At 45.3% G+C, this 71206-nt stretch overlaps 3 protein-coding genes across 7 annotated transcripts; 2 read left to right on the top strand and 1 right to left on the bottom strand.

The window, feature by feature from the left end:
- The first annotated feature begins 14213 nt into the window (after positions 1–14213).
- On the top strand, positions 14214–19668 carry LOC121587859 (adenosylhomocysteinase). Its single transcript, XM_041905087.1, has 3 exons — positions 14214–14497; positions 15067–15257; positions 18454–19668. The coding sequence occupies exons 1-3, from the start codon at positions 14473–14475 to the stop codon at positions 19534–19536; spliced, it is 1299 nt and encodes a 432-aa protein (XP_041761021.1). The 5' UTR covers positions 14214–14472; the 3' UTR covers positions 19537–19668.
- Positions 19669–20195: 527 nt separating this feature from the next.
- LOC121587829 lies at positions 20196–30111 on the bottom strand. Its single transcript, XM_041905029.1, has 5 exons — positions 29925–30111; positions 28630–28978; positions 27083–28553; positions 26812–27003; positions 20196–20446 (listed from the first exon to the last, which is right to left on the bottom strand). Exons 2-5 carry the CDS (start codon positions 28864–28866, stop codon positions 20295–20297), a joined length of 2052 nt encoding a protein of 683 aa, XP_041760963.1. The 5' UTR covers positions 28867–28978; positions 29925–30111; the 3' UTR covers positions 20196–20294.
- LOC121587834 lies at positions 22146–44358 on the top strand. 5 transcript variants are annotated; one of them, XM_041905048.1, is made up of 7 exons: positions 22146–23009; positions 36394–36701; positions 39221–39387; positions 40096–40366; positions 40450–41153; positions 42734–43184; positions 43303–44358. In XM_041905048.1, the coding sequence occupies exons 3-7, from the start codon at positions 39304–39306 to the stop codon at positions 43641–43643; spliced, it is 1851 nt and encodes a 616-aa protein (XP_041760982.1). In that variant the 5' UTR covers positions 22146–23009; positions 36394–36701; positions 39221–39303; the 3' UTR covers positions 43644–44358. The 5 variants fall into 5 exon arrangements, with proteins under 5 accessions (XP_041760982.1, XP_041761007.1, XP_041760976.1 ...); XM_041905042.1 differs by lacking the exon at positions 22146–23009 and adding an exon at positions 33309–33394; XM_041905073.1 differs by lacking the exon at positions 36394–36701.
- The last annotated feature ends 26848 nt before the right edge of the window (positions 44359–71206 follow it).

Below are 71206 nucleotides of genomic sequence, written 5' to 3'. Positions count from 1 at the left end.
CCTACAGGCATACAGGTTATTGGAGGGCAAAAGGGGTGGAAGCGCGTTCGCCCCGCTTTTATGGGTTTATTGTGGGTTTACCTTTTCTTGCGGCGTTCCTTTCCACATTCCCTTTTCGTTAACGGCATTAAAAAAAAAGAAAAGAAAAATGTGACAACTTTCTTGCTGCGGACAACTTCTTTGCCAGCCACCGCACTGCACCGTATATGCAGTTTTATGGTAGGTATGTGTGTGTGTGTATGTGTGTGCGTGCGTGCATGTACTCGATTTGAGTCCGTTATGCATTATGTGTTTATTTTTCCTTCGAGGGTTTCTCACCGTTTCTCACCGGAAGCAGGTGCAGTTAGAAGAAATAGAGAAAAAATACAACAAAAAAAACATTCCACTTAATTGACAACAGAAAAGGTATCGGAAGTGGGAGTGTTTGTATGCGTTTGTGTATGTATTTATATTTATAACTATTTCTATGTTTTAACAAACACCCGGGTTTCTCCTTTCATTTCAATAACTGAGGCTGAGAGGAGTTTTACCCCCACAAAAGCTTTTTTAACTTTTCCGACAAATGAAATTATGTTATGTTTTCACACCGCTTGGGATTAGGAACGGTACGAAACATTGCACGACCAAAAAAAATACACACATAAAACATCAAAGCAAGAGCATGTTACTTTCCGAAGCCCGTTCGCGCGTTCCAGTCCATTTTAAATACAAAAGGGCAGCTCGTGGGGTCAAATGCGCAAACAAAGACAGAGGTAGAGACGGAGCGGGTGGTAGTAAATGATGGAACGAATTGTTAAAACCACACATCATCAACACAAACATCACAGAGCAGACCGCGTGTCAATCATTCATCGATAAACTTGTGCCCTAAGCAGAGAAGGCGAAAGCAACCGCCCCACAGAGTACTCTTTGCGGGCATTGCAATGGTCACACATTATGCTAGCGTGTGTGATGTTTATGTCTCGGAAAATTCGTTCTCCTTCCATTGGAAGACATAATACAATTATTTAAATTGCTTTGCAATAGGTAAAAGTCGTTTGGTTGTCGCGAGTATGTCGTTATTTTTTTGTCAGTTTAAAAAAAACATAATTTAGTGTGGAGCGCCGTTTATCCGGGCTGCTCGGGACTTGACCTCGCCCGGTTAGCGAATAACACGGATAATGTGTTAAATGATGTATTTTTATCACCAATTTCTGATTAAATTTAGGAAAATTATCTTATTTTTGATAAAAAAAGAACCCATTTCTTATTAGGTATATGTTTTTCCAATGAGAATATTTGATATTTGAATTATCGTGTCTTTTGTTACGACAATGTGCTCTTTTAACCGCCTTTTCAAATATCCTCCTCATAACGCAATGTCACCTCAATTGTATTGAACTGTCATTTGTTAACAGCACGGATAAACGGACAGCCGGATAAAAGGCACCCGGATAAACGGCGCACCACTGTATTCCAACTTCAGATAAAAGTTACATTATTCTACATAATACAGAAGTAATATATAAAAATATCTTACCAGCATTAGATGTCCACCGCGGAATTAATCCTTTCGCGTCACTCAGCACTCTCCTTGCTGTGATGTTTATTTGTTTTGATAGAAGTCAGTTGCGTTGCGTTTTTAGCACAGTTGATTGGTGAGTTTGATGATGGGTGTTGCTGTTTTTGTTTTTGCTATGATTTTAATTTCAATTAAAACACAATACACACTCGCACACAATGCTTCCTTTGCTAACGGTCTGCGAGTTTCCGGCTCCACAAAAAATCCACCCGGACCACACACTCCTTCTTTTCCAACCAGACCACTTTCTTCCACTTCCACTTGCTGTTGGCTGCTGCGGCTGGTTGGTTTTTGGGTTTCACCTCGAGTGCTACACGGGGCAAAAGTCGCTCACTCCACACCACACGGCTACACATTTATGATTCACCAATTTCCGAGCAATTCGTCACACGCCGGGAGAAAAAGGGAGGAGAAACAGAACAACAATAGAACATTAGCGTGGAAACCGCGGGGATGCATGGGGGGGATTGTTTTAGAAATGCAGAACCATGCACACTGCTGCTTCTTCTTGTGGCGCACAACGTTGGCTTTATATAGTTTGGGTTAGAAGTAAATCCATTTCAAATGTGCCAGTTTACGTTCGAAGTAATTTCAAATAAAAGCAACTTGTTTTTCACACAATTGCTTTGCCCTCGGGGACTGGAGGAACCCTTTGCAGAACGAACATGACGTCAACACTAGAGGGTTCCTCGCTTACGCCAAAAATTCAAGCAAGGAAGATGGCAAAACGGTTTTCACAAAAAAAGGTGAGGAGTTGTACAAAGAACAAAACTGCACCAACACAGCTACATACAAACGCTCCGGAGAAGGGTGTAGGACGCGTACAAAAACACACCTGAGCACACACACACACAGCCAGCCATAAACGCACCGCCCCATTCACGTGAGCAAGAAGACGGGAAAGAAACGCACGCGTCGTCGTCGGTGATCTCGCGATCGCGGGGACGACGCCTTAAAATGATACAGACAGCTCACCGCTCATAGCTCACTGCTCACCCGGGGGAAGGCGCCGGTGGCGGCGGGCTCACTCACTCGGGCTCGAGGGCTTGATCGTTTCTGTGGCGCCAGCGTTCGTCAACCATCGTCTAGTGGCATAAAAGTCAAATGATCATTTTGGAAATAAGAGAAAAAAAACTAAGCAATAAAACCAATGGGCTATATGTCTGCTTTTTCCATCCATAGCACGACGAAGCTTTAAAGAGGAATTGATTTTAGAAAATGTGGCACTTTCTTAAAACCAATTTTCAGTGATCTAAGTAAACCAAATACTTTGAAAAGTGCGATTTGATATTGCAAATATGCTCTCTATACGTTATAATTCGATTTTTCGCTTGAAGTGTTGTGATCGATTGTTATAAAAACATAATTTGACGCGGCAACGACCACATCTATTACAGTTCAGTGAATAAATAAATAACGACAAAAAAATAATTTCTAATCGCGATATTCAAATAATTATTATTTTTTTTAATTGTTTGTGTAAGCCAAGAAGAGGTCATCGTGCAATCTTTCTCCATCACCAGTTTTGATTGTTTAAGGAAAACAAAATTATCAGTAGACGATTGCTCGCAATGAGATTTCCGAGGCAATAAACGAAGTTTTTATCACAATAAAACAGAATATTTGATTTTTTGGTTTTGCAAACCTAATATAACCTATGATTGTGTGATGCTCACGCTTGTAATTACCGAACGGTCGAAATCATGATTAATTGTGTTTCAGGCATTGCCGCAGAATTTGGATGCAAACTAACCTAAATTTTGTCTCTAAGGTATCAGCATTATTCACAACGTGTCACAATATTTGCCTTGAAGGCATTACTTTTTGATTGTAAGTCATTCGCCTTTATTAACAAAATTAAACGAAATGTCTTTTCAGAGACTATGTGTTCTAAAATTGTTGAATATAAGCTAAGTAATTAAACTTTTTATTGATACTTTTTAAAGCATTACAATTGATGTGCCAATTTTGCTAATTTTAATGAAGTGAAATAAGTTGGTATGCATTTACTTGCGTCGGTTGTCGAAAGACACAAAATGTTTCGAATTGAGCTTCAAAATATTATATTATGTTTATAAAATGAAATCAATGAAAGTGTTATCGATGCTAAGCAGTTTTTTCAACACTCCTACATACATCAAAATGTAAAAAATAAATCAAATAAACTATGTTCAATTTTCCATGTTCCATTTTCCGTTTGACCGTCCGTTCGAATACCGCGATGAGACAGAATTCAAAATTTCTTTAATCTCATTAGTTTTTACATACATACAAAAAAGTTAATCGATATGGTTTTTGTTGTGTTTTTATAATGAAAAATTATATAAATCATAAAAAAAATCATATATCTGCTAAAATAACAACATTTTATCACTATCTAAACGAGAGTAAAAAATGGTTGACTTGCAGACAAAAATAGGTGCGTTACAGTCCAAAATTAATGCACACCATCAAAAATGTGTGCCTTGCGAGTCAAAAGGTAGCATTTTACGACCGTATTAGTCACGAGAGTGTCGCAGCAGGTTGGCGACCGCTGGATTTGGAGCAAAGGTTGATCGAAAGCGTGAGATCACGTACGCATGCACACACACACACAAACCACAAGATCGTGTCTACCTGTTCTACACACGTTCGTGTGTGTGTGTGAAAAGAACCATTGTTTGCTCGAACGCCACATCAAAATTCGAATTTCGAATATTAGAATGAAAAATAGAACTGTGTCGCGTGGAGCAGAACAGGTTGAAAATGTTATCACAAGCTTTTCCTGTTTCCACCAACGCAAAGGAAAGGAAAGGTATGCGTGTGCGTGGATGCGGAGGGTGGAGGTGCAAACGGTTGATGATGATGGAATTATTGTTTAAGGGTGCGGCGCGCCCAAACATGCGAACGCATCATCACCACACTACCACTAGCGAACCGGGCGCGTCGGCAGTCTTGTGTACAGACACACTCACACACAGACACACGGGTAACACACAAATGAGGTAGCAGCAGCAGCAGCAGCAGGGTTGGACGTAACTGCCGGTTTGTGCTAGCTCACGCACACCCCGACAAAGACGTTGGAGTTGGAGCCTACACAGTACTACACCCCCGTGTCCACCGCACCGTTTGGAAACACATCCACGCAGGGGCGAAGAGTAGTTAAGCGGGGAGAAGCAGGAATGAGAAGCGAAGCAGGTGAGTGAAGGAGCAGTGAGCTGAGCGGGACAGAGGATAGCCCATTTTCCCCCCCGTTAATTATTTTAGCAACGTCACACGCGATGCCACCACAGCGATATTCTCCCTTTTCCCTTTTTCACCCCTGCCCATGGAGCCCTTTTTCAGGCTAGCTTTCTTTTCGGTTGGAAAATTTGAAACCAAACAACACACTGAAAAAAAAAATGCATCCCACTACAATTCGTCTCTTGCGCTCTCACCCCTGTTTCACACGCTTCTCACGCAAACTCACCCTCTCGCTATCCAAGCAAAATAAAAATCGTGTGGCTAAAGAATTACGACGCTCACGCACGGAAAAAGTCATCGAAAAAAGGCAAAGCATTCTCTAATCGGAATCCACTTGGAAGGGTGAAGGATAACAAAACAAAGCCAATTTAGCAACAACAACAAAAAAAAACATACAATTTTAAACCCAACTGGAAAAAAAACAATAAGGAAGTAAAGCTAGAACACACTCACTCTGGAGCTGGTGCAAGAAAAACGTGTCCCTTTTCCTTCTCGCAGCGCGCACACACACACACACATACCACGGTGCGAGGGAGATGCGTGTTTAACGCGCGCGCACGCACTATTGTGTAAAGTTTTCTTTTTTTCTTTTTTTTTGTGATGATGTTGGAAGACACACGCACCAGAATTGGGTCGTTTTTCCGCGGATTGGCTATTCCCTTCCAGCCTGCCCATTTCATTTCGGGAGAAGGATGAAGAGAAATTTAATTTATTGTGGCAGGAAAAACACCTTTCCCTACCAGCTAGTGAGCAGGCAGCCCCTTACGGGCAAGAATTTCGTTCTCACCACCACCCAAAGAGGGGAAGGAGGGAATTAAATGAGAAGTGCAACCGAACCGAAAAAGGTACCGTTAAATCTTATACCGCTGAACGCGGGGAGTTCAACCCCCCCAACTACAAAGGGTGCTAACACACACACACACATTCGTGCAAGAGCCACAACACAACGAGACAGCTCACCAGAACGAACAGAAAGCAGTTAAAAAAAAGAGCTCAAACTCTCTTTCGCTTCGCGGCGAACGGAATCACCTCGCCGCCCATGCTTCCCCACGGACGGACCGCAAACCCACCCAACTCCATCAGCCCGGCCCTATTTTTCCTGATCATTTTTATAAAAGCTCTGCCCCACCTCGTCACCCACCCAATTCGGCTACTCTTCCGCAGCTCTTTGTGTGGTGGGGTAAAGTTAGTAGCCTCCTCCCTCACCTGATGTGGATGCAGCAGCAGCACAGGCAAAATACAAAGTCGCTGGCTGTTGAATTAAGCCTCGTGTTTAGTTGGAAATTTTACGCCGAAAAATTGCTTTTTTTCTCATTGGAAACGATATATTTCCAGCAAACACATTGCCAAGAGCCTGCACTAAATGGCTAGAAAATAGTTTTGGTAGCGAGCATTGGTGGTGTTGAGGAAATGTCGGTTGGTGACGGTTTGAAACTAACTTTCATCGATCACATTTCGAAGCCGCCCACACAACACACACCGGTATTCTAACCTTTCGCGACCCTCTAAGAAAAGTAAAGTAAAAAGTAAGGTTTTTCTTCCTAGTTGGGACCGCTGCAAATTGGAAGGAAAACCCCCTTTGCTACACCACCATCCAGCCAGGGAATCATAAAGCGGTACGTTTAACGACTGTCTGTGCGGGTCCGTGGTTGGTTGATGATCTTCTTCGTTGCTGCTGCTGGTGGTGGAAAACAGGCGACTTTTGTTTGCCGGACTTTTCTCGGACTCGCCTGTGGCCGCCGCTTCAGTGTTCAGCGAAAAGCGTCTTCTCCTTTTTTTCTCTCTCTCGCTTTCGGAGTTCAAATCGGGCTCATCAAGTAGACGCCACCGGTCTGCCACAATCAGCCATGGGCACACACGTACACACTGCACATTCGGTGAGACAAGAACACACACGGAACGGACAGAACACGCCGTGAAAAGCCCCTTTTGTTTTTTTTTTTTGTCGGCAAACCATACACACAGTGTCGCGGTTAATCTACTCGGCGCTTCTCACGTTAGCATACGTACCACACCAAAGCACACACTCAAACACACACAGCTAGCGCAGCTAGGCCAAGGGAACGGCGGTCCGCTTCACCGTGGTCCCGCTTTTTGCCAACCACACACACGCACACACACACACTCACACTGCGCTTTCTCCCTCTCTCTCTCTCTACCTGCCTACTGTTTCACCACTCACTGAGCCGCGAGCATGCGGGGAAACCGGGCGTACGCACACGTCCGTTCGCCACGAGAGGTTAGAGTCGAATGTATGGTGCCCGTTGCGTTGCGAACGGCCGAGCACACCACCAGCACAGCACTCTGCGCAGCGTATCGATTGACGCGGTCGGCGGTGCGAATGCGGGATGGAAGGCACGGGCGGCGAGAGACTGTCAGCACGCGGCTACACCACGACAGAACGGCTTGTGTTTGGGTGAGGCTGGTGGCAACGCTTTTTCGTATGCGATTTTGTATCGGAAGGTCTGTTCAAATTTCATTTCATTTCATTTCATTTATTTAATACAATATCTGCCATCAGGCTAAATATAATGGACTTAAAACTAATTAAATACTAACAAAAAACAAAATGATTCATGAAAAACTAAGCCTAACTAACCTAGTCTTGACCTAGCAAAAAAGAAAAGAAAAAAAACAAGGATAGAGCGTAGAGACTATCATAAACTTAACAAAAAAAAAGAGAGTAATAGAAAACTAAGGAGAATAATTAAAGGGAATTAGAAGAAAAAATACGGTTACGGAAAGAGTTAAGAGAGGAGTCGAAATCAAAGAGATAGTAAAAGTGGTTAAACAATCTGAAACAGGACAGAAGAGGGTCATTGAAAGTATAAAGAGTATGACGTGTTTCAATTGACAGAGGATCACGTGGACGAAGAGAACGAGAGGGAACATACAGCGAGATGGACGAGAGTAAATCAGGAGCATCAGTAGCAGAAAGTAATAAGCCACCAATAAAACAAGCCTGAAACACTTGGCGGCGGAAGCTTAAAGAGTGAAGATTGAATAACTGCAATCGCGTTTCATAGGGAGGTAGTGAGGCAGCACCGAACAAACGACGAAAAGCAATCCTGGTAAAGAGGCGCTGAATGCTTTCAATTCTCGAACAGCCATCAATAGTGGGAGGATTCCAGATGATACTAGCATATTCAAGAATAGGCCTTACCAAAGCACAATAAAGGATTCTTAGGATGCTTTGATCTCTAAAAATAGAGGTAAAACGTAAGATAAACCCAAGGGTTCGGTTTGCTTTTAGTAGCACCTCATCAAGCTGCAGTTTAAAGTTAAGACGACAGTCAAGTATAATACCAAGGTCACGGATGGACATAACACGAGAGAGGGAAGCGCTAGAGAGAGTATAGTTAAATAAAACAGGAGAAAGAGAGTGAGAGAAAGAAATAACAGAACATTTTTCGGGACACAGGCGAAGTAAATTGGATGAACACCAATGAACAAATGCATTGAGGTAATGCTGAAGTCTCAGACAATCAGAAGAAGAAGACACAGGTAAAAAGATTTTGATATCATCCGCATAAAGAAGATGACCATCAGGAGGTAAAACATTACAAACATCATTGATGAACAAAGAAAACAGAAGTGGACTAAGCACACAACCCTGAGGGACACCTGACGTACAAAAAAACTCCTCAGATAAGTACGACCCGGTTTTAACCCTGCATGATCGATTATTTAAATATGAGGACAGCCAGCTAATAATGCCATCACCAAAACCAAGTTTAGACAATTTAGCTAATAATAAAGAGTGAGGTAAACTATCAAAAGCAGCATGAAAGTCGGTGTATATTGCATCAAGTTGGGTACCGGCCTCAAAAGATCTAAAAATATTGGAAACAAAAGACATGAGATTAGTTGAAGTAGACCTACCAGGCATAAACCCATGCTGTTTAGGGCTAATAGCTGAACTACAACTATGAAGTATGGTTGGAAGGATACATAGCTCAAAAGTTTTGGCTGTGGCGCATGTTTGGGTTATCCCACGATAATTAGAAACAATGCTACGGCAGCCCTTTTTGTGTACCGGAAAAAGCCAACAGGATTTCCAAAGAGCAGGAAAAACCCCAAGAGAAAGTGAAAGGTTGAAAATTTTAGCAAGGTGTGGAGCAAGCACGTCCTTACAGTTTATTAAAACAGAGGCAGGAATGCCATCTGGACCAGGAGTAAAAGAACGTTTCAACCCAAATAACACCTGTACAACTGTTTCAGAACTAACCGAAATTACGGAGAGATTAATTAAGTTCTCTGGCGTGTAGAGAAGCCCAGCCTCAATAAGGTTAGGGTCACTAACCGGTGGCTCAAACATTTGGGAAAAATGTGCAGAGAATAGCTCACAGATCTCAACAGGCGTAGAGGCAGTTCGAGAATCAAGTACCATTTCATTAGGTAACGTATTGCACCCTCTTCGTATTCTAACAAATTGCCAGAAGGATGCTGGATCAGAACGGAAACGCGATTGCAGTCTACTCGAATAGGCCTCAAAACGAGCCCTGTTGTATAGTCGATGCGCAGAGGCAGCGTACTTAAATAAACGAAAGTTGAATGCAGATCGGTTCAGACGATACCTGCTAAGATATTTCATTCTATCCTTTTTCAGGTTGCGAAGAGTACGATTGGACCAGGGAGGATTAGGAGGGGAACGAAAAATAGGTGTACATGAAAGGAGTGCAGAGGTTAACAAAGCATTAAACGATTGGACAGCCTCGTCGACCGATGTACATTGATAAAAAAAGACCAGTCGGAACGAGATAGAATTGAATTAAGTTTACGATAGTCTGTGAGCCGAAAATTATAACGAACACTCAATGAATTAGGAGCAGAAGGTAATACATTCCTAACCCTACTAGCCCTAAATAAAGAAGACGGTAACGCAATTTCACATGGGATTTGACAGATAAAGTCGGACGACGGTATCGTTGCGATTTTGTTGTCCGACGTGTCTGTGCTTCGCCGAATGCGATTTTATCGCACGTGCTGTCAAACGCTTTTTCGATTCATATTGCGATTATTCCCAAATAGCCAGCTCGTACTTTATAGCTGATTTAGGGCTGTTTAACGAAAAATCGTTCCGATGTCGTACTTTGTGGCTGATTAAGAGATAGACGGTACTTTGCGGAACTATGGGGCTTTTTAACAGGCACATGGTACTCTTTGGAACTTTGCAGCTGATTAGCACTATGCGTAGGGTTCATGATGGAACTTGAAGGCTTGTTCAGAAAGGGTACTGAAGTTGGTGGAACTTTATAGCTTTTTAATGCATGACATCGGTACAAGATGGCTCTTGTCAAAGTGTCTAAGGCGGACGCCGGCAATAATCTCATTGCTGCTGCACAAATTACCCGGCGCTCTAGCACCAATCGAACACGACATCGAACATGAAAAATGTATGGGATTTGACATGTTTGTCTTGTTGTTTGTTTGTGTCTGACAGTGCACCTCCATATGATTATATGGGTTTGTTCGAGTCGGATGTCGTGTTCGATTGGTGCCAGAGCGCAGCCTTAGATTCGTTAATTGAAGAATGAATATTGAGCGAAGTGATTGTGAATTATCAGTAAATTGTGTAAAATTTTGTGTAATTCATCAATACAAAAGATTTAAAAATATACATAAGTGTTTAAACGAAACAAATCTTGTTGTTGTTTATTTCATCGATGACGCTTGCTTGAAAATAAAACACAAAGAAAAATAATCCCTGGCATCGTGGCATAAGGAAGCTGCTTAAGCGCTGTTTGAAAGACCCACATAGAACCTTGATGCTGTTTATCTACTGCAAAAGGCGAATTAGAGCAGCGATCTTTAGCGTGCCAAAATGAGCTACTTAAGCAATTCTGGCTATTTGGGTTTGGATGATTTAAATAGTTTAACGATTATGGAAAATTAAGTTGAGATTGTTCTTACAAAACAGCACACAATTTGTTTGACAGATAAAATCGGATACGGCGTTCGACGAAATCAAAATAATTTGATTCCGTCGTACGACGAAATTGCACGCCCGACGTTATCTGTCGTACGACGAAATCGCACGCCCGACGTTATCTGTCAAACCCCATATAAAATTTTAACAGACCTTCCGATAAAATCGCATCCAATGCAGCACAAACACGCCCCTTGATATCTCAAATCCCATAAAAAAATATGACAGGCCGTCAAATAAAATCGCTCCTGAAAAAGTGTTGCCACCAGCCTTATTTAACAAACGGTAAACGTCAGATGGATACAAAAAACTGGTGGCACCACTCCATTGACATTTTCAAGCTCGAAAATCAGGCTTTTAAGCTCTTTCATTTAAGGCCTTATTAGACGGAGCAAAATACTGCCATTTCTCGATTGGCATTTATCTGTCAAACTTTGGCATTGGGTGTAATAAAACAAGATAATTTTTCTGTTATCGTTCACATTTATAATTCATTTTATTGATGTTTTTAGCTTAACGAAACATTCATTCATTACTTGTCAAAATATATATAATAGCACCGCACCAAATTTACTTTATTTTAAACCAAAACCAAAGCAAATTAATAGATAGGTACAAAAAAGTCTAATTAACGCAGACACAAAATCTTGTGCTTTCAACAGAGTTGATCACAATTGCAAGCATTTCGAACACTAGTCAAGCAGACATGGAATACAAATGTAGAACAAATGTCATTCAATGTTTAGAAATGGGTACTGTAATTGCACGTCTTTAAAGATTTAAGAGGACATGTAAGGGCTTATTCACCTTTGAAGGTGAAAAAACATTCATGTTGAATGTGTAACGGCTGTAACGGATTGTATTTCAGGATTTTAAAATTTTGAATTAAACGACTACGCATAGCCTTGGTTGGTATCAGTGCTACACCGGATACAATTTTATAATATTTTCTGCCAAATGCTATTTTGCTTGATATTCCAATTTTGGATGATTTTAATAGTTAAATGATAATAAACATGTAGATTACGGTAGAACTTCGATCATCTGAGGTGCTCAGTATCTGATGGTTGCCGGATAAACAATTTTTACGGCTATTACTGCGAGAAATGTCAATTTCATAAAAAAATACTGGTTATAAAAACAATTATCTTTGTCCAGTAAACGCGTAAAACTATATGTAGATGCGCCGTCAGACACTCTCTAACAAATAAGACAAACATCGTCGCTAACATAAGGGCTTACTTTCTCTTGTTTAGACTTCAATTATCTAGAGTAATACATGGTGTCAAACATGTCACTTTGATTCTCCCAGCTAGACAGCCATCTATTAATTTACCCATGTGAGTAGTTTTCACTGTTTGTCAAAACAATCATTTCAGAACAATTTAGCGGTACGGAGTTGCTTTTGTTTGTTTTTCTTCAAAAGTTGAAATATAATAAGTAAACCCAAATAGCCAGCTCGTACTTTATAGCTGATTTAGGGCTGTTTAACGAAAAATCGTTCCGATGTCGTACTTTGTGGCTGATTAAGAGACAGACGGTACTTTGCGGAACTATGGAGCTTTTTAACAGGCACATGGTACTTTTTGGAACTTTGCGGCTGATTAGCACTTTGTGTAGGGTTCATGGTGGAACTTGAAGGCTTGTTAAGAAAGGGTACTGAACTTGGTGGAACTTCATAGCTTTTTAATGCATGACATCGGTACAAGGTGGCTCTTGTCAAAGTGTCAAAGACGGACGCCGGCAATAATCTCATTGCTGCTGCACAAGTTAGATTCGTTAAATGAAGAATGAATATTGAGTGAAGTGATTGTGAATTATCAGTAAATTGTGTAAAATTTTGTATAAAGGATTTAAAAATATACACATGTGTTTAAACGAAACAAATCTTGTTGTTTATTTCATCGATGACGCTTGCTTGAAAATAAAACACAAAGAAAAATAATCCCTGGCATCGTGGCATAAGGAAGCTGCTTAGGCGCTGTTTGAAAGACCCACATAGAACTTTGATGCTGTTTATCTACTGCAAAAGGCGAATTAGAGCAGCGATCTTTAGCGTGCCAAAATGAGCTGTTTAAGCAATTCTGGCTATTTGGGAAGTGTCTATTTAATTAAATCTTACCCAGCGCCCTAGCTCCAATCGAACACGACATCGAACATGAAAAATGTGTAGGATTTGACATGTTCGATTTGGCAACCAACAAATCGAACATGTACAATGCCATACATTTTTGATGTTCGTTGTTGTGTTCGATTGGTGCTGGAGCGCTGGGTTAACTGAATATATGAACACCGTCGGCAGTTTGTTGAACAATCTTGTGAAGTGAAATTTATCCCGAAAAATAACGTTATATGCGCTAAATATGAATAATCTTCTTAGGTTGAACCAGATGTTCCAGTCGAGTTTGCTGGGAAAAAAATGGTATCTTGTGTATGAAATTTCAATTCTTTCACAGTTTAAACCATCAAAAAGAACTGCCAAACTCAGACTATGTGATGTGTTAATAATTACGTTAAAAAACTAAATAAATGTTTGTGATGAAACATTTGACATCTGTTCAAAAATATCTCGCAAGCAAAACAAACTGCTTGATTCGACTTTCGCAGAAATTCAAGATACGCGGTTTTTTTCGGTAGTTATTAATCGCGTATCTCGGCGACAGCCTGTACAGGTGGTCCCCGAGATACACGGTACCTCTTATACGCGGATTCGGAGATACGTGGTTTTCCAAATTTGACAGTTCTTTGAGCAAATTGTACTGATTTGACACATCCATTGTGAAATACCAAATAATTTCCTTATTGATCGAATGTGAAATACCATTTCAAATCGTTTAAAAGTGTTTAATTCAGTAGAAACATATCAAATAATTAACGTGGTGGATTAAATAACCCCCTACTTGCAAAATTGCACGAAAATTAGTGATATTTTGGCTGGAAATCACGAGATTCGACTTACGCGGAAATTCGAGATACGCGGTGTTTTGCGGCCGTTTTCGGTCCCCATTAACCGTGTATCTCGGGGACCGCCTGTATTGAGAATGAAAATTGAACAGAGTCGTGTTTGTTTCTCTGGTGCGAAAGGCAGCCAGAGCGTCGCCTAAGCAAAACAGCTCTAGAGCAGTCCGACCCTTCAACATCCGTCTGTAAATCGCCCCAAGAGCACGTTACAGTGACAGCCGACAACTGACAGCTGTCAGTGTCGGAAATCGGAAATGTGAGGGAAAGGTATCAAGAGTGATGGGTAAACTTAACAAAAACCCGGAATCGCTTCCGAACGACTCCGCCCAAAATCGGAGTCGGCTGGGAGCCGTCCGAGGGTGGCTGGAGCCGTTAGTCCGCAGCTGGAGCCGTTGATGTCGTTCAGAGCTGACCGGAGCCGTCGGTTCGATGGAGCCATAATCGGCGCCGGAGTAGCAATGTTTGGAAGCGGTTTGGATCCGTGGGTGCGATTCCGGAAACACATCACTACACACGAACCGCCGGCCGGTCGTGGAAGGGAACGGCAGAACCGGAGGGAACCCCATGCGGCGTTAACTTTACCGCTGGCACGTGAAGGAAGGTTCTTACTCGCTCGGTTGATTTCGAACGGCCAACACCGCGACGCAGCTGCCAGCAGTCTTAGCGCTCCCCGTGCCACAGTGAAAGCAGTTCAGTCCGACGGGCAGCAACGGAACGGAAGGCGCAGGCCAAACACGACCAATCTACAATCAAACGCGTGTCCGATCAATCCAGCACCAAACACAAACGATTGGAGAAGATGGCCAAACCTGCGTACAAAGTTGGTAAGTGTTGGTGCCGAACCCACGTGCTCTGAGTGTTGCCGTTTGGAGGGAGCGGTGTCGGGGAACAGCACGGCTTGATTGGGGGCTAACAAAAGGTTCTTATCGTATGCCGCCTGGGTTTATCCACCGTGCTCACGCTGTTGTTGTACAAGCAATCGATATCTCTGTCTACATGTGCTGTATAAAGCCGGTATGGTTGTTGAAGCTAGAGCGAAGAGAATCGTACCGCTTAACGATTAAAGCAGTGCTGATGATGGTATAAATCAAAGTTGACGCCTTTTTTAAGGTTGGGAAATATTTAGTTTTTTTCGTTATGCCGAATGATATATTCATATTAATTTTGAAACTTTTTTCTGCTGTTCTATGAAACAAATGAAGGTTTTTTAGGTTTTGATGTGTTAGTAAATGTATCGATAAAAAAAAGTGAAAATTATAAAAAAAATATTCCAAGAAATACTCAAACAATGAAACAGATCAATTGTCAACCTCTCGTCTTGTCGACCTCTAATTAATAATTAATTACAATTCTTTCATTTCTATTTTCCACAAAAAAAAAACAACTACAACAGCCGACATTTCACTGGCCGAGTTCGGGCGGAAGGAGATCGTGCTGGCGGAGAATGAGATGCCGGGCCTGATGGCGTGCCGCCAAAAGTACGGCCCGCTCAAGATCCTGAAGGGTGCCCGGATAGCCGGCTGCCTGCACATGACCATCCAGACGGCCGTCCTCATCGAAACGCTGATCGAGCTGGGCGCTGAGGTAAGTTCGACCGGCCCCAACTCCCCCCCCCCCCCCCCCCCCCAACCAACAGCCCGGCCAGGCATGACGTCTCCTGTGTTTGGGCCCCGATGATGCGGAAGTCACTGATAACCCCGCTGAACCGGCCCCATGCGGTTGCGCCTCAAATCGTGAGACAAACAAGTGATACTGGTGGCTGATTCTTTGGTTTGGTCAAAAATTGCCTTTAAAAAAAACACACACACACACACACACAATTTCTGCTCGCGATCGAACTCGCTTCCCGGCCCACTGTTGCCTGGCGGTGACGTTCGGCCGCAAGAAGCGATAATGCCGCGTGCGCGCTGGCTAGTAGCGATTAGATGCTTTTGCTTCTTCTGCTTCTTCTGCTGCATCTGCGGGATGTTTTTGTATTCTAAATTTAGTCACCCCATGGTGATTTGTTTTGTTTTGTGCCGTTGCCGGAGGGAAGTTGCCGGGCGGCACTGTATTAAAGTGCGTTCTCGTTCGCGCACGCGCTCTCGGTTGCGCAACGTGTCGGTGGTCCAGAGGCTCATGGGTTTGCCAGTTATTTGGATTATGGGTTAAAGCTCTCCTTCTGGAATGGGTTGGCCATTACAGACCTTGTGAAATAGCCACGGACAAATGGTAAATCCTGTTCTTTTGATCAGCCTGTTGGTTCTGCGAAACGTTTACAGGTTCTTAGCAGACTCTTCAGTTAAAGAGAAAACCAACTGTTCCTATTCCACGTTAATTTTTTCCTTCACTGTCCTGAGATATATTTTGCAGAAATGCAATACATAATGTTCAAAGGCTTGTGAAACTAAAATCTAGGGGCGTAACCTTATCTAGCCTCTAGCGCTCTTGCTAACATTTTCTTTCCAGTTATGATTGATCCTAAATGGTTTACAGTAAAAAACAAAAATGTTTTAGTATTGTTATATTCAAGTATCAATTTCTTCCCTGCCCTCCCTTTTCTTTTAATATCTGAGGAAACGCATGTTATGATCAAGTTGAGGCATCATGATAAAAAAGCTAAATGATATTTTGAAAATGTTTTTTTTTTTTGCTATTTATCATTGTTTCCCTTTTTATTGGATAATTTATTCGTACACATTAAAACATGTCAAAAATCGAGAATATAAAACAAGAAATAACAGTTCCTTTGGTAAATATATTGTAGCATATATTCTAAATATTGTGCAAACATATATTCTAACGGTTGAACTAAAAAATTAAACACAAATTGTCGATTTTTCATGGGTTTATCTTCACCCAAACATAGTATCGCATGAGTCAGGAGACAAAATTTGATACCTCTATCAGTCGAACTCTAACCGTGATGGTAAAAAAGTGAGACAACTTCGTTTAGAAGCGTGCGCGATCAAAGATCGGCACCCCGCAGCGTCTAAAATGGACTCTGTGCGGCAGTTTGTGGCCGGCATCCGGCATCTACAACATCTTGGCACTATTAGACAACAAGCAGAGCATCGAAAGAAAGTCTAGTTGCGAATGGTCGACGTCCCTGAGCTACAAGCAGCTCCAAAGGATGCTGAAAATGAAGACCTAGGGACAAGTGGCTACATTGATGCGTTCGCTTGGCCGGTTAATCGATGCAACGGATCGAAGAGAGAAATAGTTCCTCGGAAACATACAGGGTTTCGAGTCATAAAATGGAATAGTTCAATCGGTTGAGAGAATATTTCAAACCGGTAGTGCAATCGAAGCCGGTCTCATGGTACAGTCGTCAACTCGTACGACTTAACAACATGCCCGTCATGGGTTCAAGCCCCAAATAGACCGTGCCGCCATACGTAGGACTGACTATCCTGCTATGGGGGAAATCAATAAGTCACTGAAAGCCAACCCCACAAGTGGGTTGGCAGGCCTTGACCGGCATCGGTTGTTGAGCCAAACAAGAAGAAGAAGTGCAATCGTGCAAGCATTCTGTGGAGGTTTGCAATCATCTGCAATTGAATTAAATTTTGCAAGCATACTTTGGAGCGGCTGTCAGACTGTGGGTGCCGGTGAAGAAAGCTTCGAGTTGATACCGATGATGTTTTCTAAAAAATATCATGTTGTGTTGTTTTCGTATGGCATTGAGCTGTACATATAATAAACTAAATAAATCCTGCCGCAGAGTCACAATTCAACATGATAAATAAATAAAAATTAACGAAAACGTTTTGGGGTATTTACAGCGGCACCCGCAGTCTGATGACAGCTCCACAGTATGCTTACAAAATTCCACTACTCGGATGCAACACTCCATCATATGATTTCAAATCTCCACAGAATACTTGCTCGATTCCACTACCCTTTTCAAACATTCCTTTAACCGGTTGAACTATTCCATTATATGACTTGAAACCCTGTAAACAAACATATTAGGAAGCAGACATCGTGTCCACTGGCTTCGCAGCGGCAAGCAATTACGTCAAAACGCAATGCGATCATTTCAGGTGGATTTCGGAGGATTTTCAATGTGACACCTTAGTCCGCGAACTAGTCCAACATCCCCCAGCTGTGTCCTAATGACATTTTCTGGACCAATATGCTGCATAAGCTCCTCTACTCCTAGCATTTTGTTGCGAAAATTGATTGAAAATTGATAAAAAAAAAAACAAAGGTAGGCCTTAAAACGTGCCTACAAGCATGTCTTCGTTCGATATGGTGAAAATTCCGGATAAAGGGTGATAGACAACTCGCAAGGTCGTAGATTTATTTTTGTAAGTAAGCTTGAATAATTACCTTTCAAAGGATGTTAATGGAAATAAATGATCTTGCTTAATAATTTTTTGTACAGCCAGCCGAAAAAGGAATCATTTTTTAAATCCAAACGATAGTTATATTGCCTATTTCAAAAACATCCAATATATAGTAAATATGACTAAAAAAAAAATAAATGTCAGCCTACGATGTTTCAACCTACGCTTTGATGATTGAAATCGAAACATAAAACGAGGATACTACACGAAAGCAACCAAAAGTGTATTAGAATTCATTATTTTCATCTTTATTTTATTTTGTTTATATTTAATTACACTTCTTCTGGAATATGGCTGTTATATTTGATAGGCATAACAAATATTAACTAAAAATGCTTGGCACCCATGTCTGGCTATTAAATAGAACGAATCCATCTCGGGATAAGTGTTCCACATTTCAGTCCAATTTTATTACAATTACTGATAAACTACGTCACTTCCATCCGCAGGTCCAATGGAGCAGCTGTAACATCTTCAGCACGCAGGACCATGCGGCCGCCGCGATGGCCAAGGCGGGCGTGCCGGTGTACGCGTGGAAGGGCGAAACGGACGAGGAGTACATGTGGTGCATCCGGCAGACGCTCATCTTCCCGGACGGCAAGCCGCTGAACATGATCCTGGACGATGGCGGCGACCTGACCAACCTGGTGCACGCCGAGCACCCGGAGCTGCTGAAGGAGATCCGCGGGCTGAGCGAGGAAACGACCACCGGCGTCCACAACCTGTACAAGATGTTCCGCGAGGGCCGCCTCGGCATGCCGGCGATCAACGTGAACGATTCGGTCACGAAGAGCAAGTTCGACAACCTGTACGGCTGCCGGGAGTCGCTGCTGGACGGCATCAAGCGGGCGACGGACGTGATGATCGCGGGCAAGGTGTGCGTGGTCGCCGGGTACGGCGATGTGGGCAAGGGTTGCGCCCAGGCACTGCGCGGTTCCGGCGGGCGCGTGCTAATCACCGAAATCGATCCCATCAATGCACTGCAGGCGGCGATGGAGGGCTACGAGGTGACGACGATGGAGGAGGCAAGCAAGGAGGCGCAAATCTTCGTCACGACGACCGGCTGCACCGACATCATCATGGGCGAGCACTTCCTCAACATGAAGGACGACTCGATCGTGTGCAACATCGGGCACTTTGACTGCGAGATCAACGTGACCTGGCTGCAGGAGAATGCGGTCGAGAAGGTGAACATCAAGCCGCAGGTCGACCGGTACCGGCTGGCGAACGGCAACCACATCATCCTGCTGGCGGAGGGCCGGCTGGTGAATCTGGGCTGCGCGATGGGCCACTCCAGCTTCGTCATGTCGAACTCGTTCACCAACCAGGTGCTGGCGCAGATCGAGCTGTGGACGAACCGGGAGAAGTACGCGATCGGCGTGCACGTGCTGCCGAAGAAGCTGGACGAGGAGGTGGCCGCCCTGCACCTGGACAAGCTGGGCGTGAAGCTGACGAAGCTGAGCGCGCGGCAGGCCGAGTATCTGAACCTGCCGGCCGAGGGACCGTACAAACCGGAACACTACCGCTACTAAGCGCGTCGGACCGTGCCCGGCCCGGGTGTGGCAAAAGAGGGGAAAAGTGCGGGGGAAGGGAGAGAGGGAGAAATTATTGCTGGATGGTGTGAAGCACATCACGTTTTAATAAAAACAAACATGTAAAGCGTATCAGATTCAGTGAGCAAGCGCCGCCGGTTTGAGAAACGATTGAAGCTAGTGGTCCCCGATATCTAGGATCTGGAGTTCGCGGGGATAGCAGCGCGACAGTTCTAAGGTTTCTTCCCCGTGAACTGCGATGTTAAAGTACGCCACCAATAGCAGAATACATTTAAGATATCTTACCTTTAGTTGTGTTTAAATCTCTTTGGGAGTTTAACTCGTTTGTAAATTCTATGGAGAATCAGAATTCCAACAACTCAGCTTTTCGCAGTTGTGACGCGATTCTTCAATGTTCTATTGTATCCCTGCATTTGCATTACAAAATAACAAGGTAAAAGATAACATTGGAGCCATTGGCTAAGAAAAAGATCCCCAAGAGGAACCTAGTCAAAGCATAAGACCAAGAAGACTACCAAGTTATCGAGGGTCATCGCAAATACTTCTCTTCGTAATGTGATATCTTGTGCTACGGTTTCTTTCACTACGATATTTGCATTCACAACTGATGCAACGCATAAATAACCTCGTCAAAGTGATACTATCTTTCCTCTGCTTTATTTTGTACCGTCTAGGAAGTATTAGTATGGAACGACCATGCTCTACCGCTTGCGTTTGTAAGATTGAGTTGGCGAAGCTCACCTTCCGGTCGCATCTTTGACCTTCTCCCTGCGCTGCTGGCGGGGGGTAAAGTAGTACATCTCCAGTGCCCAGGAGATGGCCATCGTGTAGGTGGCGAGATTGAGGAAGTGTAGCGTCGTGGCGTAGTTAGTTGTATCCCTCACATAGCCTGAGGTGGAGAATGGGAGAGTCAATCAGATTTGTTGTTGATGCAATATTGAAACTTGGAGCTTCAATTCTACAAAAGAAGTCAGGAACTCGAGTTCAAAAACTAATAAGATGTCAACATAAAAAAGATAAAGCCTAATTTCCACTAAATTCAAAAGACTTCAATAGCCAAACCAAGAAGGATAGTTGCAGCACACTGGCAAATGAGATCACATTTGCGTTGCGAGTTTGGTTCATGTCTGATAGTCGTGTGCGTACCATCGTGCAGCTCTTGCTGCCTCCCTAATCTTATTCCAGGATTGGTTCTAATCTGTACAAGGAGAGTGGAAGGGATTCTAGGGATTTGTTTTGGAGTTTGAAATTTCTTCATTATGTACCCTAAATAACAGAAAAAATATAACAGCTCTTTGTGTTATCTCATTATACGTCTCGGCATGTCATAACAAGATGATTGAGCATTTGTTTTCAACGTTCCGGTAGTATGGCTTGAACTTGATGGTTTAAGACAGGGATCTCCAAACTTTTCAGTTCACGGGCTGCATTGCTTCGCAGATAATGTTGTTAAGGGCCATTTTGACGCTACCTTCTAGCTGATCTGTCCAGCGCCGAAGAATGACGGCACAGTGTATTTTCCTTCACAAGATTACAGGGATTATTGACGCCCCGTCTATTCTAAGGCACGTTAACTTATTAGCTCCTAGCAGCAGAATTTTAAGAGCTAGGCATTTTTAACGACCATATTTCTGGACCACTGCATATATTGTTCCAGCGACCCAGTACAAACGTTGGACACATATAACGCTCTAAAGCATGAAGTTGATTTTCAGATGGCGATTAATCAACTAAAAAATTATTTAAGACAGTTTTTTCAGTGATACGGTGTGGCTATTTTTTACTGATTTCATTCCTTGATTGAGCGTTAAAATCAATGCTGACTGTTCAACCTATGTTCTGGCTCACCTTAACTATAGTTGTAATAATGGTTTTTTTAATGTGATATGCAGGCGAAATTTTCTAGATGACTAAACATGTTTTAATAAATTGATTAAATTAAAATGAGAACGTTTAAATCTCGTTTTCTGGAAAATGCTAAATTAATATATACAGTTTCTTAAACTTGCTATAATTGAAGCCAGATTAAATCATCCCGGGTCGCATTATACCCCGATGCGGCCCCCATACTACAGTTTGGAGACCCCTGGTCTATCAGGTAGACGCGATGCGTCTTCCCAAAAGGTCGGACATGGATCGATTCCCATACGAATAGTTCCGCTCGCATACGCATTTATTCTACAATTAAAGAACATTTTTCCGTGATGAGTGCTTTCCTATTAATTGCTGCTGTATTTCATTTCAGAAAAGAGAGTGACAATTTTCTGTAATAATAAAGTTAATTGAAGCTTGATAAAGTTACATTAGCACTACCTAAAAAAATATCAAACTTTAGGTTTTTCTCACAAATAATAATAATATTAAATAATAATAATATTACATCATTCTAATACTCTCTCTCTCTTTCTTTCTTTCTTTTTTCTCTCTCTCTCTATCTCTCTTTCTTTTTCTCCCTTTGTTCTCCTAATGCGATTGATTTGCCCTCAGGTAGAAGGGCGCACTTGATCTGACACAGCGAGCGAACACGTGTGTGCGTGTCTTTCCAGGTGTGTGTGTGCGTGTTGTGCGCATCGTTTTGTAAAAGATTCCAGCACACACAACACCGCCACATAGCACGAGAGGGACGGAACGCACTGCCGTATTAGAACGAGCGCGAGCGAGTGCGGTAGAGCAAGCGAGCAAAGGGTGCATGGTAAAGAAGTGCCAGCGAGAACGAAAGATTCGCACGCAGCGGCCTAAGCGAAGGGCGCAAACCCCCTTGCAAGAAAACAAAAAAAGAGAAACAACCGAAAACCAGTTTCACTTCAGCAGCTGTTGCCAGTTGGCCGTTTGCATTAGGAGCGCGCTGTGCGCGAGTTAGTGACTCCCAGAGTGTGTGTGTGTGTGCGTTTGTTTGTGTGTGTTCGGTCGAAGGAAGCACATCGCCGCTTGTAAGAAGACACACCAAAGGAGAACCACACGCGGTGCGGCTCGTCGTTCTGTTTTTGTTTACATACCGGCGGCCATACACTTTTCTCGCTGCAAGTGTGTCTGTGCGTGTGTGCCATGTGTCAAACGTATGCAAATGTAGGCTTTCTGCAGAAACACACGCGCGCCATATTCCCGGTGCGGTGCCATTGTTAAGCGCAAGAGTTCCTCTGACCGGGCAGAGAGCGTGTGCGTTACCGCGGCTAGTTGCGAAAGGGAAACTCTCGGAACCATGTTTCCGGCATTTTCAACCCCTGTTGTACTGCGGTAGTGAGTGTGTGTGCGTGTGTATCTGTTTATGTTTTGTGTTGAAAACATTGTGCGTGTGTGTCCCGTTTTCTGGATATCCGACTTTACACCATCATCATACACGATCTGCAATCAAACCAAGTTTCGTAAGGAAAGAATATAAAAAAAAACACACACAGACACTCGTCGTGGTCAACGTCTCAACAATTTCGGACACAAATTGGCTGTGCGCTTGTGTAAGTATCTTACGATAATAAAGAAGGATGTGATTCGATTTAAAGTTGTAACAGAGAGATGCGTTCGTGTGTACAAAAAAAAAAAGTTCCTAAATTAAAAGGGGCCTCTCTTCTCTTTCACCACCCTACCGTAGCTGAGTAGCGGAATCGAAATCAGCTGGCCTTTGAGGGCTTTGTGCTTCTTCTTTCACGAGTTCTTCGCGGTATTTTTGTTTTCGCAATGTCGATTTCTCCTCTACGAGGTTTCCCTCCGGCACCGTCCATCGATCAATCGAGGCTGCGTGTTCTCGTTCAGACTGCTGCTGCCACACAACGCACACCAGCAAAAATAATAGGTGGAGGGTAGAGTTTCTCAAACCCCTAGCCAACCTCGGGAGGAAAATCAATTCCTGGACGGCGCGCCTTCAGGAGACGTTCAAGGAATTTTCCCTGCGAGGGCACGCTTAACACGAGCAAAATTCGCTGGAAGTGAAAGTGTGTGTGCGGCGGGGCGCTAGTGCGTGGTGATTGAACGCCGGCTACAGTGGGCGAAATTGTTGTAAGTGCGGGCATTTTTTTAGCATATTTGTTTGCTGTATAATGCTCAGGTAATTAACTCAGATAACTCTAGTAAAATTGAAATGGGATTTCTATTTCAACCTTTGATTTAAGAGTGTTTCAATAAAAGAATTACGATTTTTTTTTAAATTCGGATGATTTAATCGATTACAAGTTGACATACTAAATAAACCATTCATGGTACAAGGATTTAAAGTTCAATAAACAATCGTCAAGATGCTTAAAACAATGTCTGTTTTGAAAAACATAATTGTCTACCACTTGTAAATACGTCAACCCACATTTTGTACACTGTCCACATGATTTAAACAATTGTCGACTTCGATTGTATAGCTGTTAGATCCGACACAAAAGCACAAAATCAGCCACAAAGTTCCATCAATTTATTTTTATTCTATGCCAACATTATATCAACCAAAACAAACCGTTCTGGATCTGACAGCTATTCAATCGATGTCGACAATTATTTAAATCATGTAGACAGCGTAAAAAATGCGGGTTGACGTATTAACAAGTGGTAGACAATTATGTTTTTCAAATCAGGCATGGTTTAAGCATCTTGACGATTGTTTATTGGTCTGTAAACCCCTCTTAATAACAATTCTTGTCAATTTGGAACGTACAAAGAAGAGAATTTAGTTCTGAACGATTCGTCGATACGACGATTTTGGTTTTGTCTTTAGAGGTGCCATTTTGCTTATGTGCATTAATTTACTCTTTTTTACATGCATTGAAATTCCAGGCGACACTAACTAGACTGTATGTGTCTTGTGCAACAACATCGATTAAAGCTATTCCGAAATATTCTGTGAAATACTAGAAGAGCTTTGATAGTCGAGTAACGCCAGAAAATTGATTGAACAACAATCAGGTGAAAATAATGGCACCATTTAGCAATTATAACACGAAGTATATTTAAAAGTGTAACTCACCCGCAGGCAGAGACACAGAAGGTGAAGCAGTTATTGAATTAAGTTTTAACAGATGAAGTAAGTTGTATTTACCCGGCAAAAACAGGAATGAGTTGTTAACGTTAGAAAGGCAATAATGAAGAAACGTGGCGTTTGCGGCTCTTGTCAAGAAGAGGGACAATTTGGTCTAGACTGTCCACTGATAGTTGAAAATCAAAAAGATTTTTGACGAAAAAATCACTAGAAGTGTTTAGAGCTTACTTGGTAAAGCAAGTCTGAAAGAGGTGTGCTGGAACATTGCAATAGCATATGAAGCGACCTGGTGGTATCTGGATTCAGGATGTGATCTTACATATCACGAGCAACGAGAATGTGTTGAAAAACAGAGATCCATCGATTCGTTAGTGTAGCTGACGGGACGCGAACATAGCGTGTAGAGCTACCGGTAGTGGAACGATCATGTTCGTTGTTATCGACGATGGTGATCGAGTGAAGGTATTACTTGAACACGTTATGATCGTTCCGTTCCTGACTGGAAATTTGCGGTTAGTAAGATTTGTGATTTTGAATTTCAAGTTTTATACGGTAGAGAAGGTTACAAAAAACCATGCGAGGATTCTGTTATGCAAATGATACGGAAAATTTGCATAGGACGTAGCCGCGGAAACAAAAAATGTCGACTACGCTTCATCAACCATGGACGCTCGCCCAAGTCTTCAATATTCCCGGAACAGCAACCACAGCAGGAAGACGATGACACCATAAATAACGGTTGACCAAAGTGTGCGTCGCATTCGAAAAGAATGTCCCAGCAGCGGCTAGTGAAGTGGCCAAGTTAAAATGGCTGCCAAGGCAATGCCTCTGGTAGTGAGCTTTATCTCAGACGAATACTTGGGATGTATTCGAGAAAAATTCTCTACCAAAGAGATGTGGGAAGCTCTAGAAAATACATTTGCCAAGAAGTCGTTGGGAAGGCCCATGATGTAAAGGAACCAGATCGCTCGTCTCAATTTGCAGGAAAGGACATATTGGAAAATCTGCATAGGACGAGACCGCGCGAACGCTAAATGTACGATAGCAATACGGAAAAGTACGAATTGATAGATGTATAGATTATGAGGTGGGTAAGGAAATTGATACATTGTTTAAAAATGTTTAAAATAATGTAGAAAACATGTGCGAACCTAGCGCTGTCAAAATTAAGCTTGGGCGGGTGAACATTAACATTGAATCCGTCCAAATACCTACTAGGTGTCAACAAAAGATTCGTGAGCGACAAAATATGCAGCACACATAGGAAAATGACTTGTAAAATCCTGAACCATCAGCCGCCAGTTTGATCCTCTATTTAGCGATCAAGGGAGCTGCTTTGGGCACTTCATAGCAATACTTTATTGTCTCTAAGAGGCATATCTCTCTGAGCTATTGGTCAATTGAAAATTCATTTTGGCAAGGCTTCAATGTATCTAATTTGCGCAAAGATTTCTTGTCATATTTTTTCATCAACAAAAACAAAGCTATAGCTGATTAAAATTTAACGTTTTTAAAGTAAAACGCGCTTAAGGAATTACCATCCACTGTACGCATGGCCGAGCTTTGCTTCTACACGGCTCCGCCAACAACTACGCACGCAACGGGGCAGCAGCACGATTACGATTATAATGAGATGAGCAGCGAGCAGCACAGATGAGCACATTAAAATGCGAACCAGCTGTTCCGGTACAGTGCCAGCCGTATGATTCATGACGAGCAGGGCAGTGCAAAAAATAAAATCGCCACAAAAGAAGAAATAGAAACAAGGGGAGCCCCTTCATTGCGTGTTGGTGATGCAATGCGCCCGGATGCAGCAAATAAGTTTTCCCCGCACAAAGCACAATGCCCCAATGCTGGGTGGGGAGCTGCACTGTAGGGCATTTCCTCCTATGCCGCTCTTGCGCTCACGCTTGTTTCACTCGATTCGTTCACTCAACTTTGACATTCACTGTCGATCGATCGCTTCCAATCGGATACGAAGCGGCTCCACAGTTTCGGCGTCGCTTCCTTTGTTTCGGGCTCGTTCACTGAACTCACTCCGCATCATAGCATCCCAAGCCCAGCTGCAGCGCTTCACACAGGCAAACACACAGTACTTTTGTCCGGTTGACGCACCGCCCTCGTGCGTTTTTGCGTGGCAACAGTAGACAACAAAGCACCGGTAGAGTGCTAGTATCTGCGCTCTCAGCAGTGACAGGATTGATACAGGTGTGTGTAAATGTGTGCTAGTGTGTGTGTGTTTTTTTCCTTGGAATAGCTCACTAGTGAATAGACGCAGAATACTCGCTGTAGATACTCACCGACAATGGGACCGACAAACAGGTAAAAGAACCCAGCAAACAGCAGATGTATCCCCGTTGCTCCCGGCAGTCGATCCAGCGGGACGTGCGACGGTATGGCCAGTGCCATAAACACCGTCCGCAGTCCCTTGTTGAACCCGATCCAGCAAGCGATGGCCAACACCACGCCGTAGCTGTGGAAGTGTGCTAGAACTGTGCGCGAAACACAAAACCATTACAGGTTATAACAATGTTGAACCAGCCCAAGTGCCACGGCGTCTAACACACGTACCCACGCGCCCCAGCGCCATGTTGATCACACCGACGAGAAAGAAGGTGCGGTTCTGCCACTTGATGCGGTCCGCGATCAGCGGCACCAGGCACCGGCAGCAGATGTCGGTCATGCCGAGCACGGACATGGCGACCGCGATCTGGTCCCGCGTGCAGCCAAAGTCCGCCAGCACGAACGGCGTCAGGATGGAGAAGTTCAGCTCGGCAAAGTTGGCGATCGTGATGCCGATCATGATGTTGACGTAGATGTGGTCGCGCAGCAGGTCGAGATCGAAGAAGATGATGATGCGCTGGGCGAGGGTGAGCGGTGGCTCCGGCACCGGCGAGTCCGCCAGCAGTGCCTCGAGTGCGGCCGAGCAGGTACACCCGGTCGGCTTCGAGCCCTCCACCAGCTGGGCGAGTCTTTTCGATGCCTGCTTCAGCACGTCCTTCTCGCCCTGTGCGACAGTGCTGCCGTCTGTGGGCTGCGGGACCTCCGGAGCTGGGCCGGGGGGTTTGCCTTCCGGCGGAGATTTGCTGAGCGGCTTTAGCATTGGATCGGTGGGTCGTCGCAGCGGCTCATGCTCCGCCTGCACGTTGGGGCAGTCCTCCGTCTGGCACTCGTCGATCGTATCCTTGGCCGGAAGGGTGATGTACGCTTTCGCGTCGCCCAGATTGATCGAGGCACGCTGGGAGTGGTACCGGGACGCGTTGAGACTGTGCCGCGAGCTGTACAGGGAGCGGAGGGAGCTGCGCGAGTACCAACCGTCGTTGGCGCGGGACAGCATCGGCGTGCCGGTGTCGACGACGGCATCGTACGCGAGCTGATCGAGTGGCGTCCGCTCGAACGGCAGCGTGTTGAACGGGACGGCCTCCGGGTCCTGGGCCGACTGGCAGTAGCTGCAGCGCGTGCTGGGGGCAGGTGTGGCCGGCACGCCACCATCCTCCGGGTCGGTCTTTGATTGGCGGGAGGATTTCGAGTGCCACTGGACGGGCTGGTAGAACAGGGCGAAGGCGACGGCATTCATGGCAAACCCGCCGAACAGCAGTACCGTACCGTTGATGGTGAAGTGGCGGTGCAGCAGTGTGACGATGTGCGGCGCCACGATCGGCCCGAGCCCGGTCAGTGTCCAGGCGAATCCGGTGGCGATGCGTCGCTTCTGCTTGAAGTACGTGTTGAGGGCGAGCGAGTTGGCGGAGGTGTTGATGCCCACGCCCGCCCCGTACAGCACCGCGAACGTGACCATGTACAGGAGGAAGCTGTCTGCCAGGGAGGTCAGGCTGACGGCAATGCCTACTAGCAGGGCGCCGGCAAACGCCACCTGCCGGTAGGTGAACCGACGAAACATGGGCCCATTGGCAAGCCCCACGATCGATGTCAGTGCGGAGTGTGTGTTGATGATGGTTGTCACTTCGGACGCACTGATGGATAGTTCCGTCATCCGGTCGCGGAACAGTAGCCCGAACTGTTGCAACACCGGGAAGGTACAGAGCTGATTCGGAGGAGGGAAAACAACATAAAACTAGAGTTTGCAGACATAGCGGAGCTGCTACTTCCCCCATACTTACATTTGAACAGCCGGCAGCCAGTACTACCATCCAGCCCCAGCCACCATCGGGCGGCACAAAGTCGCTGCCCAGCTGCGACCGGTTCTTGGGCAGCTTGGGCCGTTTGCTGGTGCCATTTTTCTGCAAACCTGCCTGCTTTGGCGCACTGTTTAGCTCGCCGATACGCATCGTCATCTGATTCGTGTACTCGTAGTCCTCATCCTCATCCGAACACTGCCGTATCCTGTCAGACTTCATGTCGGGTTCGTTTTGCAATGTCCAATGCACGTCTGCTGTAGTGGTCGGACGATACGGCCGCGCACTTGTACTGTCGGCACAAACGTGATACCGTGTCCTACCGACACTGCCCCTAGATCATGGCGGAATCGATTGATACTATTAATTACACAATTTCTGCCGTTTCGTGTGCGCAGGGACTCTCTATCAATCGATTGAATTATCGTCCCAACCCGCTACGGCCCGCGCAGGAGATGTTTGATAGGAAGCGAATTGCCATGTCTTATCTCTATGGAGTAGCCGGGCGACTACAATGCATAGCCGATGCGCGTGTGGTCTTTACGGTCGCTCTTCCTGACAACTCGATCACTGCCATGAGCAGTGAAAGTGTAGTGGGAAGACCGCAGCTACCGATGTGCCAGCCAATCCGGCTTATCAAGCACATCACCCGCACACTTTGTAACTGCCACACATGACTACCTGTCCAGCTTAAACCTGTCTCACGCGCTGGGAGTTCCGTTCTTTAACAACCGGTGCCGACAATGCGTCATGTTAGGCACCGGCAAGCTACTTTGATAGCTTTGATTGTGGAGAAGCAATAATAACACAACCACTGCCCGGTAGTTGCTCCTTGGCTATTCAGCACTATTAACAAGTGGTATTGGCGGAATTTGAGTAGTTCTAGCTTCACATGTTTAGCGACCACAGCGCTATCGGAGGCCGGCTAGTAGTTTGTAATCATTTCCCGTGCAGTCTCAACGACTATTGTGTGCTACATCTTACTTCCCCTCTCGGCAATATTGTTTCACACCTGCGATATCTTCTCCATATTCATCTCGCTTTACAATAAGGCAACAAGTGCGGTTGTTAATGTCAACCGGCGTGCCACTGATACGTGCCGGTGGAATCAATAGACGTCGCCCGATCAGTCGCTTCGAACGTGACATTGCCATGTATAGTTTGGTTGTAGAGAACCAGTTCCCGAAACTGTTATAGAGTGTTGATTGCTGTATTCTTGGTCCTAATCCAAGCGAGTTAGGTTTTGGTTGAATATGAGGTCCTACATTTACAATACCTACCTTTTGTCAACTCTCCCAGATATACACCTTTGCTGAAAATTTGCTTTAAACAACACGCACGCAAAAATCTGCAACTTGGTGGGTCTGAGCGCAAGGGCACACTTCTACCAGGACCTAGCAAGACGTCTCTCAACCGGAGGACGTATCCCGGTCGACTGTGGTCGGCAAAATTGCACACCGTTCCTGTCCCGCGTCGTTGATCGCATCTTTGCATTCTTCTGATTGGAAACCATCAGCGTGTCTCGCTTTCGTTTGTCTCGGGATAAAGGGTTTGATAAGGCTCGCTTACTTTATTGACCAGCCAGCATTTATCGATTCGCCAGAAGTTAGGCCCTTATCATGGTTGTCAAAAAACTGTGCGTCGTAGCTAGACAAAAGCAAAGAGAATGATGGTGCCGAAAACGGGGTTTTGCAATGCCTACACGTACCATCGTTAGCGATAAAGTTAGCGTTAGTTAGTGTAGATCAGTTGTTGTTTTTAAACTGAATCTTGTTGACCTACATTACAGCCTTTCGCTGGGTCGCGTTCCCAGAGCGATGCCCAGCACAGCTGTCTAGCAGGACTTTGCAGGAAGATAAGAGTTTCTAAACATTTCGATATCGTAGATAACCTATCATCGATATCTATCTGCAATTATTTGCGTGAACCTCAGGAGGGATTACGCTAATGTGTATGACGGTTTCAGTCCGGGGTTTCATCTTTCCCCGTGCGTCTATACCGAAATGTCAGCTGAAATTATGACGAGCCATCAACGCTGGTTTTATTGTTTTCGCAAACACAAACGCGCTCAGCTCTTAACACCTACGCAACGCATCGAACCATCATTAGCTAATCAAGACCGATACGGGCCGACGCAGTGTGTGTGCGAGCGATAAAGCAGGATGGCAGGCTAGCTCGGTCGGTTCTACTTCTGACAGAGAGCACTATTATGGGCTCCAGGTTGAGCAGGGGTAGATGCCTTTCGATTATCTGCTAAATGCTCGCTACAGTGTTGTTTCTCTGTTGGTAACGCGCGCTCTGCCGGGTGCCGATACATTTCGCTCGCTCGCTTCATTAATCTCTTTGTGTTTGTCTCTTTCGTGTGCCTTTCGCCAGGCGTGTCAAACTACCGAGAAGAGAAAAATGATGAGAATTCTAATACACAATTCGCCCACGGTGCAATGACAGAAAACGATACTGATCATTTTGGGGTTTTGAATTAAATGAATTTAAATGAACCTTAAATGAATAAATTCAATAGGTGCAATGACATTGATGTTTATCTAGTGAGGTACAACTGTAATCAGATGATGTCTGTTCAAGTATAAGTTAGTATAATCACTTAATATAATACTGTTTTACAATACAATTATCTAAAAGCTGTGAAGCAAAATGTCGATTTTTCCCCAATGTCTATGTAAGATTGCCGCTGCAAAACCAAACAGCCAGTAGTGACAACGTGTTCTTTCAGTGACGACACACTGATGCTGATAAGCTTTTTAGTTTCATCATTCACATGCGGGTGATGTGGCCCCCTGGGAAATATTGCTCTCACTTGAATGTCGGTGATGTGGTTGGTGATTTGACGCCTAATGCGATGTAGACTGTCCGTCTCGGTGGATGCTCTATACCAGATTAAAAAAAAAAACAAACATATTCCAAAGAGCAATTGAGTAAAATTTCACGACACGAATCAAATCAAATACGAAGTTTTGGAGTTACACTACTTATCTTGTTTGATCGTCAAGTTCGATATTGTCTAGTGCGGTGATCGATAACCATTGTAGCTTAAAGAGTCAAAAACAGTAAAAATCTGTAATACTCGACAAACAGTTTTACACAGTTTGGTTCTTTAGGCCAAATAGTATAGTTGACTACTGCAACATATTGATTTTCTCTACGAAAATACAGCGTTTTTGAGAACAAGTAAACAATAATAAGCTGCTTTTCAACATTGTTCAACTATAAGTAAATATTTGACGTCTAACTGAAATACTGATGCCTTTCTGAACATTGTTCACTTGCAACTAAACATTTGCTTTTCCCAATATTAACGTACGTTTATATTACCCGAGTTCGATACAGTAGGTGACCGCTAACTGGATGTGTTTTACCGGAGTTTTTTTTAACTGGAAGTTCGCTAATTGGAGTGATTCTCAGTTAAAAAACATATACATTTCAAAACATGAAATATCCGGAATCAAGCGAAGCGAAAATCATAGCTAATGTGCATTTTTCTCACAAATTTTAACTCTCAGTTATCGGACCTACTGTACTTGTCAATGTTCACTAAACTCGTAATACAGGGGCTACCACGATTTATTGGATGGTTCCCATAATTATTTGGGCACGTCTCACGATTTATTCATCGTATCCCATAGATTTTTGGTTCGTTCCCTTGATTTATGGGTATCGTCCGATTGAACATCAATAAAATTTAACCAAAATATTGCGGAAAACGTCCAAAAAATCGTGGGAACATACGAAAAAATAAGGGGAAGCAACAAACAAAATATGAGAACCAACAAATAAATCGTGAAACCCTGTAAACAAACATTGGGCGGTAACGCTTGAAGTAAACAACTAGCTTTTCAGGAGTAAGAGCGAAATGGATATTTCAATAAGCCGTTCGATGGTGGCCAAAGAGATTACAGACTCCAACTATTCTCTCAAAAGGTTATACTTAAACCCAGAACGACGGAATGCAGACCATACTTTAACGGTACGAAAAGATTACCCTATCGATTTCACTGTTGACGCTGTTATGTTTGTAGATGAGATTGGTTTTAAGGTGAGCATGAGAATATCGCGAGATAGATCTATGTTAGGAACCAGAGCAGTGAAAACTGAGCCACAAATACGAAGAACTCGCAATATTTCCGTAGTATGTGCAATGAACAAGACAAGCATTGTTCATTACAAAACACGAAACAAAGCGATTGATAGATCGTTTTTTATAATATTTATGGAAGAGCTAAGAGAAAAATTGCGATCTCAAAATATTGCAGGCGCAGTTGTTATAATGGACAACGTTCCTTTTCGCAAATGCGCTGAAATTAATGAATTGTTGGCTTAGGGACCAGACCAGATTAAATATTTACCACCTTATTCTTCATTTCTGAATCCGATCGAGAATCTGTTCAGTAAATGGAAGGAAATTTGCAAATTTATTTATTTAATTTCCCAGAATAAATTTATCATGATTTCCGTCTATTAAGTGTGCCATCAAGCGATACGCGTGTTCCAATGGGTTGCTCTCAGGCGATCGTTGCCCAGCCATTAGTACTCCACTGCCTTATCTCTAACTCACCCGGGGCGGGGTTGGACAGGCCTGGTGCGCTCGTACAGTGCCGTCGCTAAACCGTGCCAACTGTCGCGCGAACGGTTTTATCGTCGGCAGGCGCGCGCCAGTGAGTGAGCGAACGTCCGCATGGTCGGGGGTGTAGTGCTTATCCGTTCGCCGTGCCCTGCCCGTGCTCATCAACGCTCGGTGAGTCTACCGCTGTCTTCGTAGCTCCTTAGGCAATAGTGTGTGGTGGCGTTTTCTTGTAACGACAGGAAGACTTGCCCTGCACACGCTTGTTTCATTTTGTATCGGTTTTTCTTCTCTTGTTGCTGCCATTGGGAAGGATTGTGCGTGTGAGTGTGTGTGGTGTGTGCTGGGTGCGGAGTTCATGTTTCGCGGATTCGCCGGTTGCGCTCCGACGAAGCGTGTCACGGCCGCGTGTGCGAAGGGTAGAAAACTATCGCAGTCAAAACGTCACTCGCCGCGGCTACGAAGAAGGTGGTAAAAGCATATGTTTTCGGAAGTAGTGTGTAGGTGTGTGTGTTGTGTGTGTGTGTGTGTGTGTGTGTGTGTGTGTGTGTGTGTGTGTGTGTGTGTGTGTGTGTGTGTGTGTGTGTGTGTGTGTGTGTGTGTGTGTGTGTGTGGTGTGTGTGTTGTGTGTGTGTGTGTGTGTGTGTGTGTTGTGTGTGTGTGTGTGTGTGTGTGTGTGTGTGTGTGTGTGTGTGTGTGTGTGTGTGTTGTGGTGTGTGTGTGTGTGTGGTGTGTGTGTGTGTGTGTGTGTGTGTGTGTGTGTGTGTGTGTGTGTGTGTGTGTGTGTTGTGTGTGTGTTGTGTGTGTGTTGTGTGTGTGTGTGTGTGGTGTGTGGGTGTGTGTGTGGTGTGTGTGTGTGTGTGTGTTGTGTGTGTGTGGTGTGTGTGTGTGTGTGTGTGTGTCTGTGTGTGTGTGTGTGTGTGTGTGTGTGTGAGTGTGTCAGGCAGCTGCTGAGGGTAGAAAGCCAGTGAGAAGAAACATAAATCAGCTGGACTCTCCGTTCTGCCGGTAGTTACGTGGAGCTCGCGTAACTTTGGGGGGAAATTGTGGAAGAAATCAATTTCTTGATCCGGAAGTGATGGTTTTACGTTCCGCGGTATCGAGAATTAGAACCAATTGACTCACTATGCACATATAGGAGTGGTCTAGCCTTACGATTTGGTTGTTTAGTACCTTAAACTACTATTGGAGGACTTAGTTTCGATTTTTTGAGCGCTCTCTTCTCCGCCTTCGAGACAGTTCTTGACTGTTTGCTCTGGCTCGATCGTTCTCGTTTCACGATCACGAGTCAACGCACTTTGGCTGTTGCTCCAAGTTCATCGCTTCCCATGGAGGAAAACCTCTACTCCTCTTGGGTCCCTTGCGTACATCTTATTTTTACCAGGCGTCTACATTAGCGTCGGCCAGAGCAGTTTTTTGTGATAGATGGCAGCAGAATTCGACACTCAACACTTTGGAGCGTTATCTCTTCTTTTCTCTCTCTCCCTCTCTCTCTCCCTCTCTCTCTTTCTCCCTTCCAATATTTCTCTTTCATTCATTCTAATTCCCCAACAAATCGTCAACATATTTCAACCTCCGGCTCGCGCCGGTCGCGACGGCCACTGCCCTTGTGTGTATTTTGCACTGCTGCCACGTGCGCGGAGCGAACATCATACACACGAACCCAAAGGGCCGGGCGGAAACGGGCGTCTCTGCATCGATTGCTGTGCACCCTTCACCTCCACATTCCTTGGCAAGCGCCTAGTGTGCACAGAGTGTGTGTGTGTGCGGACAGGACAGCGCGCTGTTGTGGGCGAAGCAGGGCGGGTTCGCATCGCCCGATGGGCCCATGTGTGCCAAGCGGCCACACTATTTGCCCCGTAGCTTTTAAATTTAGAACGCCGAGCGTGTATGCGTATCGTAAATTGAGGTTAGATATCAAAACGGCATCGCAGAAAAAAAAAAACAAAATCGAAATCTGTCTTCAGAAGGGAATTGGTTGAAGAGGGGCGGACCCGATGATCATCACCTGTTGCGGGCATGGTTGAATCTTCGCGACATAGGATTTCTGTTTTGCCGTCCGTTTCGAGCAAGGGGTGGACTTTGGAACGATAATATATTCTGAGCCCGAGAATACAACCACAACCACTGCCCATCTGGTTTGATAGTTTCGAGCAGTTTCGAGCGATCTGGGATTATAAAGCTGTAACACCCAGAGGTCTTTGAGCACGCCTTTCAGACGCCCATTCTCGTGTTCTATTCGATTGAGTGGGTTTTGCGCGACTCCACGTTTATTGCCAGCGTTTTGGGAAGTTCCGGGGCAAGGTTGCGTTGTTTATTTACTCTCTAACTCCTACTCCGGCACATGGCACACTGAAAACAGCGCGTCCAGAAATACATCTTCACCACCAGCCAGCTGATGCAACATTGACGCTGGAGAGCAAAATCGCGTGATGTATTCCTGTCCCCCAGTCGCGACCGAAGACGCACTTTGCAGCTATTTTCGGCTCTTCCCAGGGTGTGTAGTTGAACCGTTCCAGCCATACGGTATGAGATGTCACCCGCTGAGATTGACTTTTTTGTGTATGCATTCTTATAGTGCGTCTTTATGTTCCAATGGAACGCACCACAGAACACGCATGAGATCGTGTCGAGTGCGCCGGGCGCAAACGTGGTGCAAAAATTGTAAACTCTCTTTGCAACATGAGTTCGGGGGGGTTTTTAATGCGCCTATTTGAAGTTTGGCAATGCGTTTTTTTTGCTTTTCGCTGCGCTGTCATAAAATAAACAAGCGGTTTGCGCGTGTGTGTGTGTGTGATGTTGGAGCATATTTTGTTGCTGTGCCCCGGTCTCTCCTTCAACCGACCCTTCAGGCGAACGAAAAAGGCAAAAAAAAAGAAAAAATAGTATTAGTGTGCCGTTTTTGCTTCGCTGCGTTTGCTTCCACGTGCGCCGAATGCGCCTCGGACACGCGCAGCGGGGAAGGTATTTGTTTTTATTTTATCGATGCACATTTTTTGTTGCTGCTGCTGCTGGTGGATGCGTTTCTCTTTCCGTTCCGGTCACGGCAGCAGTTTTGTGCAGCGTTAGCGCCGCTTTGTTGCCATTGTTTGACAGGCGTTTTTTCTAATTTCAATGCTGAAATTAATGTGAGCAAATGGTTTCTTCTTCTCTCTCTCCCTCCTCGCGCTTAGATTTGAAAAACAAACACGTGCTGCCGATTGATTAGAAGCATTAAGACTGCACCGTGCGTAACACTGCCCCCAACCATTGGTACCGGTGCATTGGAGGTTCAGCCGTTTAGTCGACAACCGTCCACCGTGTATCACCCTCGACCCGACATCGCTCAAATGCACCAAAATCAACCGCCTAGTCAACAGTCAACCGCCGTCTGCGTAGTTGCGTTCGTCCATCAAACCCTCGTGCCCGGCCTGCCCGGCGTGTTATGACAGCTGAGCGCGTGTGCGCCAACCCTGTCGCCTAGAGTGTGCGTTGCCGTGCGGTGAGTAATGCGACCCACATTGTCGTGCGGTCTTTGCGAACATCCAAGCGATAAGCACTTCCACATATCCTGCCTGTTTTCTGCCGTTAAGATAGAGAGGGAGAGAGAGAGCGAGAGAGAAAGAGCGAGAGTTCACTGGCTCACCCCTAAAAACAGCATATGCAGTTTGCCAATCAATTCGCAAACTGCGGGGGTCCCACGCACAGTATCTCGCAACGGCCCTCGGAGATATCGCCCGTAGAAGAACCTTGACCGATTCCTGAGGTTCCATTCCCGGTTGACGCCGGGGGAGGGAGTTTTGAAAGTACGATAAGCCGCGATGCGATAATCTTTTCGAGTGCGGCGACACTATCGACAGAGTGGCGGACCTATCAAGCAGCTCTTGGATGGCTTTACACCCTTCTACCCTCTCCAATGGCTGTGCCACAAAAATCTACACAGCGACAACTCTGCCTAAGGCCTTGATAAGCGGCCAGAGCGAAGAAGTGGGTAGTAGTAAAAGTATTGCTGCTGTAGGGTTCTTACGCCGTGGATGTCATCGGTGGGGAATAGTTGGTGCCAGACGTCCTACACTTATCACGCTGCGCACGTATGGCGCATGGTGGCAAGGTCGCCAGCCGCAGAGCAAGTAGGGCGGGCACAGTTTCGGGCCCGCTTGCCCGATCCGGGACTTGAACTTGAAAACGGAGTCTACAGAGACAGTGCGGTAGAGATTAGATCCGGGATGAAGACATCACTTCAGGTCCGGTTGAGGACGCGTACGGCTAGGGTCTGTGTCACGTGTTACCGATACGGTTAAATAAGCACTCCAGAACGGTACACACAAGGGTGGCACGCGCTCAACGCGACACTGCCGCTGACAGCCAGCTCGATTGTACTGTCGCGTATCGATCGGAACCGAGGTTGAGGTTTACTGATCTGATCGACTTCAAGGTTGGACCTCCTCCGGCCGGCCCGGGCAGGAGTTGATTGATGCGTTCGATTGTGCCGAGGGGGGTAGTGTGATGCATTTCGGTGCCTTTCTGCTGGCGTCCCGCATCTTGGATCGCGGCAGTCTCCAAACGAGATCATGTGATTCGCGAGCAAAATGCTCAGAATTCTTAAGGTAGTTAAAGTTTGCTTGCAGCATCGCGTGTAACCTTTCGCGATAATGATCCGCAGCTCCAGGCCCCGATGTAGATCGGCGGCAGTGTGTCCCCAATTAGCAGCGTATTAAGAGCAGGCACGCTAATTGGGTACCGCGATGGTGGTGGCCGGTAATTGTTGACTCATCGAGCCAGGGAGATATACTCGAAGGTTGATTTATCTTAAAAAAAAAGTTTAAAAAAATCGCTTGACAGTGGGCTGGCTCGGAGGCTGTGTTTTATCTGGCCCGGGAAGTTTTCGCCGCTATCGGCAAGACGTATACATTCTCGAGACATTCTCGTAATCAAACCACCATCGGCCACCAGCTGTCGGTCTGTTTCGGTTCCAGTTTTTGTTTGTGGTTGTTGAAGCGGAGCCTCACTGGAGGTCACCAATCAATTTACCAGTTAACATTCGGTGCGTGCCAGCATGTTTAGCATCAGGGTTTGGTTTTTATCGCGTATCGATTGTCCATTTTGTCGCTATCTGCCTAGGAGAAGAAAAAATAAATAAAAATAAAAGGGAAGTGAGTGATTTGTGTTGATGGTTACTGCGCTATCAAGCATTAGCGCAACGTAGTATCACGTCGCCGGGGAAGTTGTTGATCGTTTGCGGGATGATACGCTTGCTTGTTTGATCAATTATCGTGCGCTGGCGGTAGGTTCGCCGGCGCAACCCAGACACCAGGGTGTACTGTTACCGACCGGCGCGTTTATTGGGTGATGATCGGGTGCAGATCTTCCCCTGTTTTCCCCATCTGGTACCTCGAGCAAGATCAATTCTGGCCTCATTGCGCGGGCTATTAACAAGCCAGCAGTATCAGTTTGCGGTTTTGTGGCTCGGTGCGTGCGTCATTGGATTTAATGTCAGCAGCAGAGCCGGAGAGAAGGATGGAAGGAGCAGCAGGCGGAGGAGGAGTAAGAAGAGCGAAAAACGATCATAAATAAATAATAGAACATTGGTGCTGTGGTGATCAGGGGACACCGCAGTGCGCTCACAGTGGCGCGTTCGTGAATAGTTGCGACGCTCCCAGGCGAGGCGCTCGCGACAGTCTCGATCGAGAGTTGGCACTAGTCAGAGTGCTTACACCGCACCGGGTGCAGTGACTTGAAGATTTCGAGGGAAAAGGTACGAGAGGGTAGACCAAAAAAAAAAGTGATGACCGTGCAAAACTTGAGAAACGACCGTGCCTAAGGGTGTCCCATGGTTTGTTTTGTTAGAAGAAAGGTACCGCCGTAAGCAACGTGTTGTCATTAGATAGCCTAGTGTCGACCTGCCATCTCCACAAGTACCCCGCAGTTGGGGATGTTTTGCTGTCGTCCAACCTTGTCGCGATGAAATGAGCAAACACGATTCTTATTAATTATTATTTGTTTCAATTCTTCTCTTTTTAGGAATTAACGGAAATAGCAAGAAAAAATATATAAAGAATTGGAGAGTCTAAAGTTCAGAGAAAAGTGTCCGGCAAACAGACGGGATGGAAAAGCTGAGGGCCGCCAAAAAGGTCGCCCCGGACGGGGGCTGGGGCTGGATGGCAACGTTCGGCGTGAGCATGGTGAACGTGAGTATACCCAAAAATCTCTGGAGAACGAAGACTCCTAACATCCATAAGCCATATCCGGAGTTGAAAAAAAATGACAAGATCCTGATAAAACCATGGAGCATATAAATGTTTGGACAACATCAAAACATTGGCTGAACGTCAGAATGTACCGCAAATGTCACTGTCACTACTTCAACATCTACTTGCAAAATTTGGATATATCTCTCAACAATCCTCAACATTACGCGCCAGCGAGTGCGTATTTGAACTGTACCCGGACAAACAAATTGATAGCCCGCGATGGCGGACGCGGTTGTTGTTGCAGATGTGTTATCGATCGTCTCCAACCCACGTGTGCTTACACGCTTGATTAGCACGGCTTGTTAGCTGCCCTGGGAGTCACAAGCAAACACAAGACACAACGTTCCAACACCGCCACAACATCTCAATCAAAACGCTTGCGGAGTGGTCCGTTAGGCCGCCCTCCCCAGCAAAGCTCCTTCACATCATTATTTACCCTCGTTGATTTGTTTTTAAGTTAACATTTGTTTTATCTTGCCCCCCCCCCCACCCCCTTCTCCGTGTCTCTTCCTTCCGACCTTTTCTTTTCCTTCTTTTTCGGATTTCGTTTGCTGTTACCTTCCGTTTGGCCGATTACGCTTTTCGTTGCGTTGCTTCTGTTCCGCTTGTTCCGCGAAACCGCGTGTTGCTGGCAACGCGCGGCAGTTGGCAACGCGCTCGATCGAGCCGTCGTTCGGGCTGCTGTTCGGTGATCTGCTGAAGGACATGCAGGTCGGCACGACCGGTGCCGCCATCATCATCAGCATGCTCGACGTGATGATGAACTTTTCCGGCCTGTTCGTGGGGCCGCTGCTGAAGGAGTTCTCCTACCGGAAGGTGGCCGTCGCCGGCTCGCTGCTGTGCTGCATCGGGCTTGCCCTGACGTCACCCGCCACCAGCATGGCGCACATCCTGGCCACGTACAGCGTGATCAATGGTAAGTGTGCGAACTGGTCGCTCCGCTTTGTGGAGATTCACAATAATGCAACTATTTGGTTTGCTTGTTTGTTTTGTTTGCAGGTGTGGGCGTTGGGCTGGCGACATCGGCCGCGTTCGTCGCACTGAACCATTACTTTGCGAAAAAGCGCGGCCAGGCGGTTGGCCTCTCGATGGCGGGCACGGCGCTCGGCATGCTGATCATGCCGCAGCTCGTCCGCATCCTGCTCGAACTGTACGGCTTCCGCGGCGCGGTGCTGGTGCTGAGCGGGCTGGCCCTACACGCGACCGTCGGCGCGATGCTGCTACAGCCGATCAAGTGGCACCTGAAGGAGGAGGAGGTAGACATCGAGCTGGTCGAGGCGGCGCCACCGATGGGCATCATACTCGAGCAGGAGGACGACGATAATGATTCGCTGCCGGAGATCAAATCGCTCCTGTTTCCGCGCCGCGTTGGCAGCGAACGGAAGCAGTCGGATACGGCACCGGCGGTGACGGCGGGTGGTGGCGGTGGAGCGGCTGCTGTGGCCGGTGGAGCGCCAGCGAACGGTACCGGTCCGGGCACGCCGGGCGTTCTGCCCAAGCGGCCCACCTTTCCCCGCATCACGTCGTCGGTTAGCGTGCAGAACCAGGGTGGGGTGGGGATGCGCACGCGTCCATCCTTCCCGCGGATTGCGTCCACCGCCAGCATGAGCCTGGCGCTGCGGAAGCGGCGCGAGTCGGTCGTGTCGCAGCTGTCCACGCTTGACTTTACCGGCAGCGGCAGTTGCATGCACGTGCACGTGGATGTAAGTAGGACACGGGCGTAGGAGATGATTCAAGATGATGTGTAGTGTTGGGACAATTCGAATCCAGAGTCATGGTTTGAAAATCAAGTCATCCAATGAATCAATCAGAAAAGCGAATCTCAGTCCTCTAAGATGTTCGAGTCTTTGAAACATATAGTGAAGAATGAATGATGTATCACGAGTTAGTTACAAAATCAAATAATTAGTTGAATGAATCACATGGAATTGATGATTGATGATGATGATGATTTCATACAGACGTGACTCTTCAGAATCAATTTTTAACTTTAATGTAAACAAACTTATCGTGAATTTCAAGTTATACATTTGATAGTTGAAAAATTCAAAGATTAATCATCTATGATTTATAACCCTCTGGACTCGAATGATACAATACAGTGAAATCTCTCTAAAGTGAATCTTCCAGGAACCGTCAGCTGCAATATATATTCATGTTGAGGAAAACTAATGAAGGTGTTGCTATGAGGTTCCCAAGAAACCACGGGAATGACATGGCATCTTATGACCATGATCTTAGAGAATTTCGGCTGCCAAATCACATATGCGGCTTCAAGGATATTCGTCTTATAATATTCGTCCTGAATAGTGATGGGAAAAATGAATTTTTCGTCGGAATCGATTCCGGCTAGCTCCGATGTTTTCTGGAATCAATTAGGTCCATTAGGCCCAGTTTCTGGAATCAATTAGGTCAATCAGTTTCCAGAAACGATTCTGGAATCGGTTCCAAAATCGGCCCCGGAATCGGTTCCGAAACCGGCCTCGGAATCAGAACCTGTTCCGCAATCGCGAACGGTTCCGGAATCGAAATCGGCTCCGAAATCGGAATTGACTCCGAAATCAGAATCTGCTTCGAAATCGGAGTCAGTTTCTGCATCCTCATGAGAAGGCACGTTTTGATCTATAAAGCTACGTATGGATAGCCGCAAAGAATCATAATTTATTAGTAAACGATCCATTATCATGGAGATTCAGATTCCGGAATATTCGTCCCAAATAGTGACGGGAAAAATGAAGTTATCGTCAGAATAAATTCTGGCTTGCTCCGAAGTTTTCTGGAATCGATTAGGACCTACTAATTTCCGGAATCAGTTTCCAGAATCGATTCCGGAATAGGTACCTAAATCGGCCCAGAAATCAGAATCGGCTCTGGAATTGGATCCGTAATCGGAACCGGTTCCGGAACCAACTCTGGAATCGGCTCTGGAATCAAAATTGATACCAGCATCAGAATCGGCTCCGGAATTGATTCCGAACACGGAATCGGAATCGGATAGATCCGAGCTCCCATCAATAGTCCTGAAGAGACATTAAACTGTATGGAATATGTCGGTACCGTTACAATGTTCATTTTAAAGAAACAATTAATCTTAATTAAACAATTAAGAGAATACATCTTAGAGAGATTTCACTGTAGAAATCTCTACAAAAGTTCAAAGATTCGTACATTTTGAGATTCAAATTCAATTGATTCGATTCGTCCGTGAAAGCTGTCATCATCTTCTCGTAAGATGCAACGAGCAAACTGTATTTTGAAACTTTCTGTTCCTTTCGACCGACAGACCGGTGACGCCGACGCCGAGGACGTCGACTACCAGATCATACGGCGCGTCAACACGCACGTCGGCTCGTTCGCTCGCGTCCCGTCCCGCACCAAGCGGCTGGAAACGGTCAAGTCGGAGCTCGGGCTGGAGATGGTAAAGCCGAAGGTGTCCTTCCTGCAGCGCTTCACCGCACTGATGGACGTCGGGCTGCTGCGCGACGGCATCTACCTGAACATCCTGTTCGGCCTGTCCATCTTCTACGTCGCGGAGATGAACTTCAAGATGGTGACGCCGTTCTTCATGGCCAGCCTCGGGTTCGACAAGAGCGACACCGCGTTCGTGCTGTCCGTGTCGGCGCTGACCGACATTGCGGCCCGTATCATCGTGCCGCCGATAGGCGATCGGTTGAAGCTGCGCAAACGCTACATCTTCATGGTGTCGCTCGTGTTCGTCGCGATCAGCCGGTCGAGTAAGTGTCATGGGATCGCTTATGCCCGCTTCACAAGACGTTAATGGATGTTAATGGTACTCTTTCTCCCCTTTTTTCTTTCTTCTTTTACTCCTACCCTTCCCCCCGTCAATACCAGTTGTAGCCCACCAGCGCACGTACACGGACGTGATGATCTGGCTGTCGGTGACCGGGTTCTTCCGCGGTGTCGCCCTCGCCAACTTTACGCTGTGCGTGTCGGAGTACTCGTCGCTCGAGAAGCTGCCAGCCGCGTTCGGCTGGCACATGGTCGGCAAGGCGCTGTTCGTGATCGCGTTCGGGCCACTGATCGGTGCGATCCGCGACTGGACGGACAGCTACGCGATCTGCATCCACTCGCAGTCGTTCTGCATCTTTCTGTGCGTGACCGCCTGGTCGATCGAGCTGCTGGTGAAGCGCTGCCGCACGAAGAAAATCGTCGAAGCGAACCCGACCGTATAGAGCGCGTGCGGATGCAAGCGGAGAGTGTGTGTGAGTGTATGTGTGTTTCGAATGAATGCGAGCGTGTGTAATAATGTAATTAGTAATAGTGTTTGGCGCAAGTGTGCCGGTCATCGTTTGATCGTATCTTAATTCCGAAGACTGCGATACTAGGGTACGCTATATAGCTGAGTAGGATGAAAAATAGTAGCAAAATACAACCGAGTAAGAGCCTAGGCACGGAAGGATTTAATAATGGCCGAAGGGGTGGAATCCAAAGTTTCTACCGAAAACCTCTTACTAGCGGACAATGGTACTAGCGAGTACTTACAGAGCGCGTTTTAACGACAGGGGAGGAGGGAGGGAACAAAAAAGAAAAGCGTCCAACAGTACAGTATTAGGCGCAGACACGTGTTTGTTTTAGCGAGTAAGCAGCAAGCAGACCAACCACACAGCCTCGAAAAGGGTGATTTTATTGTAAGTTGCATGCACGGGACGGACATCAAACCAGAGCCGTTTTCCAATCGAGCAAAGCGATCGCACATTGTCGGTGAGGTTTCAAAAAAAAAGGGGGGAAGCTACAAATACAAACGGTCGAATCGAAGGAAAAGTGAGCGGTGTTAGGAATGCGGAACATGGCAGTGGTCTTGATATGACATCTCTTTTTGTTTTGGAAACCCCGGCCTACCTGGTGCAATTGCCAATCGTATTTAGGAAATAAAGCAAACCATCTCTAGCAGTAGTGTTGACCTCTAGGCGGAAGACTTGACCGAAAAACTCGACCTTATTCACGAAAACTCACACTAACAGCAACGAATTTCGGTATCTTTGGTTCGGCTTGGTCCGTTCTCTCTTTCTATTTCTCTCTCTCTCTCTCTCTCTTGTTGGCCTGCTCACTAAAGAGCACGTTGACGTGACATGGCCCGGTCAACTCCAGGATATTCGGTCCCTAGCCGCAGCTTCCCATCCATGTAGATACCTGTGTTCCAACCTGTTCTCCCTTCACCTGATCTAGCCATCGAGCTCGCTTTATGCCGAACTTGGGAAAACATTCTTAGTGGGGTATAAGTCTGGCATCCTCATACATGCCCCAGTAATCGTCATCGTCAGGATGCTCGGTTTGCCGTACAACTCAGTAAGCTTGTGATTCATCCTTCTCTTCCACGCTTCATGCTCCTTCGCTTGAATCCTCTGCTCGAATGGCCTAAGACTCGTGTCCATAGAGGACAACCGGGCGAATCAATGTGCGATACATCTGACATTTTGTGCGGGCTTGAAGTTTTTTGGATCTCAGCAGTCGATGAAGCCCATAGTATGCCCGATTCCCCTGAACAATACATTTCCAGATTTCGTTGCTGATTTCATTGTCCGAAATCAAGACCGTCTCAAGATAGCAGAACTCCTTTACTACCTCGAGATTTGCGCCCTCAATACATTTCTTCCCAGATGGTCTGAGTCTCCGGCAAACAGGTACTTCGTCTTCGTCGCATTGATTCTCAATCCAATTCTTGCTGCTTCGCGCTTGAGTCGGGTGTACGCCTCACACACCTTCGCTGTTGCCCTGCCGATGATGTCGATGTCATCCGCGAATCCAAGAAATTGGATAGACCGGTAGAGGATCGTGCCACGCATGTCGTTTTCTAGCCTCACGCTTCGAACGACACCTTCTAGGGCGATGTTGAAGAGCAGACAGGAGAGTCCGTCACTTTGCCTCAGACCCCTGTAAGATTTGTATGATTCCGACTTCAAGTTCGATACTTTCATCTCGCACTGCACCGCATTCATGGTGGCCTCTAAAAGCCGGATCAACTTCCCAGCATAGTGTTATCGCTGCATCATGTTGTATAACTCATTCCGATTTACGGAGCCGTAGGTCGCCCTAAAGATGATGAACAGGTGGTGCGTAGGGATGTGGCGCTCTCGGCACTTCTGAAGCATCTGCCGAAGATTAGAAATTTAGTGGGTGGTGGATTTGCCTCCAACAAACCCAACTTGGTAGCTGCAGGTAGCTGAAATTTTTAGCAAGTGGCTCAAGTCTGCAGAACAGGTTCTCGGATAAGATCTTGTTGGCAGTATTGAGGACAGTAATGGCTCGAAAATTCGAGAGTTCCAGCCTGTCTTTTTGTAGACTGAGTGAATGACACTCAGCTTCAACTCCTCTGCTAGTTCCTATTGCTCCTACATTCTCACGATCAACTGGTGCGTTTCGACGGTAAGCCGGTAAGCGACCGGCCCTTGAAGAGCTCGGCCGCTAACCTATCGCTGCCAGCAGACTTATTGCTGTGAAGCTGCTTGATGGCGCTGACAATCTCATCCAGAGACGGCAGAGGCACGTCGTCGTCTACACCAATGCTGTTGATGTTGCTACTGCTGCTACTCCTGTCTCTGCTTGATTCAGGTGTCCTTCGAAGTAGCACTTTCACCTTGCAATCACCTCCCACTCATCTCACGAGCTCAGGAGATTTCCTTCCGCATCCCGGCACATTGCGGTGTTAGGAGCAAACCCGCTCCGTATCCTCTATAAAATAAGCGGCTGTCCTCTGACTGGGCTAGCTGCTCCAATAGCTTTTTATCTCAAAACGGCGTTGCTTGGCCCGGAAGAGCAGCGTTTGCTGTTTCTTCTGTCGTCTGTAGTTCTCCACGTTCTGACGGGTTGCATGTTGTAGCATGCGGTTGGTCCGCTCTAGAGTTCCCTAATTAATTGGAAAACATTAATAACGGACAAAAACGCACACACATACACGCGCAAGTGCCCATTCGTTGGTAATAATTCGTGAGTGCAATCAAGATGGAGACGATAACTTTTGAGAAGCCTACTCGAATGGTGCCAAGGCGCAGTGACCTACATCTTCGTCTTTGTTTGATGTGTATATGTGTGTGTGTGTATCTTTAACCCGCCCCTGGTTCTGGTTCCGATCCTGATGGGATCGCGAAAGGCTCCACGGGTTTTAGACAGGCTCCAACAAAACGAATCCTTTCGAGCAAAACCGGGACGGCAATCTGTACCGTCCAGTGGCCCAGAGTGGTTCAACTATCTTACCCTTGGGCCTGCACCACCCCCAACCCCTCGGTCGGTTGGATTCTGATTGGTTCGCGCTAGCATCGTGAATCTTCCCCTGCACAATGCCGGTCGGCAGCGTAACGAGGGGAAAGCGCTCAATCGATTTTATAGCAAACGAACCGAAGGGTACATTCGAGCAGTTTGGTGCCTTCGGTTACGCGCACAGTCGGGCAGGCCGTTCAGTGCTGGCACGACACGCCGGTCGGCCGGTCGTTGCATGCAACCCGTGTCCCCAGTTCTATACCACTCCGCACCGAATTCCTTCGCCGCACGTGCTCTTGACGAATGGGGGAACGGCGTAGTGATAGGGGACGGTGCTGGCAGCGTGTAGTATAATAAAATGGAGAGATATGGGGAGTAACAACAAAAAAAAAAATACAGTCAGTTGACAAATTGCTCCCATTGACGTGTGTAGGCAATCAAATGCCGGGTTAGGTAATGGGCAAAGATGAACCTGTTCGAAGGACCAAAACCGGGTGGGTTAGTGCACCCACATTGTCACCGCTGGTTTCGAGAGGGGGGGTCGTTATGTTTTCGTGGAAATACAATTGAAGAACCCCAAGCTGGTGGATGGTCTAGGAATGTGAGCAGGGGAGTTGCAATATGTTATGCATACGAAACAGCTTGACCTTTCGCCTTTTTGTTTGCCGCTCGCTCCCGGAGATGAGTTTTATCTGCAATTGAAATATATAAAAAGATAGGACCAATTTCACACCAGCCAGTGGATTGGGAGGATTGATGCGTTGGCAGTGCCTTTTTTATGATGGAGCAATACTTTTTTGTGCGTGTGTGCGCGCCACCAGTATGCTGGAATGTGGCCTCCCTTTATTGCACACAATTCCGAAACGCTTGTTGTTGTAACACTTGTTGGTGCGGTGTGATGGGCACATACCATCGGGTGGGGGAGCTCGTACAGTCACGAATGGGAGTTTAATATGAACATTACCACTTTGTACGCGACAGCATGCACACACACACACACACACACTTCCACACATCAGTTAGATGCGTGAGCTGTGGTGACTGCTCCCATATCCTGCTTCAGGCTCTGTTAAACCAATCCCGGCATAGATCGTTGGGCAGGAATTCGGCTGCAAATCGAACCAATTATTCAATCTCAATCAATCCACTCCCAGAGTTCGGTATGCTATCTATTCCCTCGTGTTGGCATTTCAACAATTCACCCCCGTTACCGGCACCTCACCTCCCCCAAACAATTCTTCTCACAATTTCAAACACAATGGTAGCGCACTCATCCTCACATAAGTGGGGCGAAAAAAAAACGAAACAAACAGACACCCACGCGCAACCCTACAGCAAGGGAGTACCTAGAACCTTTGATTCACACACAGTTGGGTTTGAGTCCTGGGAGTGGGTGGGTGGTTTGCGTGCAGGAATTTAATCAAGTCAATTGGTTCGATGTCAATCCGAGTCACTCGGTGCCGTGGTCGGCTTTGGACAAGCAGGCCTACTTCGATGAAGGGCACCGCCGAAATCTTGCGGAGTTTTTGCGGCTGCTTTCGGAGAGTGTTTTCTTTGTGGGAAGCGTAATGGAGAAGGTTTTTGGGAAAGATTTAAGGTGAAGATTGTGACAAACTGTTGATTGGTTCTAGTTCTGAATGACTCAAATCAATTGTTTAGATGCAAGACAAACATACGACCTAACGTAAATACAATGTAATGTGTTTATACATATTTGTTGCTGATAAACATCTCAGCATATGAGCATACAAAGTTAGTACGATAAAGATGACTATTCTTTTGAGATGTCCTAAAAGGCTTTGCAAAGGGGTATCGGTTTCGAGTGCACGACTATGTTAAGCGCAAAAGGCTGCCCCAGAGGGTTTGGAGGGGGGTATTGGAGCACTCAACAATTTCCGATAGAATCTGCGATGATTCACAGCACACGATTTAACTCATTTGCCAGCTGGGGGACATTGGGACGCAAGCAGATATCCCCACGGGCAATCGGGCTGCGCTGGCAGCAGTTTGGCACATTATTATTCCTGAAGTCACTCCCCAAAAACTTCCAAGTCAAACGTCAACATCAATATTGATGTCCAAGTCACGGGAGAGATTAGAGAGCTGTGGGGGGGGGGGGGGGGGGGGGGATAGATTCCCTTGCCACGGAGCGCATTGGGTATCATCGGTAGAACTCTATCCATTAGACCTGTAACCTTAGATTCGCACACAATCACGCAAAGTTCCCGAAGATCTGCTCCCCAGGAGGAAGTTCGCTGTATTCTCATTAGAAAATCACTGTTTCCAAGAGATACCCCCGCTGGTCCATGCGGAAATACAGTGAGACGGTATTGTTACTCCACCCGCACGACTGTGGCCCTAACATCACGAATCTTGAATGCCCGGAGTGAAACCGGTGTTTGTCATTTAAATTTCTACCAGCACGACCAAATCCTTCTATAAATAACAGCTCGTTTAAAGTCTTACCCTAGCGGTGGCCTCACTATTGTGCGGTTCTGTCCCGGCTGTCAAACCGTAGCTCATTGGGCCCATTGTGCTGTCACACACTTGTCGGCCAAACCCTCCTACCTGTCTATTGATGAGTTTGTCGTCTGCCGTCTGCCGCACATACAAACAAATCGGAAGTGACGACAAACCAAGTTGGGGAAGAGACCAAATGAAAAAAATAAAAAAAATCCCGGAGGTTGCGCTGGTGGTGCCATGTGGCATCCTCATTCTTCAACAGAGAACACATCCTTTCCGGGCAGGTGTGAGCGAACGGGTAGACCGAGAGGGAGAGCGAAAGAGGCAGAGACACACACTCGACCGGAAGCCGCGCGCCAAAAAGTGCCAAAGTTTTATTAGATTTTGATGCACTTTTCTTCGTCCCTTGGGGGAAAAAAAGGCTGGAAGGAAGGGGGGGGGGAGCTAGGGACAGGAGTTGGGTAAGAATTTACACTCAGACCGTTCCACTTTCTCCCATCACTTTCCTCATTTTATTTTTCGTTCATTTCAAGTACACACTTCGCATTTTGTTCGCCTCGTCCGCCTTTTTTCGGGAAGTGCCATCTTTGACGTACTTCAGCTGTTAAATGATAATAATGGCCTCACGGTCGACCAGCGAACCAGGTGGAGCAGTGATGGCGGGGTGCTGGAGGGGTGGTGCACGCGGAAGCCAGATTTTCCCACCCCGTTTGCGATTGTTTCGCAAACCTTCCAACCACAAACCCTTCAAACTCGCTCGGGAGGAGAATGGAACAAAAAACAAACACACAACCCACAACCGGAAGATGTTTATTTGGTTCAGCCGAACGAAAGTGTCTTTTGCCTTCACTTGTCTCCGTGTGCTGCACTGCTGGGGCATTTGCCAATTGAAGGGCGCACAAAAAAAACAACAAACAAACAAAGGAAGAATCAAAAACTTCTCTATCACCTTCCTGCTCATTTTTCAAAAAAAAAAAAAAAAAAAAAAAAGACGAAACGCGAAAAATCAACCCAGCAAAATGGGCAAAATACATCGTGAAAATATCCGTGCTGGAAAACTAGAGGAAAAAGCACAAACACAAACTAACGGACTAGCGGCATGCTGCTGGGCACATTTACTGCATCGCCGCTCGGTGTAGTGGCGCATCGTCGTCGTGTGCGCCGCGGGGCGAAAAAGGTGCAATTTATTTTCATTTTTCGCTATTATTTTAAGTGCTTAGCAAAGTGACAGGTTTGCGCCGAGCGAGCGAGCGAGCGCCCGCCCAGAGTTCGTTCGTTGCGCCACATTGCATTCTTTCCGCTCGGGAGGGTTTTTCATTTTGCACGTGGAAGCATGCTGTGTGCCGGTGTCCTGCGGATGACAAATCACTCCTCCCTGCCAACACACACACACACACAAACTCCATCGCTCCAGAAAAGGTAAGAAAATCGGCACCGTGAAAGAGTGTCCCGCAGGACCAAAGCCGTCCGCAGCCGGACGCTTCATTAATGTCAACTTGATGGCGTGCGGGGACCCGCCTACCGGAAGCCCGTAATCTACACCCCTCAAATCGTTTATAATGCGTGCTTTACGACTGGGGTTTGGGCAGTCACCTGGTGCGATTGGCGCCGCGCTAGATCGCGCGACATTTGGGACGACAGTCGGTCGAACGGTGAGCTAAGCGACCAAGGGGGGAAGGGAAGAGTTTTCCCAATCGCAAGATGCCATCATCCGTGGCAAGGCAAGCAGGCACGCGCATCAATCGACGGTTACGCTTTAATTACGCCAGCGATGTCAAACTTATTTGATCAAGCGGGCTTAGATGACAGTTCCTTTCATTCTAAATTTGGATAATAAATACGTTACAACAGTAAATACTAAATGGCAAAATAAATTTTATTCCATCTAAGAAACGTATTACTAAAGAACATTTGTAAGGCATTATTTTCATTCGGCCATAGTCCCCTGATTTTTAAAAAATTTGAACCAACTAACAACATCTAGTACGCAACAATATTGACAATAACTAGCAATGGCGAAGTAGATTGGTCTATTCATGACAGAACAGCATATTTTATGTTGATATTGATTGATATAATTATTATTTTTTTAGAGCTAGTATAGATCGGAGGCACAACTGAGAGAGGTAGGCAACATAAATAAAAAAGAATAACACAAGTCTGAGTGTAATCTCAATACATTTCAACAACTTAGATAGTAAAACTAAACGAGAAAGCTTACAATAATTTACTAACCGAATAGATGCAGACCTGGTATTCATGCAAGAAATGTATCAGAATAATCTATTGATTAGAAATTACACAACGTTCACCAACATAGATAACCATAAGAGAGGAACGGCTATAGCTCTACGTAACGAGTACCCCTTATAACGAATTTTTCGCATAACGAGCATTTTTTTTCATTTTTGTTCCCGATAAGAAATCGTGATCATTCCGAGTGCCCAAAACTCACGAGGTTATACAAAAATCGCAAAAAAAAACGGGGCGGGCGGTGAGCGCGTTCACGCCACATCCAAATAACCCTTTTCAGATCAGACAGCGGAGCTGAGAGTTTTGCAACGCTTATCCACAGATGGAGTAAGTGAGGTGGTGTCTTCAGAGTAATTGTTCCATTTCTTTCCTTCTTATTTGACAATATTGGAGGCTCTCTTCGGCTTCGACTGTGAAAGTGGGCAGGACGTGCATTTATGTGCGTAGTGTACCTCCCCAAGAAGCGTGTGTTACAAGGGTGAGGTATATTGATGAGTGTGTTTTTTCATGTTTTCTTGATCTACTTGCTCATGAAGGCGAGAATTTTGATACTAATAATTGATCAATGCATTACTATTGCCACTTGGCGGTGTTCCGTATGATTGTGATGCATGTAATCCCTATATATCTCCACTTTTCATGACTTGGAACCAATTTTTTCACTTTCCATACAAATTGTATGAAAAAGAGCCTCCCGCATAACGAGTGAGTCATTGGAACGAATTAAACTCGTTGTGAGGGGTTCTACTGTACACTGATTTAGAAAAGAGTATAGAAAGCTGTTTGATGTCATTGTGTATTAACGATAAATTCAAAATAGTAAATATATATGCTTCCCCCGGTACACAACAAAAGTAAAGCAGAGCATTTTTCCGGCACACGCTAGCTTAAGAAACTACTTAAGGAAACTATATCAATATTTTATTATCGATGGTAATTTTAACTGCATTATTCATGAAAAAGACGCTACTGGAAGTTTCAATTTTATCTCAGTACTGAAAAACGCGATTCAGCATGTGAAAATGGATGGAATCTATTAAAAACCACAACAGAGTATACCTACTCTACTCATAATTCAGCCTCACGCATAGATAGGATATTACATATAAAAAAAACCTAAAAACAACGTGCGAAGTGCAGACACTATTAGCATCTCTTTCAGGGACCATAAAGCTTACGCAATCAAACTTGGAATTCCAAACGACATTGTGCAACCTACAACAAGAGAAAAACTATGGGCATTTAGAAAAAAAATATTGCTAATGAAGTAGTAAAAAATGAATTTAAATATGAATGGATGAGCTGGACAAAACAAAAAACGACATTATCATACATGTAAATCTTTCCTCCAGTGGAAAAATAGTTAATTTTTAAAGGAATACGATGCTTCTTGAATTCTTGGAAAAACATTTGAATAAAGCATACAGAAACTTTTATGGAAATCAAAATGAACGTATTAATATAAAAAAAATAATAAAGAGCAATAAATTTACGTGCGTTACAAATATTTGTGTTATTGTTAGTATTTACGTACGTTAGAAACTCACTTCCTGCCAATTTCCATAGAAATCCTTTTTTATTATGGCGGCCAATATAGAGCTATAAGCTCACCTGTAGTCTATCTAGTCTCCTTGATGCTGCCTTATGGAACGCTTGAAATCATTTGTAACATCCTATCAAAAGTAACTCGTGTTTGTGCTGAAATCTGAGTTCAGCTGATCTCTAAACGTTTTGAAGTTTCATGGTCTAGGCTGCAATTTCAATTTCGATTGGTTCAGGGATGTTTTTAATTTTTCAAAGTCTCTTTCTAACAGAAATTGCTCTTTTAGGTACCCTCATTGATTGTTTCAAAATCATAATAAAGTAGTGATCCATAACCACTTACAATGTGTGTCAGTTTATTCCTGTCATTAACGATTTTGTATTATTCATTGGAAAGGATTTATTATGAGCTAAAAAGAATTTTCATTACTTTGAAACACATATGATGAACCAAAAACTTAGTGCCCGGTAATGCTCGATCTAAGCAACATACACAGTTTTGGTTTTCTTCTACAACTCGAACAGTTTTTGGAACTCTAATCCTCTTTGTTCTTACATGCAAAGATAGAGGGTAGGTTTTATGATGATCAGACAATTAGTAATCTGCGAAGTGGAAAATCTCTTCATATTTCAGGTGCCCGAAATTGGCTAGCATGTACTGAAGGAGCAGAAATGCGTAATAAATTTTGGCTCAAGCGATCGCGGGCCACTAGTTTGACATCTCTGAATTACGCTAATCGATACACGGAGCGAGTGGTGGGTTGAATCGATTTTTGGGCATGTTTTTTTTGTTTTGCTTTCTGCTGCCGTTTCGAACTTGAAGGGGGGGGGGGCATCCGCACGCACGCAGGTTTCGCTCATCAACAGGTTGCCTTGGATGGAGGTGGGTGCGCGCAGCAAGAGGGATCGGGGATGTGGTGTGTTACGGATCGGCACCAATCAAACTGTAATTAGAGTTGATATAAATTTCGCCTCGCTTCGTGTGTGTGTGTGTGTGTGTGTGTGTGTGTGTGTGTGTGTGTGGAGGGAGGGAGTCTGTTTGGCCCAAAAACTTTTCCCCAGACTCGTACGACTTGCTACACGCAAAACTATACGCAAACTAGAGCTGCTAATTTTGGCAGCAGTCTTTCTCTCTCTCTCTTTTCCTTCTCCCTATCTCTCTATCTCTCTTTCTCTTAGCATGCTTGCCAAGGGAGGAAACGGTTTGAACGGAACAAATGCAACGGAATTCGTTGATCAGATTATCTTCTCACCACTGTCATCCGCACGTACTCCGCCGGGAAGATGTGCTCGCGAGCACACAGACACCCTGCCGTGGATCAAGAAGTCATGGTTGTGCTGTGGTTCCGGGTGATGATGATTGAAGTTTTGCGCCCCATCGCCTCCACCAGCGCCCCAACCAGGGACGGGTGGCAGCCACAGCACAGCACAAGCTTGTCGACTAGTGGGGCCTTGCGAAGATGCCGTCGAGCGTTTTGGGCGCCAGGTTGCAGCGGCAGGCCCAAGTTTCGGCTGGTTTGCAGTGGGTTTTGTGAGCGAAGAAAGAAATGAGCGCCGGAGTGCCTACCTTTCCGAGCAGGTTCCGTTGCGCGTCTCCGGCACGCTAATAGAGGAGATATCTTTTGCACGGGCTTCCCTCCTGCATGTGCGCCGTGGCCCTTTCCCGGCAGCTCGCGCGCTATGGCAACAAATTAAATTTCAATTCAAAATTCATTTCAAAGACTACCACCCCCTCCCACCCCCCCCCCTCTCTTGCTCTTCCTCCTTTGCAGACAGGGCAGCTCCAGACAGCGTCCACAAACAATTCGTACGGCACTACCACCTGTCTGTCTGCTCCAAAAGGTTTCTCCACCGTCGAGACAGACACAGGACCTCGCTCTGTGGCCTGCGTCAGATTCTGCTGCGCTGTTTGAAGATTGTTTGCCCAGGGCCCAGGTGGAGGAACTTTCCTGACGAATGGCTTTGCCTGCCCCGGCTCCTGCGTGGTGCCGCATTTATTACCTGCTCCTGGGTAAATATGAATCCAGCCGGTGGCCTGTAACGCCTGGAACAGGAAGGGCTGGCTGCCTGCTGCTGCAACGCTTGCGCTCACGGTGTGGGAGTCTTGGGTGAATGAAAAAAAAAAAAAACTGAGGCACCCATGCACGTAGAGCAACTCTGTGCGGCAACTTGCGGTTTTGTGTTTGGTATTTTCGGCGCTGCGCTTCAGCATTTCGGCAGCTGCAGGGCAGGCTGTCGGAGCTCACCGGGAGTTCACAGAGTTCTCACCAAGCACCAGACTTTCCACCGCGCCGTCCCAGCCCGGAAGTTCGAATAAATAAGATAGTTGTCTCGATTATCCAAGGCGCTGGAAAGATGAAGTGATGTAATTAAGGCTCAATATGGCTGACTCTTCCGTGCGTTGCTGGTGAATGTTGTTGCCTTTGAAGTTGGCACCGGTTGGGGCGTCGTCCTGGTAGATTGATGTAAGTTGTTGAAACCGAACCGCTCACAAATCAACACAGACAGACAACACAACTTTTAATCGCAGTTAATCAGACTGTGTATGTGCGCTGTGGATGTACGCAACCAGAGTTTGCCGGAACGGAACAGTGCCCTTCCTCAGCAGCTAATTATTTTCGCCATAGTTCAGGCGGAAAAATTGTGCCTTAGGTGTCTTGTTTGGAAAACAAAAAAGTTCCACAGGCCGGCATTTGGTGTTTCGGTAATTGGGTTCTTCTCCAATGTGCCGCGCTCGTCCACGCAATATCCAATAACTCCAATGACATCATTTCGTGCTTCTAATCTAACATCTTCCGGGGCGAAATTCTTCTCCAAAATAGGTTCTCCCTCGCCTTCTACTCCAGCAGGTATCAGGAAACAAGCGGAAGGAAACAATCTTGAACAGGTATGGTGGCCCTGCAGGTCCTGTCGAACCTGGGAGGAACCATCTCGGTTCATTACTTTTGATGATTTTGAAAACAAACTTAGAAAAAAAGAAATCACCAACAAGCCAGAGTGCAAAATTACATCACTCTACGCAAGCACTCCATTTCCAATGCTCACGCGGCCGTGTCGATTGGTCTTTAAATTGCGCCCGGCGGCGCTTAGAATTAGAATCGGAGTCTCGGTTTTTCTTTCTCTTCCTTTGCCGCAAATCTCTGTCCCTGACTACCTTGGCCCCGGGGTTCCGGGCGGTCCTGGGCTAGAGATTGGATAGTTCTACACCGGCAGCGAAAACACCGTACCATCTCCGAAGGCACGCCCGCGTGCCGCGTTGCTTTCATGAAATATTAATGCAATTAATTTTTACATCCTTCCAGACCCGTGGCAAATGCTTTGAAGTTGGCGCGCGGCCAGGATTATTGCCACGGTGCTTCTCGGCTGCTAGCGGGAGCGAAGATATCTTTGCCGCACTATGAGTAGCAATGGTTGGGTTGGTCTTCTATTTCTGCTGGAGCCTGCTGGAGCTACTTTTCGGCCGAATGGGTTTAGGGATGCTTTTGCCTGCACTGCCGAACGTCACACGGGGAAGAGCTTGGTGTAAAACTTTAATATCCGGCAGTGTCGTGGGCAAAGAGCCGTGTAGGTAATGTCACCGATCGATTGGTGGTGCTCCGGTGCCGATCATTCAATTCGGGAGCTGTTGAGTAATTGGCGAAGATGTTAGAATGTCATCTCATGCGGCAGAACCGACTAGTGAGAGAATGTAATCTCCAGTTGCAGGATAACTTGCGCCACCATCCCGGATCTTGGCTCTGGGAGCCCAATCCCGAGCACCTAATCCTGGACTGTCATTACATTCCCCGGGGCTGTGTTATTGTTCCCTGCTTCTCACGTTCCTACTCGCAAGGGAAAAATCTCGAGTAAACACAGACTCGCCCGTGTCATGAGAAGCGGTCCCGCGGGAGCGACTCCCTCCTCCAAGCAAAAATAACACGGACTACCAGAAGCAACAAAAAACCGCTTTTGGAAAAGTCTTGCTGTAACCTTGGATCTACAGAGCACACAGAAAGAGAGCCACACACACACACACATCCACTCCTCGCCACAATTGTACTCAGAGCATAACAAATCGGTGGGATATGCGGACGACTTGACGGAGAGGTCGTCGGGCGTCGGGCAAATCTGGCTCACTGGTGCCTCACCAGGGACTGGGGTCTAGCTTAGCAGAAGCTTCACTCGCTTTTGCCGCGCCAATTTAACAGATGAGTACCGATTATCCCGGCTAAGTGATTGTTTTTACTTCATCACGGCGTGGAGCGGGCTGGTTTGGCACGCTTTATATCTCGTGCTTTGGAGGAATGATCCACTCCACTGGCGGAGTTTGTGGGCGCACTTGCGGGCGCGCCCTAGAAGAAGAGTGGGCGAGGAAATTCGCGTGCCATTCTGGTCCGATTTTAAATTGATCCTTTTTAAGAGAATGAGCGTGTGTGTGTGAATGGGTGGAAGTTAATTTGAAGAGCGATTTTTTGTGTTGCTGTTTGCAGTTGTGAAAACAACCCCCCCCCCCCTCTCTCCAACTCTCAGACATTCCTTCGCGGTTCGCTTTTCGCTAATGCCCTTTGATCCCTTGGCAAAGTAGGCGAAGAAGCGGTTGAAGCGAAGGGGTGGCACTTGTCCGTGCGAGCGTGAGGCAAAAGGAAAAGCCCACCAGGTTCCGCCTGAACGGAGGCGTGGAGTGTAATCAATCTTCCGTGCGGCTTCCGTGCGCGTAGGCTTTAGCTAAAACCGGCCCATCTGGCGGCACGGTCGCCACTCGAGGTTTTGGGCGTGTGTGGGTGAATCCTGCCGGCCGCAGCGACGCTTAATTGGACTCAATTCACTAAAAGCATCTCGAGTCGAACCGCGGCATCGCTTCTGTCCGTGAAGTGACTCCATTAGAAAGGGGGTAGATTCCTAGTCCCTTTTTTGGTTTGGAATTGCTGGAGCAATCTGTAGCCTGCACGCTGTCAAGTGGACTAGGGGAGATTGACAGAATAGAGATGGGTGCGATTGAATCGAAGCAATCGTTTAATAGTTTTCGACATAAAAAAAGCATTCATAGAGTTTTTTCACGGGAAGGTACAAGCAGTGTGAGGAGCACAACCTTAGAAAATAAGAAAAAGATAACAAAATTTAATGCATTGTGCGATGAAATTGTGCGATTGCAAAAGCAAAGCGCCGAGAGTTCTGCCATTTGCATGACAAAATGTGGTATTTAAAAAAACTAATTTATTAAATGTAGTATAGAGTTTCTCATGGTCTTTCGGTTGTTTCCGAAGTAATCTTGGAAGTTGCCTACCTATCTTTAGATTCGTTACGTGTTAAATTGAGCTTGTTCTTAGATTTTTGAATCATTTGGTTTTCAATGGGATGATGCAAATCAGCGCAAACCGACACAAATAAAACAAATCTTGAGAAACAAACAAAATTGAGTAACACAGCCAGATATGCTACTAATTAATAAGCTACCACCCATAGGTTTCAATGATGACACTACAATATATAGACAGCATTTTTCAACATCTGTCATATATTTTAATCTTCTTTTATTTAGCGTAACGTCCAACACGGCCATGCTGGCTTATTATACAAGCTGTGAAAACAGTGGAATGGTCCATTCTAGGCTTGAACCCACAGCGGGCATGATGTTACGTCGTGCTAGTTGACCGGATTTTCATACAAAACAATAATTTATCGGTTCGTTCACAAGATTTTCAACATGTCACAGTTTGATTTGAGATTGAAAGTGTGCTTACACGACTACGTGATAAACTCATTTGACTTTGACGTATTGAATTTGAACTCCCACCAAATGTTGGCTCTAAAGCATCAATTTTTGACAATCGCGGATCATTTTAGACTCTAACGCACCTATTGTTGATTAGAAGTCACCAAATTTTGATTCTTGAAGGAAACATGATAATTTTAGAAGGTATTTTTATGAGCATATATCTGACGATTTCAATTTTAACATCACATAAACAATACAAAAACCGTGTAATTTGATTGTTTTTGAAAAAAACATCAAAAATGATAAATTCTTTGCTCATAGTCTACACCTGAAAATACATGCCAACTTTTTTAGGACTGACTTTCCTGCTATGGTAACAATAAGTCACTGAAAGCCAAGCTCATTTCTCTAGTGGGTACAAGGCAGGCCTTGACCGACGACGGTTGTTGTGCCAAAGAAGAAGAAGGCAATCTTTTAAACAGACACGTGTGTCAGCTGTATAATGATAAATAATATAAACTACTGCTTCCTAACTACTGTGCAGCAAATTGATTCATACAACAGCGTAAATACCAACGGAAGCTATTCCTGTTGTGATTTAAGTCGTATTAATTTTTCGGAAAGTGTTTTCTTTTGTAGAAAGTCTGTGATAATCTTCTCTTCGTGGATAAAATTTAGCTCAAACTTGATGGTTGTCAACTGTGGCAACACTACCGATACGATAAACGTAAACACCAGATTCTCAGTAGATGCACTTATTATTTGCACATTAGGGAAACTTTTACTTTTGAAGTGGATCTAAACGCATAAAATGTCGGAAAATGAACCAAAATTCTTGAAATTGTGTAGATGAAACAGTTTGACACACAAATAAACCTTGAAATATTTTTTAAGTATAAAAATGTCGCTACAAGCATACATTAGATTACTTGAGGCTGGATTTTTAACAATCTTATTGCAGTGATCAGGATTTTTTTTAATGAAAAATGGATAAAAATAGACCGGCTGGGTACGCTAACATTCTTTATTTGTGAACATTTTTAACTGATCGAGTATCTATCGCTGTAGTTTATATTTTTGCCTTCAAATTAGCCATTTTTTTAACTAATTTGTACCAATGACGTGTGTTTTCATTCCTAGAATGTTCATTATGTATTTAAAAAATATGTTTAATATGCTACAATCAAAAATTTACCAAACGTTCAACTGGTGCTATTATTTTTTTGTACTTGTTAAAAGGAGTATTCAAGTACAATTCAAAAATATCCCATCAATGGGCCCCTTCACTATTCTAGTCAGTTTTTGTATGGAGTTTGACAGTTGGAGGCTGAAATCATGTAAACACTCCATACAAAACCACACATAAAACTAGCTTGAAATTTTTAGTCTAGAATATTCTGGCCTCAAATCTAGAATAAGATTCGAGACCTGCTCGAAAAATGGCAAAACAAGGTCATATTAACATTTATCCCAAGCTGCATTCAAGAGATTTAGTGATGGAATTCAGAATCAAAGTGTAAGTAGTTTAGGTGGTCTCATAGCATGTTTTTTATAACCAAATTTGAATACAACTTTTTGACAGGGTGGGTGAAAACTTTTGTTCAAACAAGCTTTCTGAAGGCTTGACGAATATTCAAAACACCCTTAAAATCTTCATTCAGAAGCAGAAGCGATGAAATTCACCCTTCCCAAATTATACACCTTGGGATAAGCCCACCTGTATATTATATAGACTTAGATAGCTGCTCGAAGACTGCTATACAATGCAAACAGCTGACAGGCTTTGCAAATTTCAGCCTACGAACTTAAAACGGAAAGGGCCCCAATATATGAAAATAATGTGCTTGAAAGGTGTGAAACAGGTTTATCATTCTGAACTGAAAACTTATCGGTATGTTGAATTCACAATTTTTGCAAGAAAAAAAACAACACATTGTGATTTTATTGTAATTTTGCGCATCAGGAAAATACGCCTTAAATTATGCAATTCATGTGACAAAAGTAGTTTTTAAAGAATGTTATGTCCAAAAAAAGCATCAATATGGACTTTTTCAGGTTATTTTTTAATTTTTGTATTATTTTTCATAGGAAAGACTGTCATTAAAACAAAAGTACGCATGTTGGTTATAATATCGTTTCCCATTGGGTCTTTTAGAAAAGGCGAACTACTACTTCATAAGCTGTTTAAATTAGTCCGTTTCACGCCTATCGCTTCAAATAAAACAAAACATCTTCCAGCTGTGCTGCCGTATATCCCCTTCTAGCGTTGCACCGTCTCCTCCCTCAAAAGCTGTGTGAAGCGTTGACAAATCGTAGTCTGGCTTTCGACACTTACACTCACCGTCCTGTCGGGCTGTGGCGCGAAAAATTGGGCAACATTTTTTTCACCGCTGCTGTTGCTGCTGCTGCTTCTGGGGGCTCGAGAAGATTGCATTCAGCTTTACATGGCGTAAGTGAACTGCTGGCGTATGTTATTTCCTCCCACCCATCGCTCCTGACAACTTGAACCTTGTTAGTTCATCTAACGGTTTCTCCACCCGCCTCATTCCAGCAAAGAAGAAAAAAAAACACCCGTCTGCTTTCTTCCCCTCACCCGTTTGTTACCCTTACACCGGCAAGCCTTTCCTTCCCCCCTTCCCGGTAGCGGGGTATGTGGCAAAGTTTGTGTGCCCCACGCCAGCCCGAAAAAGGATGTACCGATGAGGGAGAGAGCGTGCTGTACCAGGACAGAAGAAAGCGGCAGCAATCTGTATGTGTATTGCTGCTGTTGTTTAACTCCCGCCACCTTCCTCCTGCCCTACACTGCTTTGTAAGTTTCTTCTTCTTCTTCTGGGGGAGTGTGGGATGAAAGCCACCACGAGAGCTAAAACAAAATGTGCCCGCCGTGGCGAGTTTTTCGGGGCGCACTTGAACCGTATTCCGCTCACGTTTGCGATGAGATAAGCATCCTTTATTGTGTAAAAATGTAAGGCAAGCACACCGATGCGCTGGGCGGCGTGCGAGTGCGGCCAGGGCGGAAGAGAAACAAGGTTCCAACTGTGTGTGTGTGTGTGAGTAAGTTTTCTTTTGCGGGAGGGATTCCAATTTCATCAAGGAAAAGCGAATCATATCTTCGAAAACAACAACAACAACAGCAAGTTCAAGGGGAAAAGAATGTGAAGAGGGCCAACTCCTGTAGAGGAGCGGAACAAGTGCAGGACTTGCCAGTCGTCCGTATGAGGAGTGTAGTTTGTTTGTGCTTTTCCGCACACTTTCCACAATTCGCCCTTGCAGCAGATGCGGTCTGCACACCGGGCGCACCGGTTGGCTGCACTTCCGGGCTTTCTTGTTTTGTGTTTTTGGGGTTTTCGTTTTTTTTTGTTAGTTCCGTCTGTCGATGCTTGAACGAAATATTTATTTGCGTTTCAGTCGGAAAAGAGGGCGAAAGCGTGGGAAGGGGTCGCAAAGCATACACTCATAACCGTTGTTTGATGCTAGTACGGTATGGTGCGCTTATGGGACGTTGGTGTTGGTCAAGACATATCTGCTAGCGCTAGCGGACTAAAAGAGACAAATTGTCATCCGTATAGCATACTGTCGGGCGCCAATCGATGACTAAGCGCTGCAGGATGGGTTGCAGTTCACGTAATGACGTCATTCTGATATAGGGAGGATAGGTGGTTTACGATACCAGACACTTTTATATACAGATCACAGGTGAAATGCTGAAACAGGTGACAAAAAGGTGGCGGCTGAAATCACGTCAACATTCCATACAAAACACCAAAAAATCAAACTATGTCATATGTTTGTATTCACTTGTATTGCTTGTATTGTATATTGGTCGCAAAAATTTAGCCAAGAACCTCCAAATTCCAATGAATTTTGCGACCAAGAATTTTGTGACCAAGAATTTTGCGACCAAGATTTTTGCGACCAAGAATTTTGTAACCAAGAATTTTGCGACCAAGAATTTTGCGCCCTCTGCAAAAATCTGGTTCGCAAAATTGTTGGTAGCAACATTCTTGGTCGCAAAATTCTTGGTCGCAAAACTCTTGGTCGCAAAATTCTTGGTCGCAAAACTCTTGGTCGCAAAATTCTTGGGCGCAAAATTCTTGGGCGCAAAATGTTTTTGGAAAATACCTGATTTTTAAAATTTCTGGTCACAACTTTTACGTTTGAATTTGAATTGAATTTGAATTTGAATTTAGCTTACAAACTTAAATTGCATTACATATAAGTTAAATAATTTAAAGAAGCTTCGTTTTACTGCGATAAAAATAGAAAATGCAGGGTAGGCCGCACTCATTGTTTACTTTACGCGTTTCATGCTTCTTAAAGCCAGAATAGGACCGGCAATGCCCAATAGAGGGTTCACGTCGTCCAAATAAGTTTTTACGGCGACCAATAACGCTTTTACGATGCCAGATTGGCCAGGTAAACCCTGTACAGTATAGTGAAGTAAGCGCCTGAAGTTAGGCCACCCCTTGTCACATAAGTGCATTTTCAACGAAAACCAAGTGCTGTAACCTTTATGTGAAAAGCTGCTTTCTCATCATTGGGACGGTTGCTGCACACGGCAGCAAAAGTGACACACAAATACACACATACACGCACACACTTGCACACAACCATAGAGCACGCTTTAATTTATGGTACAACAGAAGCAGTCAGCAGCACAGTCGTGACCTCGCGCCATTGCCAAAAACAAACTGGCTTATGGCCGGGTCTGCCCATCCCGGAATGGAAATCAGTGTCACGCAGCAGCAGCAGCACTGCCATCGTTTCGCGTGGTCGGCGTTGGTGGGGGGTAAGTGAGGGGACCGAAAATTAATCCTATTTCGAGCGGATGGTGCGCGTCACACACCCACCCCATTCCGCCCAAAGAACGGATGAGCAGGGGAAAGGGTTTAATTTTTGAGTCTTGACTTCGGGCGCGGTTCAAACCCGTCGGTTTGCCAATTTCGCCAACCACCGAAAAGGATGAATATAGCCGTAAATCCGGCCAACCCCGTCGCCGTCGCACGCGCAAGGGAGCACGTTTTATTTTCCCTTCTGTCCTCTCTCTCTCTCACTCACTCTGTCTCCTTCGTTCTGCTTTTTTGTTTCGTTTGGGCGGAAAACGACGGCGAGCAAGATGAAAAGCCAACAATACCACCCCTAACCCAATGGGGAAGGGAGTAACGAGTGAAAAAAAAAATTAAAACACAAGGGGTTGACGCTTCCCTTTCGAGAGCACACGCAAAGGGAAGGGCGATGGGGGAGAGCGGTAATGAAAATGGAAAATCATTTCACTCCCTGCCACCCGTTCGGCCAAAAAAAGGGGACGGTGGAACGGTGGTACCGTATCTTGAATACGAATTAAATAAACAAAATTAAAAGTAACATCATTATCACATCGTACGCCGCAGCGGCAGCAGCTACCCCGAGCCGTGAGCCTTATTTTTGCATTCCTCGCTCGTGTACGCGCTTGGGGAGGGGAGACAGCACACAGGGTGCTGCTCTGACCAGCTTGTGGTTGACGCCGGGAGGGGTGAAACGGAAGGATTTTGTGGCAGCACCGGTTGTGGAGGGGTAAAAAAAAAACGGGCGCTAATTTTCTCACGAACGAGACGAGCAGCGGGAAACGCAAAAGGGGAGCCGTGCGGCACAGGAGATGACGGATTGTTTCCATTTTCTTCGTGCTTTTCCCCGGGCTGGTGTGATGAGCGCGCCAAAACGCCGAGAAAGGTGTCAACCGAGCCATCGAGGCGGCGGTGGGGCCGCGTTATGATTTTATCACACCTTTTTCCCACCCAGCGCCGCATTCGTGCGAGACGCGTGAGCCCGTGTGTGTTTGTGTGTGTGTGGGGGGGGGGGTTTGTTTGTTCCTTAAAAAAGGAAGGAAAAATCGACACACAAAAAAGGCGCCTTTTCCCTGCCGAAAGGTAATTATTCGCCCGCACGGCACAATATGCCTGCACCATATTGGCACGCGTTCCACCGGGCGGAAGGGTGGACCGTCTGTTTTCTTGAGAAGGGAAAATGCTCCATCTCCACCGCCTATTTTCTCACTCCCTCAAAAACCCTCGGCGGGCTCGGGGGTAGGCTAATTTCATTTTCACGAGCTCGAATATTCTCCCATTCCACCCCCGTCAGCCGCTCGAGACAGCTGACACCCAGGGAAAGGCGTTGGCAAATTGTGACAGATTTCGGTCGCCTGTTTGGTGCTCTTGCACGCTTGCAGCAAATATCCTTTCCCTTCGTCGTGTGTTTTTTTTTGTTGTTGTTGAGTTGGTGGCGTCACGGCCGGAAAATTAATTCACGCCAACTGTGAAGGAATATTGCTGCGTGCCAAGCCAAGGGGTGGGAAAAGGTGTACAGCTGCAGCGGGAAGCTATTGTTGATACAACCATCATGCAAATCGGAATTGAATTATCTACCTCACCCACTTCCACACCGCCCTACTTCGGCTCTGGCATTTCACGTTTTCCTTTGGATTTGTGTTACACACTGCAGAAAAAAAAAGTGGGGAATGGGAAAGGCAATTCTTCAGCATTCTTCCGTTTCTTGGAACGATGCTTGGCCTTACGGGGCTTGCCTTCAAACCCTTCGCCTTACGTACACACACACACACACATACACAAACACTCCGACTGAGACATTAGATGAGATCGGAATAGTTGAAGGGATATAAATCTTTCGGGCCAGCACCAGCAAGGAGGGGAAGGTGGCTGACCTTGCCCTGTCATAACCCATGTCAGTGGGTGTGAGCGGTCTGTTGGTGGTGTTGTTGTGTTCCGGTGGATTTGCCAACCGGCGTTAAAAAAGGGTTTGCCACGGGTCGAGAGGGCTCAGCCGTTGGAGCAGTTGGAGGATGTGGCGGATTGATGATGATTTATTCAAAAGTAACCGCCGGTCGTGCGCCGGCACGATGCGACTTAAATTATGAGACATGACCACTGGGTGACGTTTTGCTTTGATGGGGGTGGTACAGGGGGAGCTAGGGGGGTCGGTTTGGTCGGTATCTGCCAGCTGTTACCCGACGGATCCAAGGATAAGGACAGGCAGTGCGCAGTGGTAGGCTTGCGTTTGCTAAAACACCGAAGAATATTTAGCGAGCAGCGGCTGTGTTTCTTAATCTTGCGTTTATTATTCCCTTTCAAGGGAGAGGGGGAAACTGGGGGATGGGTGGGGAAGGCGCTCTTGCCTAGCAAAAGCCGCACGAGTCGGCTACAGTACGGCTGCCACCGAGGCACAGTATGCGCAGTTTTTCGCCGGCTAGGCTTTTAACATTTATTTCCGTGGGACGGTCGAGGAGCTGTGGGAAGGGGTGCTGGATCGTTTCATATTTCCTTTGCCACACACAAGTCAGGATGCAATGAATACGATAAATTCATGAAGAGAAGAGAGGCTTTAGACGTAAAGTATCAGAAAACGGCAAAGACCTATTTATTTATTTAGCAAAGACCTATTTAAAAATCTGTTTAAAATATCTTAAAGAAGAGAGTTTGTAATGCGGGTTGCATAACTTTAGGCGCGTTTTTTGGGAGGGCCATGTCTGATAGTTAACAAACTGCCGGTGACTCGAATTGTGGAAAGGTTGATCTGGGCTCACACTTGTAGGTTATAAATATATGTTGTTTGATTTATTTTTACTCAATGTTGGATTTTGCTTTTAAAAAAACATAAATTTTATAAAATGAGTTAAACAAATTTAATCAATTACAGTAGAACGTTGATTATGCTGAGAGTTGGGGACGCGAAGGCTGCCGGTTAATCTATTAGTATGGATAACAGTATGAGAAATATCGGTCTCGTGGTACAGTCGTAAACTAGCACGATGTTAATTTTATACTCTTCGATTTTTTATCAGCAGAATATTTGAAAAAAAAATCATAGGTCTACCAATTATTCATTTAATTTCTGTTATATTCTTCTGTCAGAATCGTAATCCTAACCGTCACGAGTACTTGTTTTCTAATTCTGTGCTGCCTTGTATCTACTTCGTTCATGATCTTGGTGTTCTATGGGATGATATGCCATCACTAAGTGAACATTTAGAATCGGTTGTCACAAGTGCTACTAGAACGATGGGGATAATATGCAGACTGACCAACGATGATCAGAAATCACTCTACCTCCAAGCACTATATTGCTCATTAGTTAGAATCACTCTGGAGTACGCTTCTGTTGTCGTCGGTCCAGACCGATGCGGATGGATTTAAAAATTTGAAAAAAAAATTATATATATATATATATATACATAAATCCAAAAGCGATTCACGAGCTTCGCTTTCGTTTCGGATGGCTGGCCCCAATACGCCTTTGTCTAATTACGAATCACGATGTAATTAGTTAGGCCTTGAATCCCCTGAAGTCAAGTGCACTCAAGCGAGCCTTCAAATAATTACACGCATGCTTGAAGGTCTTATCAATGCTCCAACACTCCTAGCGCACATAACTTTGTATCTCGTCGTACAACGTTTGTTCTTTTGAGCATCTGCTCCATTGTATACGCGCATCTATTAGTAGCACAGATACTCCCCATCCCCGCTTATATATCTTCCTCTGTTATTTTTCTTCCACAGCTTCATTTTCTCAGTTCCGTTGTTTTTTTGTTATTATTTCTGTTCTTATTTTACAGCTTCCAATTATTCCGATACGTCATATTCTACTTCTCATTTTTTTTAAATTTTACTTTCTACTTCTTCTAGTCTATATTGTTTAAAATCGTTTTTAGTTTTAACTTCTTCTAATCTCTGGTTCTGTATATATGTTGTTTGTCTTCTTCTATTTTTTCATTTAACGTAGGATTTTCTTATGGTTAGGAGATAGTAAATCAGAAATTAGTTAAATTAAAATAAATTAAAAAATTAAAAATACAATCACAATTAAGTTCTAAAATATCTCTAGACTAGTGTTGGGTTTCATTAATCTTCCATTGAGATTCATTCATACGAATCTTCAGCGATTAGTGATTCCAATCGAATCTCGGAAGATTCATGAATTCCCAAGGAGTTTGAGAAATGTACCACAAATTCAGCATTGCATCCAATGAATTCAGATATCATCAACGTCATCAAGAGATCATACCGCACTCTTGGCATTGTTTCCGAAAGATTCTGGGTAGTGTCCCGTGATCTTGAGATAAAGTGTGAAACCCTATAACTTCTGTATCACGGGATGGGGCAAATTCAGTATTTTGAAAACTATACATCTCCAAAGGTTCGTGAATTCCTGGAGATTTATGAATCTTATAGATTATTTAATCTATCAAAATTCATGTATCTTTCGTAATGCATTGATCTTTCCGACCGAGATTCAGATTGATTAAATTATTTCAAAGATTCATTCCGATTCATGAACAATACCAGATACCAGATAACTGCACAAACAGAGGTTTTGCCAACTTAATCACCGCGGCAAATGTTTGCGACGTTTGAACAGATGTCAAATTGAGGCGTACAGTTCAGCTAATCGCCGGGTAATTGATGTTCTATTGTATCTTACCATTATTTTTAGCTACTCTGCCAGAGTGATAGCTAGGGAAAACGTCATACATGCCAAAGCGCGGCAGCGCTCTCTCTTCTCAAGCAACTCCGAATTTTATAGCAAATAACCTGAGAAATCTAATTATTAAACTGCATACCTTAGTTGTTGTCCTAAGCTTGTAATATGTGTGCAACGATTGCCTAATAAGCGTACTGACACAAATTTTGCTTTTTTAATCATTTTTAATTTTAAGCCTACAATTCAATCAAGTGCAACCTGGCACGCGCAAAACTAGATAATTTAACGTTCTCTCCTCAAAACATCTGTTTGATACACCTTATAAAAATAGAAAACTACACAATTAACCTAAAATATAATTCTTCGAGTTAGAAGACGACTGATTTATTTGTTCTAAAAATCTACTACAAAATTATAAAAATTTTAACTAAAGCTTTAGTCATCGCTTCATCTACGGGTGTCCTATTAGCGATGGTATAAGTGATCAGCGATTACTTTAACTACAAGGCTATACATAATCTTAGCTTGTGACGCGACGGTTTAAGTTATACCTGTAAACCGTGCTCGATACATTAAGGCGCTTTTAAACCAACCACACGCCTGAAGGCATGCAATCTGCTGTACAGTATCGTCCTAATAGCTTTGCCGGGCACTTCGCAAGCGAGAATCATCCCCTGCTAAGCCTTGCCGACGTAAATTGATAAATCAAGCAGGAAGTGGAACAGAATCTCATCCAAAAAAACGATATAATACAAGATAAACAAAGTGAAACCAGATAAGCGTGTACACAACAACACCACGCAAGGCAAGACGGACGGGTGGGGAAAACAAAATGCAAGAAACGGAGCGCGCACGGGGACAAGAAAAGCAAAATCTATTTTGAAAGGACACTCACTCCTTCCGCTAAGCGGGGTGGGATTGTCCCGGCATCCAGCTCCCATCGGGTCGCTCCGAAACCGGCGAGTCGGATGGTGCGCCATGCCTTGACAGCGAGCGCGTCCAGGGAACGGATCGGGGCATCCCCTAACAACATTATTAAAATTGTAATAAAACGTTTTGTGAATGTGTAAGCATTTTAATACGCTGCGCTACCAACGCTCCGAAAGGCTCCGTTTCAACTCCCCCACTTGAATGCGGCGAACCCCGGAAGGAGAAGGACGATGGAAGGGACGGGTGGGCGGGTTCAACCGCTCGCCGTGTTATATATCCGACAAACTGGTAAGCTGATACCCGCGCGCTCTATCCATCTCGACTTAGTGGCGGTTGAAAGGTTGAACGAAGCGCATTTTGGAGCTTTTTGTCTGTGTGTGTGTGTGTGTGTGTGTGTGTGTGTGTGTGTGTGTGCTTTTTTTCCTTTTGAAAGAAGCAACGAATATGTGTACGTACGATGGTTCGAAAGAACGAGCGGGAGAGGTGATTGAAAATTTACTATTTTTATCCAGCCACCGTGTGCGGGTGCTGTTCGATTAAAGTCGTTCTTGTGCAAGCCGAAGAAGAGAAAAACCCGAGCTACAACATCCAACTATGCCCACGGGTGTAACAGCAAAAAAAAAAAAAGGAGAACAAAAGAGCCACTCCCGACGCGAGCGGAAAATTGCGAACCAACGTGTACGGGCGCCAAGTGCTTGACAATGTCTTCCAATTTTTCTTGCGTGACACACACTAGCCGCAGGCGGTGTGTGTTGTAGGCTGGGCATTAGCGAAAGCTCTTTCAGCAGCTCCCAGTGGCAGCACGGGCAATTCAATGGTTGTTTCGAACTGTTTCGGAACAAAACAACCCTAGCTGTGCTGTCGGAAAATTTCGTCCTCCGCTTTCCCGTACTTACGCGCTCGTAGCTTGTAGCAAGTGTGCAGTGCACGTTGCCTACCTTTCAGGCGCTATGTTCACTATTGGGGTGCCTTTTTTTCCTGCTGCTGATGCTGCGCCAATGGGAAAATTAATAAATTCAAGGACAAATTATGTCTTGATCAGGAGGTTGTCCTTTGGCAACAGTTGGCACCTTCTTTCGCCGTACACTGGCGGTTCTCCGTGGAATGCACGATTCCGCGCAGTGATCTAGTGTTTTAATTCCGTTCACTTGGTGGAGCGATCCGATGTTTGGCTGCGCCAATGGATCCGTTTCCTGCAAGCGCTGGTTGTGGCTCATTAGTGGGTGGTGTGTGGTGTAATATTGCGGGCAAAAAGCGTCCTGTGTGTCGTTGCCACCATATGGCGTGTGCACATCTTCACGTGGTAGATAAAGGAACAGGGATGAAAGCTAGCCGAGCTTGTGTGCTCTGTGCTTGTACTTTATCAGATGTTCCTTTTTTTCTCTTTCTCCCTGCAGCATCTTTTCCTGAAACCATCAGGTACAGAATCTTTCTTACTGTAGCACGCTTTTTTCCTCCATCACTTCAAGCGTGTACAGCGGTCGTCTTAAAGCAATCCCGTCTGCTAGCAAGCGTGAAGCCTCCAAAGGAAAGCAAAGCAACAAAAAATACGTACGAACCACTACTAAGCTGATGCGAAAAAAAGCATCTTAAAAGATATAATAAGGACACACACACACATTTATATATTGTTCGAAATATGTCCTGCTGCAAAACTGCTTACGAGTTTCAACCCGTAAGTGCTTGAAATCGCACATTTATTTAGTGCACACCTCACCATTCCTCCTCCAGCGACAATCGTTTGTGATTTATCGTTCCGCACATTTCGGGACGCACAGGGCCATCCATTTGCAGTGTGACAGCGGGCGGGGGGAGGCACACCATTGTGCATCCTCGGGCCGGTCAGATTTTAGGGAGGGAGAATCCTGTCTCTCCCGGTGTCTTTGATGGCATTTTCTTCAGACCGTGAAGGACGCGCAAAGAAGCTGCAGGAGGAGAAAAATGGAGGCAAAAAAAAAACAACAACCCTGAGATGTGAAGTGACCTCACTTCCTTAGCAACAGCTGTCCCGTCCCGTGGTTCGATTTCAATTCAAAAATGCCGAACCACTTTCACAAAACGATATACAGCGGCGCTGTCACGTCGCTTGAAGCCCGGACTCTGGTGGTTGCTGTGACTTTCTGTGAGAGGGAGTATGTGTGTGTGTGTGTGTGGCAGATGCGGGGTGCGGGAGGAGGAAATGGTGTC

Source organism: Anopheles merus, chromosome X (assembly GCF_017562075.2).
Source record: "Anopheles merus strain MAF chromosome X, AmerM5.1, whole genome shotgun sequence".
In the NCBI taxonomy this organism is placed as follows: Eukaryota; Metazoa; Arthropoda; class Insecta; order Diptera; family Culicidae; genus Anopheles; species Anopheles merus.
The sequence above is the reverse complement of the archived record's forward strand: the minus strand, read 5'-3'. Positions and strand labels throughout refer to the sequence as shown.

What these genes read in the sequence shown, in the direction of transcription:
- LOC121587859 (XM_041905087.1), top strand. Translation starts at nt 14,473, where the DNA reads ATGGCCAAACCTGCGTACAAAGTTG. An exon ending in CAAACCTGCGTACAAAGTTG is followed by an intron (nt 14,498 to 15,066) that starts GTAAGTGTTGGT and finishes CAACTACAACAG; the next exon opens with CCGACATTTCACTGGCCGAG. An exon ending in TGATCGAGCTGGGCGCTGAG is followed by an intron (nt 15,258 to 18,453) that starts GTAAGTTCGACC and finishes TTCCATCCGCAG; the next exon opens with GTCCAATGGAGCAGCTGTAA.
- LOC121587829 (XM_041905029.1), bottom strand. Translation starts at nt 28,866, where the DNA reads ATGAAGTCTGACAGGATACGGCAGTGTTCGGATGAGGATGAGGACTAC. An exon ending in TGGCTGCCGGCTGTTCAAAT is followed by an intron (nt 28,554 to 28,629) that starts GTAAGTATGGGG and finishes CCTCCGAATCAG; the next exon opens with CTCTGTACCTTCCCGGTGTT. An exon ending in GTTTGTCGGTCCCATTGTCG is followed by an intron (nt 20,447 to 26,811) that starts GTGAGTATCTAC and finishes TCTCCACCTCAG; the next exon opens with GCTATGTGAGGGATACAACT.
- LOC121587834 (XM_041905073.1), top strand. Translation starts at nt 39,304, where the DNA reads ATGGAAAAGCTGAGGGCCGCCAAAAAGGTCGCCCCGGACGGGGGCTGG. An exon ending in TCGGCGTGAGCATGGTGAAC is followed by an intron (nt 39,388 to 40,095) that starts GTGAGTATACCC and finishes AACGCGCGGCAG; the next exon opens with TTGGCAACGCGCTCGATCGA. An exon ending in CGTCGCGATCAGCCGGTCGA is followed by an intron (nt 43,185 to 43,302) that starts GTAAGTGTCATG and finishes CGTCAATACCAG; the next exon opens with TTGTAGCCCACCAGCGCACG.